Source organism: Phoxinus phoxinus (assembly GCF_949152265.1).
Source record: "Phoxinus phoxinus genome assembly, chromosome: 10".
Classification (NCBI taxonomy): domain Eukaryota; kingdom Metazoa; phylum Chordata; class Actinopteri; order Cypriniformes; family Leuciscidae; genus Phoxinus; species Phoxinus phoxinus.
In genome coordinates this window covers 31,707,682-31,768,514 of record NC_136885.1, presented here as the reverse complement: position 1 = coordinate 31,768,514, position 60,833 = coordinate 31,707,682, and the positions used below count along the sequence as shown (strand labels likewise).

At 37.6% G+C, this 60,833-nt stretch overlaps 5 protein-coding genes and 1 long non-coding RNA gene across 8 annotated transcripts; 1 reads left to right on the top strand and 5 right to left on the bottom strand.

Annotated features, from left to right (window-relative positions):
- Positions 1-7,515: 7,515 nt before the first annotated feature.
- Positions 7,516-8,725, bottom strand: LOC307005841 (protein rapunzel-like; the record flags this gene model as incomplete). The annotated part of the gene is made up of 1 exon (XM_079626333.1): positions 7,516-8,725. The coding sequence occupies one exon, from the start codon at positions 8,723-8,725 to the stop codon at positions 7,544-7,546; it is 1,182 nt and encodes a 393-aa protein (XP_079482459.1). The 3' UTR covers positions 7,516-7,543.
- A 5,680-nt stretch (positions 8,726-14,405) lies between these two features.
- LOC307005850 (protein rapunzel-like) lies at positions 14,406-19,182 on the bottom strand. 3 transcript variants are annotated; one of them, XR_013799342.1, is made up of 3 exons: positions 18,681-18,918; positions 14,911-16,281; positions 14,406-14,683 (listed from the first exon to the last, which is right to left on the bottom strand). XR_013799342.1 is itself a non-coding variant. In XM_079626349.1 (3 exons), exon 3 carries the CDS (start codon positions 16,230-16,232, stop codon positions 15,552-15,554), a length of 681 nt encoding a protein of 226 aa, XP_079482475.1. In that variant the 5' UTR covers positions 16,233-16,281; positions 18,681-18,803; positions 19,087-19,182; the 3' UTR covers positions 14,574-15,551. The 3 variants fall into 3 exon arrangements, 2 of the variants coding, with proteins under 2 accessions (XP_079482475.1, XP_079482474.1); XM_079626349.1 differs by adding an exon at positions 19,087-19,182 and having other exon boundaries at positions 14,574-16,281; positions 18,681-18,803; XM_079626348.1 differs by having other exon boundaries at positions 14,574-16,281.
- LOC307005852 lies at positions 16,148-18,540 on the top strand. The gene is made up of 3 exons (XR_013799343.1): positions 16,148-16,284; positions 17,631-17,683; positions 18,352-18,540. It is a non-coding gene; the product is annotated as an uncharacterized lncRNA (long non-coding RNA).
- Positions 19,183-19,356: 174 nt separating the features above from the next.
- LOC307005849 (protein rapunzel-like) lies at positions 19,357-25,223 on the bottom strand. The gene is made up of 2 exons (XM_079626347.1): positions 24,967-25,223; positions 19,357-23,019 (listed from the first exon to the last, which is right to left on the bottom strand). Exon 2 carries the CDS (start codon positions 22,991-22,993, stop codon positions 21,818-21,820), a length of 1,176 nt encoding a protein of 391 aa, XP_079482473.1. The 5' UTR covers positions 22,994-23,019; positions 24,967-25,223; the 3' UTR covers positions 19,357-21,817.
- Positions 25,224-51,745: 26,522 nt separating this feature from the next.
- On the bottom strand, positions 51,746-55,566 carry LOC307005848 (protein rapunzel-like). The gene is made up of 2 exons (XM_079626346.1): positions 55,442-55,566; positions 51,746-54,196 (listed from the first exon to the last, which is right to left on the bottom strand). Exon 2 carries the CDS (start codon positions 54,192-54,194, stop codon positions 53,013-53,015), a length of 1,182 nt encoding a protein of 393 aa, XP_079482472.1. The 5' UTR covers positions 54,195-54,196; positions 55,442-55,566; the 3' UTR covers positions 51,746-53,012.
- Positions 55,567-60,028: 4,462 nt separating this feature from the next.
- On the bottom strand, positions 60,029-60,709 carry LOC307005851 (protein rapunzel; the record flags this gene model as incomplete). The annotated part of the gene is given in 2 exon segments (XM_079626350.1): positions 60,029-60,415; positions 60,419-60,709. Coding segments are annotated over 2 exon segments (678 nt in total).
- Positions 60,710-60,833: the final 124 nt, after the last annotated feature.

Here is a 60,833-nt window from a genome sequence, read left to right as displayed (position 1 = left end):
TAGCCAGTTTGCCATTTTATATATGTACAGTGCTATGCATAAGTTTAGACACCCATGCTAAAGTTGACTAAAAAGAGGAATAAAAAATCATATTTTAGAAATTGAACTTAATGCCTTAATTTAAAAAAATAGGAAAAATCCAACCTTTAAGGACACCAATTTTCTTTGTGAATGAATAATGTATCGTAAATAAATAAATGTTGTTCCTTAAAATACAGGGTGCATAAGTCAGGACACCCCTATGTTAAATTCCCATAGAGGCAGGCAGATTTTTATTTTTAAAGGCCAGTTATTTCATGGATCCAGGATACTCTGCATCCTGATAAAGTTCCCTTGGCCTTTGGAATTAAAATAGCCCCACATCATCACACACCCTTCACCATACCTGGAGATTGGCATGGAGTACTTTCCATAAGATCATCTCTCAATGCAAATCAAACCAGCTATTAGGCTAACTGAAATAAAACCATGCAAATCTCTAGGTATGGTGAAGGGTGTGTGATGATGTGGGGCTATTTTAATTCCAAAGGCCAAGGGAACTTTATCAGGATGCAGAGTATCCTGGATCCAGTAACTGGCCTTTAAAAATAAAAATCTGCCTGCCTCTATGGGAATTTAACATAGGGGTGTCCAAACTTATGCACCCTGTATTTTAAGGAAGAACATTTATTTATTTACGATACATTATTCATTCACAAAGAAAATTGGTGTCCTTAAAGGTTGGATTTTTCCTATTTTTTTAAATTAAGGCATTAAGTTTAATTTCCAAAATATGATTTTTTATTCCTCTTTTTAGTCAACTTTAGCATGGGTGTCTAAACTTATGCATAGCACTGTATAACATTTTTGGTAACACTTTTGTTTAGGGTCCAATTCTCACTATTATTACTTATTAGCATGCATATTGGCTGTTTATTAGTACTAATAAAGCACATATTAATGCCTTATTCTGCATGACCATATTCTACATCCCTTAATCCTACTCAATACCTAACAACTAGCCTACCTTACTTACTATTAATAAGCAGTAATTAGGACTTTGAGGCAAAATAAAGTGTGATTATATGTTTTATATTAAAAGGGTGTGCTAAATCAGATATCTTTTTAGTTCCCATTGTGATGGTGAGTCTGTTTTTCAGTGTTTTGTCTGGCTTCACGTGTTTTGTCTGGCTTCACGTGTGTCGTCTGGCTTCACGTGTCTTGATTGCAGGCAGGTTTTCTTAAGCATCTCTCTCTCTTTGCCCTTTAAAAACCTCCACCTTATGCAAATGGGAAATGTGATTACGGCCCAGACAGTGATGAAAGGAGAAGGTCACCGCTTTGCAGATCTTCATTAATGTGTGTCGGTATTGTCCTATGAAGGCCACTAGAGTGAATTTATGATCATTTGTCATTTAACCTTAGTTTGTCATCTGGTTGTCCTCATGCTCAGCAACACTGATGATTCATAGTTGTGACATAGTTGTGAATTTAAAATGGAAGTGCACAGAAATCGTTATGTGAATCCAATGTTATTGCCTGAAGGACATCCATTTTGTTTGGGTTTTATCACAGTGCAGGGTCACTGGTGTTCATGTGATGCTCCACCAAGAACTCAGAGATAAAATAATCAGCATGAACGTTTAGATTGTCACAGACAGATGGAAGACTAGAGGAAGGCTGTGTGCTCACAGATGGCTCTTGTGGTTTTGTCAGGAAAGAAGCTAAAAAGAGCAGCTTTGTTCATTTGTTAATGGCTAAATATGTTCATGTGAATATAATATGACTTTTAATAGTTCTAAAATTCCCCTTCCCTGATAATGGTTAAAATATTAATTTACTATATTAATCAATTGTCCATATTATACCTTCAACAAAAGAGTATCTGGAAGATGTCCAGGATGAATTCCAACAGATAAAATAAGTGTTTAATGAACCATTCCCAGTCCAGAGATAAAGTTCACTGGCATCCACACCAGATCTGTCCTCTCCTCCCACATGCCTCTGTTTGTTTAGCCGGTTCCTGTCAGACAAGTTTTCACTGTGTACTTTAGCCAAAAGGGTCGTCAGTTTCAAATTGCACATGTGTTTGTTTGTGGTAGTTTGAAAGGCAGATATTATAAAAGTGCAACATGCTTATTTAGGAATATTTATTATGAGACATCTGTATGTATTGTGAAATGCGGTCCACTACACCATTTACATGAGCTGGGTGAAAATAGTTGTGAAATCCATGGGAAAACATCCAGCCGTCTGTAGTGTACTCATGTTTAACAAAAGCAAGGTCAACTCAACACTTACAGCTGAAGTATGCTAGCCATCTTTTTTTTTTTAAATGAGCATTTTTAAGCTCATAGGTCACAATGTAGCCTATTTATTTATTGCATAAAATAACCTCTTGTATTTTTCTTTATGTTCTTGAGTTTTTACTTCCTCTGTTCCAGATTCAGATACTGATTTTTTCCCCCTTCCGTTTTCTTTCTCACGCTCTTTACCCTTCACATTCGGATAATTAAACTCGCATCCCAAAATAAATAACCACATGCAGAGACCCAACAAAGGGAGCAGATTGTAAACCCAGCTTAATCACTCATGATGACTTAATTGTTTATAATTGTTCATATAATTGTCTCATAATTGTTTTTCCTAATTTTTCCAGTGCAGTTTAAATAAGACTGCAACAGAGATTGACAAATGTTGTGCTTTTTTTAAGTGTCAGATAACCAGTATGCAGAATCAACTATCATATTTTTACTTTTGGAAACAGTAAAAACTAACGCTGCATCCGAAATTGCATATTTCAGTAGTATAGGTGAAAAACAGTATGTGACAGGAGTACAAAATAACCGGATGAGCTACTACTTCCTGTGAGATTCTGAAGTGTGCATTCGATGAACACTTATGAGGCCACGGGAGAGTAGGATTCATACTACACACATTCATACTATATAGAACATACTTTTTTTTTAGCTGTTGTGAAGTAATTACTTATTAAAAATAAGTACCTCAAGAGAGTATGCGATTTTGGACGCAGCCAATATTATTTAAGCATGAGTACAGTTGTTATACAGACCGTTTAAAAGTTTGAGGTTAGTTGCCTAAAACTTTTTTTTAAAGCAATTAATACTTTTATTCAGTAAAAGGACACACCAATCAAAAGTGACAGTAATTTAAAAAAATAATAATATTGTAAACGATTTTTATTTAAAATAAATGCTGTTTACTCAACTCAAAGAAGCCTGAAAAATGTATCAAATTTTCCACAAAAATATTTAAAAAAATTCAACATTGATAATAATAAATGTTTATTGAGCAGCAAATCAGAACGATTTCTGAAGGATCGTGACACTGAAGACTGGAGTAATGATGCTGAAAATCCACCTTTGCATTACAGGAATAAATTACATTTAATTATATTACAATAGAAAACTGATCTTTTAAATTTTAAACAATATTTCACAAAAGCACAGTTTTATAGTTTACTATACTAAATATAAGTTACTATATTTTTGAAAAATTAAATGGAGCCTTAATTGGTGAACATAAGAGACTTCTTTCAGTCTTAGCAAACTTGAACGTAAAAAGTCAAATAAATATGCAAATAATAAATAAATATTTTTGCACATAGGTTAATTGACCTTTGAACTCTGTCGAGTTCAATGCCGTTGTTGGGTGCTGTTCTTTAGAGACCCACTAGATGGCATCAATCAGACCTGATTTTAAACTACCAATAACTGTGTGAATATCAGTAAAAAAAAAAAATCTGTCAGGAATGCTCTATATCTACACTGCAATTCAACCAACCAGATATTTTACACGTTTCTCATACCTTGCTTTTTAAAAATGTTTTATTACTGGCATTAACTAGCAGTTGCTGCTTCCTGTGAGAGCTGAAGGAGTGTTGTGGGAACAGAGGCCAGTGTATTGACCTTCTGTCTGATATACCGCAGTGCTGAGGAGACACACACACACTGTTTAGAGGCAACAGAGCGGAGGAGTTGAGCTTATCTCACCACAAGACAGAAAACAGTGAGACGGAGAGAGATTCCAGAGTGCTGACGTGTCCTCAGAGACAGACACACACGCAGCAAATGATGTGCTGTACCTCACTGAGCTTGAAATGATATGAAGAAGCTTCTTAAGAGAGGAATGCATGTAGGATAATTCATTATACCATTACCATTCTGTGAGGAAAACTACATATTGAGAGTTTTTATGGCACAACCAGACGCATCAGAAGGATAAATCCAGTGAGAGTGAGCTGGTGTGTGTCACAGTACAAATGTTTTAATGCTTTTTATCAGATCAGGCCACTTAAAGGCAGGAGGCCGGTCGATGGTCCACGAATAGGTAATGTCATTAGCTCAGGCTGTGATTGGCAGATGCAGCCAGAGTGAGGTATCATGGGATTGATCTGCCATCCTTGGCAGTACTATGAAGCTGGGTTTCATAAAATCACTTATTGGTTTATTAAATATTGATATTGACTTTCCTAGAGTAGGTTGGGCCTTTATTTTCATCATAGCTTTAACAACAAAGTCGTAGTTTGTAAAGCATCTGTTAAAGTATGTATTTTAACTGTTTAAGAACTAAATAGCGGGGAAAAAACACAATAATTTAGTTGTCATTGCAGTCTTGTGTTTGGTTGTGTTAAACGTCACCCATTAGTTTCAGTGTGTTTTAGCGCCATCTGCCAGCAGAATGTGCATGACAACAAACAATGTTTCTTTTTGTTATTTAGAATAAAAGGTACAAGCTTGTCACTATGTCATACTGAAATAAAATACTTTAGTTTTGTTTTAATAACAGACAGGTGTGTAAGCCACTAAACCTGTATCAGAGGTGGACACCACATGGATCAATAACTGCAACCAGGACAGAAGCCTCAACCGCTAATGAATACAGGAGTTTCTATTTGCTGAGACATTTGTTTCCATTCAGACTCTGGAGGAGGAGAACGAGCTGGTTTAGAAAATACAAATACCTATACATTTAGAATAATACACAATTAAATTCAAAGCTACCAAAATGTAAAGGTGCAGCATGTAAATCTGGCACCAGTAATAACATAAATAATATTATTTTTTGCACATAAAGAAACTTACCCATAACAAATCCACCAATCCAAACCTTTTCATGAATATTAGAGCCAGCTGATGGCTTTGTTACGATTACCCCACTGGGGTTGTAACACATGCTGGGGTAAGTTGTAACAATTAGACAAAAGAAGCAAAAACAGCAGCCACACCATGCAATAGGCCCTGCTTCAAAAACAGGTTTATTGAAACAATCCAAAACAATGTCTCTTTCTGTGACTGACCATAACTCAAATCCACGTTCTGTTTGATTCAAGAGTGTGTGTAAACAAGTTTGGAACAAACTTCCTTAGGGATAATTCACCCAAAAATAAAAATTTGTTTTACGAATTCAGATTCAAATGCCTACAGAAAGGTAAAGGCATCATTAAAGTAATCCATGTGCCTCCAGTGGTTTAACCTCCATTTTATGAAGCGACGCGAGTGCTTTGTTTCCGCAAGAAAAAACAATTTACCACTTAATTTGCAAAATATTAATCTCCAGCGTGCGTTCATGTGAGCACCACGACGGATGTGCGTGAACTGACCTTTTAATGCTGTTTTTTTTTTTTTTTTTTTTTTTTTAGACAACAAGTCAGCATCTTTATGTAAAAACACAAACAGCAGGTCCGGATGTTTTAAGAGCATAATTTCTTGTAGCAGTAGTGTAGGCTAGAACAGAATAACACACTGTAGCTTAAGGCCCTCCTGAGTGTAAAATGATGGATGGTTCCCTCACTGCGCACTTCAGTGATCTTAATGAGTGGATCTGGAGAGCTGAACACAGCACTCTGAGCTCGTCGTCCTGATATTACCAGTGAGAGGTTACTCACCCTCTGTGTCTGCGGCCCATGGCCACAATCTGCTGACTTCTGTACAAAAGCACTAATTTAATTAGAAGTGGCTTTGAGTGCTATATGTGTCCACTTCAGAGAGTTAATAGCAATGAATGTCAACAATCGCTTATAAGTCATATTAATGTGAAACAGGCCATACAACACAGGACACTGAAATTAGATTTATTATTGGCTATCACAAAAATATATAAGATTTATGTATTTGAATTGCATATCAAATTTCCATTCATGTGGATTACACAGTTTTAATACAAACTTAACATGATGCATTGTCAGTCATATATAAATATCTAGTACTAATAAAGTAAATGAGTTTTAAATGTACTATAGGTTTAGATATTTATCATCAATAAATCCAATCTGTTTCAATCTCATATTTTAACTTTTGAATATTACTTGTTCCACAGCTGGCCATATTAACCATGTTCATACTTTTTAACTAAATGCATTTAATTGTATTCTTAATGAACACATTTATACTGATTCTAATCAATTTGAAGAAGTGCATTTTGAAAATATGATTATTTACATAAAATAAAATAGATGAAGAAGTTAATAATAAAATGTGCCAGGAAACATACCTGTTTCATAAGAATTTCATTTATTATGACTGACAAATATGCATCACATTTAGTTTAGCGGTGTACTCCAAATGGATGAAAATTTGATATCCACTTCAAAAACATAAATCATACTTTTAGGCCTAAATACTTTTTGGAGTGTATAATTTTGAAAAAAGCTAAACCAGTAAACATTCAAACCCAAATTGTTTCTTGGAAATGTATTAATTCAACTTTGAACTGACATGAATTTTTAAAGGGCATATTTTAGTCTAAAATGATGATGATCTCTCTGCTGTGCGTGTGCATTAGTTTCCTGAGACGTCCTGCCACGGGCTGTTTTATGTCTGATGAGGAACAGATACTGTCAGGTCAGGTTATTATCATGCAGGCTAAACGGGGAAGCACTTTTCTTAGCCAGTACCGTCCAGTCTCGTTGCTTAAGTTTTTATTACCACAAAGCATTTGTCTACATAACATCACAATATTTAACATGTTTACTGCCTGTTGCGTTTAAAGGGAATGTTTTCAGATAGACATTCAGTTATATTATGACATTATGATGTGTAAACATGCCAAGTAATACAGCACAAATAGTAGCCAACCTATTTTGTTTGAAAATATGGCAGTCATTCAGTAGATCAGATAAGTCCTACATTTGTGTACATTACATACATTATATATGTAACTCTTGAACTGTAAAATATCTTGACCAAACATTGACACATCTCTTGATGGAAATAACATCACAACATTTGTTTCCATCAAGAGGTGCATACATTTTTGGTCAAGATGTTGTATTGACAATGCAAGAGTCCAGCACTCTGTAAAGTCTCCTCCAGCACATCCCAAAGACTCTCAATGAGTTTAAGATCTGGACTCAGAGGAGCCGATTCATGAGTGAAAATGATTCTTCATGCTCCTCACAGCCATTCTTTCACAATTTGAGCCTTGACATTATCATCCTGGAGTATGGCCATTATGTGTCTTCCGGTCTTTTAAGAAATGAAAAGCTACACACTAAGGGTTAGAAGTGTTGCCAAACATATAACATGCTAGTTTATGTCTAAATCTACTCTGCATGTACACAGACGTTCACGTTCTTGTGTTTGTCCCAGTAGTGACAATCTTCAGGAAAACTCGACACAGCGAAGCTCTCCTTGTGACGACTGACGGCATGAACCAGAAAGCCAGCTAACTGCTTCTCCAGAAGCTCCACGACAGCTTTGGCATCTCCCTTCCTCGCAGGACCTTCCATCATCTGTCTGATGCTCTCATTGGGCACAGGCTGAGGGGCGCTGCAGAACGAGACCACCAGGTTTATGTCATTTCCTTCAGATACTTCAAAATAACTCTGTCCGGCCACACTCTGAAAGTTTTGTCCAGCTCTCAAGTTCCTAATTTTGCCCAAGTCACTAACGCCTCTGATGGACCAGCTCACCCAGTCGTACTTCTTCACCAGGAAGTCCAGCAGTTCCTTGGCCGTTTCCTGGAGGTTCCCATCCTCTCTTTCCTTCACAAGCCTCTTGATGTCCAGTTCAGCTTGCTCTGGAAACGAATGCACACATTTCTCTATCGCTTCCTTCATTTTCATCTCAATTTCTTGGATCTTTGCGCTCCACTCTTGAATCTTCTGCTGCTCTGCTTCTTCTCCCTGAGTAAGGAAACAATATCCCAGCAGAGCGATTATTCCCAGGCAGAGCAGCTCCTTCAGCCGGACGCAGAAGTCTTCCAGGACCCTTCTGTTTCTGGCCTCGTATTGTTCCACAACATCCAGGATTGGCTCCCCAAATGTGCTGTTCCCCAACACAGCATCATAAAGCACACAGAGGTTTTTCTCTCCTCCTGTTATGAAAAAATGCTCCAAGAACAAGCGTTTTTTGACCTCCTTATACTCAGGTTTGGCCTCCAGAATGTCAATGTATTTTCTAAACTGGTTCCGCATATTTTCCTCCACAGAGAAGAACTGGGTATCCAAACGTCTCCTCCTAATCTCAGAGTCAATGTCTTGTAGCTGAGATGAGAGGACATCTAATTTGCTCCTCACAACTAGAAACTGATCTTTGACATATGTGATCTCCTTGCTCTCCACATTGTTGAGGACGAGCTTGAGGACTGGAGCTGCAGCCTCGAAGAGCGGCGACATCTCTCCAACAGCGCTGGCCAGCACCTCGGCTCCTCTCTCGAACATCTCCATCACCGCTTCAATGGCCTCCTTCTTCTGGGCTACAACCCTCTCCAGTGAACTGGACATTTCTGTGAAAGCAAAACCACAACACACACAAAGAAACACCACAGTTATATTAAGGTACATTTGTAAATTATGTAAGCAAACTGCTATTTGCATAATTAACTCTTTCCCCTCCATTGGCAGAATTTTCCGGCAATCCGGGTGCGTCTCATTCAGCTCCCTATTCAGTCTTCAGGGCACTGATCAGGGAGTCTGCCATTTTAAGGGATGTCTCAATCGCAAAATACATTCAGTGCAAAAATGTACATTACAAATACAACTAATATGATTTATATTGGTTCATGTTCACATATGTGAAAAAAGATCATGTGTTTAATTGAAGTGCATAAGTTGTTCTGCAAAGTAAAGAGTGTATTGTCAAGTGCCAAGATAAATTACTGTTTTATTCAGCTTTCTTCTTAGGTAAATGGCCAGGACCATCATAAGACATGGATCATGTATTAATGATTAAATATTTTTTGTTAAATGGTGCATCTGTCCACTGCAACAGAAGGTAGGCTATAATAGTTATTCACTTTTGTCCAAAATTTTTTATTTATGTTATCATAAATGAAAACCACAGTGACATACAGAGGAGAGTCGTGTAGAATTATGAGAAAAGGCTCATAGTTTGAATCTGACATAAACCCTGAATAATTAAAGTGGCTTTAAAAATCAACCATGCATCAGAGATAAATAACTGTTCAGCTGAAAAAATTATAGATTACTTTAAAATAGTGTTGTTCAATAAAATACACAATGAATCATTTAGGTTTTGTGAATCTAGAGTTCAAGACACACCTTGCTAATCTCTCTAAAGCTCTAATGCAGTCTGCCTCGTGGATGTGTCTTAATTATGCGCATCCTTGAGATAACATCATCATCATCATCATCATAGCAAAAAAATATTTAAACAGGTTTCTCACGCCTCTCAGGATGAAGAGCTGCTGGAAAGACCTCCAAGTTTCCAAATTATTCCCACAGTTTCAGGTTCGATTTCAAAGCAAAATGTCGTGATCAAAAGCTCTCTGTGGAAAAGATGTGCGTGCGTGTGTGAGGGAGAGAGAGAGAGAGAGAGAGAGAGAGTTGTGCGCGCAATGATGGTTTGGGGTCGTTTTGGAAAGCAGTTGGTAACTGTCGGATCAATGGCTCATATTTGACAGCAGAGTATTTTTATAGTTTGTTTGCAGATGGATCTATGATGTCCTGTTGAGACATCAATTTTTACTCGAGTCTGTTTAATTGCAGATTATTCGTTTATGCGCAACATCTCACGCGCTGCTGGACATGAACGTGCGCAGATTTGGGATTTTGGTATCTCAATATCCGAAACAAGGTATTTTACACTACATTATAGCATATATTGTAAACTAATATACTATTCTATAGTGTTACATTTTGTTAGCCATCACCAGGGCCGCATTAAGAGCTCACTGGGCCCCGGGGCTATGAGCTATTGGAGGCCCCCTAAAATTTAAAAAAATTAAACATTCTATTTTTTAAAACTTGTTTTATTAGTTTCAATATTTTAATTTTATGCACATTGCATCAACCAAAAATTTAATTAAATGCAACAGTCTCAGACTTGAAGAAAATTGTTGAACATTTAACGAATTTCTGCACATTCCACCATATTTTAACGAAATAAACAAAGTCCTTTTTCTGTTAACTTATATTTCTGCATATTCCAGCATATAAAATGCACATCTTTTTTTGTAAAATCCTCTATTCGATTAGATGTAAATAAAATACAGCAATAAAATAATTAAAATGAAAGTCTCTCATGACTGTATACCAAATTATTAACATTTACGTCTTTTAACATTAAAGTGCAGATTAGTTTTGTTTTTGTAAATCGTCAGACATGTTTTTACCATTTCATTAAGTTTTGCTTTGTAGAAAGCATTTCTTTAAAGTGAATTTCGTTTTGTATAAATTGTATCTTAATTTTAATAAATATTTAATCAACCAATTGCATGTATTTAATAAATAAAGAGCAAATATATCAGACAATATAATAACCGTGACATTGAGGCGCTAGCGCGCCGCGTTCACTTGCATTGCATTGTTAAAAGCCTTTCTTTAAAGTGAATTTCGTTTTGTATAAATTCAATTGTATCTTATTTTAATAAATGTTTCATCAACCATTTGCATGTATTTAACAAATACACGGTAAATATATAGCAGACAATATAATAACCGTGAGATGGAGGAGCCGCGCGCCGCGTTCACTTTCACTTTCATTGTTAACTAGAGAGCGCACCTCATAAATGAATGAAACTCAGCGTAGGCCTATGTCTCATACATTAGCATTAAATATCTTTGCTGCATCCTTTCTAGAACAGACAAGGGCTTGAATGAACATAAGAAGGAATGTTGTAACAAGCGGTATTACAAATTCACAATGTCACATTAACATTAGCTTCTAGTGGGAAAAAAAGAAAGAATACATTTTACATAAAATCCAGTGCTTTCAAAGCATTACATGTTTTCATTTCTTTCTTGTTTTTAGTTTGTTCAGAAAGATGTACATATAATGTAAAGTCATTTATAAAATGTGGAAAATTTGGTTTACTTTGAGCCCACTTCTTTTTATGTATATGGTATTTTCCCAATATAACAGATCACTATAGCCTAATATGTTGTTCTTTACATTCCAAATTGTCATTTGGAATTGTTACATTCCAAATTGTTATTCTTCTTAGTATAAAAAAGCACATAAAAAAAACACAAATTTCCATCATACACTTTTAGAATAAATGCATTTGATATACCAAATTCAAACGTGACGTTTCAATTCACCCTGCCGCCCACGGGAGTTTGATGGACAGGCGATCTGACCAATCATAACGCCGAATCCGAAATTTAGTCCGGCAGCAAAGCAGTCAGTAGAAAGTTAACGTCTTTGGACTTGAACTTGAAAAACGGTATTGTTTAAATTACTTAAATGACAATATTTGAAAGTTGAGACTTTGTTTCATGTCAAAAGTAAGCTGCTCTCTCGTCTGTCAGCGCGTAGCCTACTACTAGTCTGTGCCCCGCGAATGTATTTTTCACTGCGTGAGAACATGTGTGGCGTGACTCGTGAGAGCGAGAGCCTGGCTTATCACACACAGGAGGCTGGTCTTTGCGAATGGTCAATTACTTTAATAATAATGATTGATAGTGATGATTCCATGATAATGCATGCAATTTATGGTAAAGCATCACTAAATAACAGGGCTAATTTGTGGGGGGCGTGAGGCTTTGGCAATCAGCGTTACCGATGGATAGTCAATCTGCTCCACGGCCAATCATGGGCCCCCTCCTTGCTCGGGCCCCGGGGCTTTAGCCCCGCCTAGCCCTGTTGTTAATGCGGCCATGGCCATCACGATAGTCGAGTGTTTAATAGATTGCGCCTCAGTCAGTGAAAATGGACAGCTCATGGACTATATATATAGGCTACATTTTCGAAGCAAATATTTATTTATTTATTAAAATGTTTTAAATATTTAATTTAATTATTTATTTAAGTTAATAGGCCATCATATAATTTACGTATTAGACTGAGGCTAGTTGTCACACTTTTTCCTTTAGGGGATATTTTTTTTAGGCTAGAGAAACACTTCGACGTTTCCACTATATAAAATTACAATGTATAAAGCCACAACATATAATAAATTGTGAGTGAGTATAAGCAAGAGAAAATGAGAGCATCTGTGTGACAACTTGCCCCAACATATGCTTATGAAATGTGACCTTGAGAAGAGCCTTTTAAAGTCTACAATGATGACTCTTTCTGAATGTATTTCAGTGTGCCTTTTATATTTGGCAGCTTGTTTATCCAACAGTTATTATACAATAGAATATGTTGATACTGTAATTTTTAGTTTAATAACAGAATTTACAAAAAATTTCTTAATTTCAGACAGCTTTGAACTTAGTGTTTGAAAAACCACAGAAAACAACTGCTAAAGAAAAGCATGTTTGGAATTGGATCTAAATAGGCAAATGCTTAGCCAAATGCCAAACGATTGGATCATTATTGCAGTGATTATTATGTAGCATGTTATATTGGAAACAGTTCTTCTAACCCTAATTGATAAAGTAATTAGCTTTTCATTTGTTAAACAACCATGTAGGAAGACACATTATGGCCATATTCCAGGATGACAATGTCAAGATCATCAGGCTCAAATTGTGAAAGAATGGCTGTGAGGAGCATGAAGAATCATTTTCACACATGAATCGGCTCCTCTGAGTCCAGATCTTAAACTCATTGAGAGTCTTTGGGATGTGCTGGAGGAGACTTTACAGAGTGCTGGACTCTTGCATTGTCAATACAACATCTTGACCAAAAACTGATGCACCTCTTGATGGAAATAAATGTTGTGATGTTATTTCCATCAAGATGTGCACACACTCCATCAATTATAGGGTTAGAAGATCTGTTGCCAAAACATTTAACATGCCAGAAACATATAATCACTGCAATACTGATCCAATCACTCTTAAACTTTTTACATATTTAAATCCAAACAGCGATTCTTTTTTTTTTGTGTGTGGCCGGGTAGTGTATATTCCATCAATTACAAGGAATGAAATACAGATGCATAAATACCAGAGGAATTAGAGCATGAACAATAAGTGCTGTTCAAAAATTCTGGTTTTAGTTTTAATTGCTCCGAATAGTCTTCCTGAAGAGGGGTAAAGAGCTGCCCGGACGGATAGCGTCCGTAGCGTCAGTTCTGGCAGGTCACGTTAGTCAAGCTCGCATCAGCTGACTCTCAGCTGATCCACGTCCACCTATAGGAATACGACGCCTATCACTGTATACATATATAAGCTCTTCAGTATTATCAGCAGCTATCGTGTTTCCAGGAGCGAATTACCCTCCTCCCTCCTCAGCTCCTCTCGTCAGTCAGTTTGGCATTCTGATTCCCCTTGAATCAGACAAAATTCTCGAATCATGTTGTACTTTAAAATCTTGAATTAATGATATCTGCAATAAATTTATGTTGGTTCTGTTCTGTTTTCCCTAAGGGGGGTTATTGCTGATCTCCTGCTCTTATCTATGCTAGGCTGCACGGATGCGCAGTGAGTTATTGCCCAGAACGGAACCATACCGCCAATCCAAACTGTATGCTAATTGTCAATCGTATTTGACGATAGTGGTCCTGACAGAACCGTAAGATATTTCAGAATTGTTAGAGCTTTTCTATGCAACCGTGAGACATAAATATCATTAAAAGACCACAAACTACCAATTTTGAGGCAGACCGCACTATATTACGGATCTGACTTCTCTGCTTCTCTTATTAATCAGGATTTGGCTGAAGAGTTATCTGAGAGAAAGTCACGTAAAGTGAACCTTGACATTTCTTAGCGATAGGAGTAGGACTATAGGGCTTTTTTTTTTAATTTAGTGAACATTTGATCATGTTTGACTTTCAACAATCTAGCTATAATTAATAGTCTTGTTCTTTAGCATTAAGCTGCTATCATTATTATTATCTAAATCATAATGTTTAATGACTGTGTTTACAGTGAGAAATAACTAGCTAAATTGTAGCCTATATATGTAATTTGGGTCATCTAGTCTAGTGCATGATAAGTTACACACACACACATATATAATATATATATATATATATATATACAGTATGTACAGTATAACTTTTTTTTAAGACAAAAACATTTTTTATAGAAGGATATATATATATATATAATTGCATTTCATTATGTTTATGTAATAAAGTAAATTTACCTAAATAATTTACACAACCTGCTTAATTTTAATTTCTCTGCAGTCTCATAATTATATTGGACAAAAACCTCAAAACACTATTTATAGCACAATCACAGTGCCCTTCACTTTGACACTATTGCTCACTGTGGCTGACTGAAATGAAAGGAAGAGTGTGTGTATTTCTCATATCTTTATTCACAATTCTACATAGTACTTGAAACAATGGCAGAAGATTATAACAATATAATGTAATTCTACACTGTAAAAAAATATTGTTGGTTTAACTTAAAACAATAAGTTACCTGGTTGCCTTAAAAATGTAAGTTCATTGAAATTAAACAATTGAGTTAATGCAATGAAGGAGATTGGTTTAATCAATAGAAACTCAAAATATTATGTTATCTGAACTACATTCATTATCTAAGTTGATTTGACAAAAGATAAAAAGTTGTGATTACAAATAATGAAATTTCTTTTTTACAGTGTAGAGAGATAGAGATCTGCAGAAAAAAAAAACATTTTAAGGCTATACAAGTTATTAGGATTACAGATTTGTAACATTAAATAGCATTAAAGAAAAACAATATTTTGACTTTGGCTTGGGCAGATTCAGTTTGAGTGCGTGTAGTAAACTGTACAGAAAGATGAAAACATCACTGTCAGAAAATAATATCGCTGTTATAAATAATATAACTTTTGTTTCACAAGTGCAAATATTTGCAGGAACACATTAGGAATGGGTTAACAGGTTGATAGGTGGTTGCTAGGATGTTGATAGGGAGTTACTAGGTGTTCTGTGTGGATGCTATAGGGTGTTGCTAGGTGATAGATAGATAGATAGATAGATAGATAGATAGATAGATAGATAGATAGATAGATAGATAGATAGATAGATAGATAGATAGATAGATAGATCGATCGATCAAAGGTTTTTTTAGTTGTTGCTTGGCCATTGCTAGGGGTTTCTGAGTGGTTCCTATGATGTTGTTAGAGGGTAACTAAGGTTTTGAGAGGTTGTGAGAGCATTAGTTGGGATGTTTTAAGTAGTTGCTAGGACATTGACTAATAAAATAGACAGAGAAGATAGAAAGACAGATGAAAGAAAAGTCACATGAGCTAAAATCACTCATAAGTGTTCAGCACTTCTGACATTTTTTTGGCCACATCTTTCATTTTCTCTTCCCACTCGACGCGCAGAGCTTCTTCATCATCTCCGACGATGGCAGCGTAACTCATGAGAGCAATGAGGCCGATGCAGAACAGGTATGTGAGTCGCGTGCAGAGGTTTTTCATGACGCGCTGGTCACCCTGCGAATGTTTCATGTACACCTCCAGAATGGGCTGGCTGAAGATCTTTGATTCGCCCATCACCGCACCATAAAGTGTGTACAGGTTCTGGTCACACTGATTGATCACAAAGCTCATTTCAAACTCCTTCTTGCGCTGTTCGTGTGCAGCCGACGCCTCCACGGTGTCCATGAACTTGTAGAACTGATTACGAATGTTTTCTTCTAGTCGACAGTACAGACCATCCACCGTCTCCTTTCTGATCTGAAGTAATACATTCTGGTTCTGCTCTGAAATTTCATCCAGGGCTCGATTCACGCTGCCGAACTCCCGTCTGAGTTTCCGAATGTCTTCATCGTCCACATGGTGCAGCACCACCCGGATGAGAGAGCCGGCCACGCCGAAGATGGGATTGACCACCGCTGCCGCTGACGAGATGGTGGCCACACATTCTAGAACCTTCACAAGGCCCCTCTTCAGCTTCTCCGGGTCCTCGAAGATCTCACTTTCAGCCATTGAGTCTGGAGGAAGAGCCCTTCCCAGCGATGTTTACCTGAAGAAGAAACTGGTGATACAAAGACACACAATATGCAGACAATATTTAGTTCTCCTTTCTAGAACAAGCTCATGGTCACTATATTCACAGGTTAAAAGTCTGTTTAGAGAGAACGGTGTCGTCTTAGCGGCCCCTAATTCAATAACAAATGATCATTTCGACGGAAGTGAATCAATCAAAACTAACTTCAGCTGGAAAATAACATTATTCAAGAACTGCTATAAAGCCAAAACAATCTCTGTTACCTTAAATGATACGTTTATCTCTGTAAAGCTGCTTTGAAACAATCTACATTGTTAAAAGCGCTATGAAGATGACGTGACTTGACTATTAACTTGTATAGAAAGCAGCTGAGTGAAGTTTCTTCCAAAATTGTTAAAAGTTGTCTTATGAACAATATTTAACATTTTCTGTTCCTCACACACACTTTTCGATCCCAAATAACCGCGAGGCTGCTGGCACCTCCGTGTAGCGTGCAGTATTTCTTTCCTCCCCGAAAGAATCAGCGTTTCAAAGACTCATAAAAAGAGTAGCTTGTTCCATTCTTGATTGAATAAGCATTTTTGAATGAATCGGTTGAACGAATGATTCCATGACTCTCTCATAACTCTCTCATGGCAGTGAAGCGATGTAACTGACGCTGGTAGATCACATGATAATGACAATATGGTGAATATTAGTACGTCCAGACATTCACACTACACCCACTCATACTATATAGTACATACTTTATTAGCGGTCATGAAGTACATACTTATTCAAAATAAGTACCTACTCAAGAGAGTATGCGATTTTGGATGCAGCCAGTTGCTAGTTTCGTTCCAGAATGAATCAGCTTGTGTTTTTGAACAAATCGATTGGCGAAATGACTCAGTGACTCGCCCACAGACAATGACGTTGCAGGCAGTGTTCTTACATGAAAGCATCTTACGAAACTGATTTCGGACAGACTTCTGAGGCAGCATAACGGTTTAATGTTCTACAGCAAAATAGAGAGAGCATTGGAGATAACTAAACGAATATTTAATTAGTACAAATTACAATAGTAATTTCTCAATAGAAAGTGGAAAGCACCTAGTCGCTTCTTTTGTTGCTAAATAAGCTTTTTTTATATGAATCGTTGAATGAAGGATTCATTGACTCATGACTTACAGTCATTTGTCGCCACCTACTGGTGTATATAACTTGCAAAATAAGTCAATGAAATTTTCCATCACTAATGCACAGACTGACAGCCTGTCTGGAACACATAAAACTTATGGACTACTTTTATATAGCTTTTTTGTCCTTTTAGAGAATGGATGTGGTCACTATGAGTTGTTGTATGGAAAAGTAAATTATTATTTTGTGTTCCACAGAAAGAAAACAACAACTGCAGAAACCATAATGTAGATTTAGAATTGATCTGAGGGTGAGTAAATAACGACAGATTTTTATAATTATTTATTTTTTGAAATGTGTGTTTAATATAACCTCAAATATGCTACAATGGGCTCTAACTTTGAAGTGTTTTCTGGGATGAAGGCAGTTTGCTGAGATAAAACACAATGATAAACACTCATATAAAATAATGATATAGATCATAAGGTGTTTTATAATGTACAATTTTGAATTCAAAATTTGAATGATACACATGATTTATAACCATGCTTATATACAGAACATAGAAATTGTTAAAATACTGTAAATGGTTGAAAAATAAGCAAATATTTAAATATTGAATTTGAATATCAAACAGACCTTACATCACTTTACAGACTGCACTGCGAAAAAAAAAAATTCTTCTGTTTTCCAGTACAAATATCTAAACATTCCTAAATCAAATGCAGTATATATGTATGTATATATATATATATATATATATATATATATATATATACACACACATGCTATTTTATATAAACTATATAGGCCTACATGTATTATATATAAAATATTATATATTTTACTATGTATATCGTTTTTTGCAGTGGGTGAACTGTAAACAATCAGTTCTGAAACCATTATTTTGTTTGAATAGCCTATCTCTCCTGTGTTTTGCGTAAATGTTTCTTATATACAAAGCTTTTTATTTTATAGAGCGCTGGGTGTTTGTTGCAGCTCTGGGATCAAGATAGAACATTAACAACTTTTTCAAGCAAAATCACAACAATTTAACATCCCTCTTTGTTTTCTCAAATAACGTGAGTATTTTAAAAGGGCTTCATCCCATCAGCTTCACTCAGCTGCTGTCTGTCCTGTTATAGCGCCCTCTAGCTGCTGCTCCATGTTTCCGTGTTCATGCTGAGGACTGTATTCTCTTTCTGCCATTTTCAAACTTTAACAAACAATACCTAAAAAAATCTACACATTTTCATGTATTTTAATAACACTATCTAGTTGCCTGTGACGGATGTTGCAATTCTTACCTCTTCAGTTTGCTACCTCCCTCGTCTATATGTCTTCCCAGCAGTCACTGCAGGATGGGCAGTTTCATATGAGCTCAGTGTGGAGGGGTGTACAGATGGACTATACCATTATCTTACAGGGTCCTGGTAAATGAAATATCATAATTACACAAGCTCCTCTGATGTTATGTGAAACTGTCACATCTATCTATCTATCTATCTATCTATCTATCTATCTATCTATCTATCTATCTATCTATCTATCTATCTATCTATCTATCTATCTATCTATCTATCTATCTATCTATCTATCTGTCTGTCTGTCTGTCTGTCCGTCCGTCCGTCCGTCCGTCCGTCCGTCCGTCCGTCCGTCCGTCCATCAAGTGTTGAGCCTGTTTTATGCTTCTGCGTCGAATCGACGGCGTACCCCCGCAGACCCTTCTGCGTCGACGCGAACCCCTCTCCGCCCCCTCCGCCGTAGCTCAACGTGCACCTCCAAAAAATTGTAACTACACGTCGAGGCGACGCAGACCACAAGGGCTGTGATACCGTCCCCCTAGCGTTCTCGCGGTGAAATGCACCGCAATGCAACACAACCCGACGCAGAACCATAAAACGGCCACGACGCCGTAGGTGTGACGGCGTAGCTACGGCGTGGAGTTGACGCAGAAGCATACAACAGGCTCTGGTCCTGTCCGTGGCACTGTATGACTCCAGATGTGTCATATGACCTGTCATTCACACTGGGAAAGGGCGTAGACCTGCTTTAGTCTTCATGCAGTGACATGGGTGGTGTTGTATGTACATAAATATGGTTGTTTCTCTAAAATGGAGTGATGCAAATTGTATGTAACTTCATGTAGATAGTTCATAGTTCCTGTTTTCCATCTTGTGCACTAAAACTCACACATGAGGAAGTGGTTGCCTGCAAATAACGTTTAGTCGCACTGACAGACATATTCTTCTTCATTTTATTTTGAGGGGCAAAACTGTGTATAAGATGACATGATTCTCTGCTCTCATTGCTAGAGTGATTATTTTTCCATTGAGTGAGATTACTCCTAAAACTGAGGACATCAAATGTAAATGGACATTGGGAAGTGGAGCCAGGCCCGACTATCAGAGCGAAGACAGACAAGGATTAAAGAAGTAAGAGATTTTACTGACATCTATCTATCTATCTATCTATCTATCTATCTATCTATCTATCTATCTATCTATCTATCTATCTATCTATCTATCTATCTATCTATCTATCTATCTATCTATCTATCTATCTCTAAAGTCATTCTTATGATTAGAAACTTGTGTTAGAGCATTGTATCTGGTGTATCTCTATGACTTATGTATGCTTGTAGCCACAAGATGTCACTTTAGTGCATAATTAATGCTGTGGTGTTAATAAATAAATATATTACAATGATCAGCATGTTTTGGAATATGTGTGAATAAGCTACATGTTAAGGATGGTGTCAGTAAAAAGCGGACTGGGTTGTCCTATTAACTGAAACAAAAACAGATGAGTTTGTTTTGTGTTCATGGCAGATCGGTTGTGGTAGCATCTGGTAGATTTTGGGAGAAGGAGGCTCATCAGGAGGGTATATTCCAGAAACAGGTTATGTGACAAGTTTGCTCAGAGTAAGCGGATAACCTCCAAAACCTGAGGTAACTTTCAGGGTATGTAAGTAGCATAGCAACTGACTCTGAGTTTCATACTCCGGGATGACTGAACCTGCATACCTTGAGTTAGCAAAGGTCTGGGTTAAACAATCGAGAGTTCACGGTATATGTGATGGTAAGTTAAACTTGCTTTCTGGAATACCCACAGATGAAGAGAGCTTTCATTTCAATTACTTGAGAGTGAAAATAAGGATTGATTTTGTCTTTTCCAAACCGAACATGTGTACTGCAATGGAGTCCATGGTGGGATCACATGACCAGCCAGCAGCAACCAGTAATAAAAGTAATAATACGAATAATTTTCTTTACTTTATATAGCACATTTAGTGCTCAGTGCATTTTACAAAGCATAAACAAGTACATTTAAAGAGTCCACTTTTACACATTCACTAGCTGTTCTTTTGTGCTGTGATGCAGTTGTGTCCAGTCCTGATCAGTCTAATGCGAGTACTAAGACCAGTTTACTGGAGACCTGCCCCTCTGCACATTAAGTCCATCATTCAGACTCAAGAGATCGATAGACCGGTAGATCAGGAAGCTGGGAAATGTTCAGTGGCTTGTTGGAGGCTGTATATGGATTGCAGTCCATTTCACCCAAGCGTGTCTTTTGATGCTCTTAAAAAACGGACAGATGAAACCTCAATTTCCTACACCACAACACTCTGATTAACAACACCAGTGCTTGAAGGCAGCAAAAAGCACAATAATAGATTGCATCAGATTTTTTTTAATGCACAAAGAAAACACATACAAAATAAGCAGAACACTGCGTTCAGACTTAGCAATCATAAATCCGGTCCAAAAAATGTAATAAATAAAATAGTACTAATTATTTCAGACAAACAAAAAAAGAAAGTTCTTCCTGTGATGAAAAAAACAAAACAAAACTATGCTTTGCTTATGTTAGCCCACCTTTATTTTTTATTTTATTTCATTTATTTAGCTACAATATTTTTAATTTGTGTTGATATGTTTGTGTGTTCCTTGCTTTGTACATTATGTTAAAAACTTACAATAAAGTATTTAAAAAACAAAACAGATATAAAGGTTAACCTTATAAGCTCAAGGTTAAGAATATCTAGATGATACCTAAGTGTTTTTGTCAAAGATGTGAAGGCTATATACTAGGAGAACTTTGTCAAATCTAGTAATTAGTTCTTTCTCAAAGTGTTCATAACTTTTAAACACATTTGTGCAAACATTTTGCATACAATCAGGGAACGTGGACAGTCTACTCTACTTATGTTACCCAGTATACACTAACAAGGGAGTAAAAGCCTAAATTTGATATTTAAAACAAATTCGATATATTAAGTGTCCATTTATATCTTAGATACAGGCTAAGACTAGGAAAAAATACATAAAAATAGTACATTGGTTGATTTTGGAGAGTTTAAACACTCTTTATAGTGTGTGTATACATATCCTCCAACAGCTGTTTAGCTGTTAATCATAGTATTTCTATTTCCCTGCCTAGTTTAAGCAGAATGAAGAAAGACATAGAAGTTATTGAACTCTTCAAAGAAGTGCAGCTCATCAGAGAAGCTGCTGGAGAAGCCCAAATCTTTGCATGAGGTCTTGACTGTGTGGACCACACAGAGAGGGATTGTCTTAAAAAGCAGTTCGGCCATCGGCGTCATCGTGACCTTCTTCTGCTCCAAGACCAGGCTCTGTATCTGGGCTTTATCGACGGGTTCAGGCGAGGCGCTGTAGGAGACCACAACGTTTAACTTGTCATCCGACGCCGGCACCTGAAAGCAACTCTTTCCCGTCAATCCATGGAAGTCTTTCATGCGGGTGAACAGGCACGTGGGTGAGTTAAAGATGCGGACTGACCAGCACACCCAGTCGTACTTCTTTTTCAGGTGCTCTACCAGCATGTCGGCCAGTTGCTGGTTGCTTTTGTCGCTTTGGTCTCTCACTATGCATTTGGCGTCCAGCTTGGCCTGCGACGGAAAGCTGTTGATGCAGTCTTCAATCACGACGTTCATTTTAGACTGGACCACATTCATCTTCTCGCTCCAATCTTGAAGCAACTTCTCCTCGTCGTCGTCGCCTTTTAACGCCGCGTGTCCCAGTAAGGCGATCAAACCGACGCAGAACAATTTCTTGAGCGTAGCGCAGAAATCCTCCACCGTCCTGCGGCTCTTCTGCTCGTAATTCAGAGTGATTTCCAGAACAGACTCTCCTGAGAAGTTATCTCCGGTTACGGCATTATACAGAGTGTGCAAGTTTTTGTCGCCCCCCGTCCTTTTGAAGTGGTCCAGGAACATTTCCTTTCTGACATCTCTGAATTTAGGTTTTGCATTCAGGACGTCCATGAATTTGCGGAATTGGTTGGTCAGATTCTCCTCCACGGAGAAGTAGGTGGCATCTATCCCGCTCTTCTTGATCTCCTGGTTTATCTGCTGGACCTCTTCAGAAACAACTTCCAGGCGCTCTTGCACTTTCTGGAACTGCTCCTTCATGAACTCGGCCTCTTTGCTTTCCACGTTACCCAGCGCCAGCTTCACAATCGGAGCTGCGATGGAGAACACAGGGAACAGATCTCCAGCAATGCTGGCCAACACTTCTGCGCCCTTCTCAAACACTTCCATCACGGTCTCGACAACATCTTTCTTCTGTGCAACAAGTTTCTGCAGCTGCTCGGACATCTTTCAGTTTCAATAGCAAGATGTCTCTGTGTAAAATAAGATCAGTACATAATTAGAAATTTACCATTTAAAGGGGTCATAAATTGAGAAATCTAATTTTCCTTGATTCAACATTCAAAGAGAACATTCAACTACAAAATATCCGAACTTAAAACTTCCACGTTAGTAAAAAAAACCAGCTTCTATTAAAGCCAAGCTCAGAAAACGACTTGTTTTGGATTTTGTCACATTATTACAACGAAAGACCGCCTCTGTGGAAGAAGATCAACGCCTACTTCTACGTCATTGTTTCTTAGGCCCGCACACTGATTCACGCATGTCATGTAGTAAATACGAGAGACGCAAACACAGGATTTACTTTAGCAATAAAACAATATAGACCCCTCTGAGGATTACAAGACGTTTTGAATTGGCAAGTTGTGGAAAAACTGAGTCTTGGCATTGCCTTCATTGTGATCCTAAAGGCTTTCCAGAGAGACTGAATAAAAAAAATTAATGAATAATTAATAAAAGATGATGCAGTGAAGACTACATTGGATCCGACAGTAATGTCGCAACACAAAAGTGTGAGTAACAGTGTTTTACCATGTGTCACTATTGCTTTGTCTGATACAGATCGTTTGATATGTACTGAGTATGTATACAGTAGCGCTGCAGTCAAACTGTGAATAGTTGTGATTGGCTGTTCTTTCCTTTTGTTTCGTCATTTATGTGATTTATTTGCCACAACCAAGATTTTTCAACATTATACGTTTTTAAAACAATTCCACATGTGTAATGGCTGGGATGTTGAAAAGGATTTTATTATGCAAAACTGTTACCCAATCATAGCAGTGGGCGTTTACTTCCAAATCTTGAATGCGGCACGCCCATCAAAAAGGTGTTCAAAAGAGAGGGATTTTCTCCCTTTTTTTGATTTTTTTTGTTTATATAATATATGCAGTGCATATATATATATATATATATGCACTGCATATATTATATAAACAAACTTTTGTTAGATGCGATTAATCGTTATCACTATATATATAGGTTTAATATATATATACGATTAATATACGATTAATATATACTATATATATACTATTAATCGCATCTAACAAAAGTTTGTTTATATAATATATGCAGTGCATATATATATATATATATATATATGCACTGCATATATTATATAAACAAACTTTTGTTAGATGCGATTAATAGTATATATATAGTATATATTAATCGTATATTAATCGTATATATATATTAAACCTATATATATAGTGATAACGATTAATCGCATCTAACAAAAGTTTGTTTATATAATATATGCAGTGCATATATATATATATATATATGCACTGCATATATTATATAAACAAACTTTTGTTAGATGCGATTAATCGTTATCACTATATATATAGGCCTGTACATGTGTGTGTGTGTGGTGTGTGTGTGTGTGTGTGTGTGTATATATATATGTATGCACAGTATATATTATATAGAAAAACTTTTATGTTAGATGCGATTAATCGTAATCACTATAGGCCTATATAAGTGTGTGTGTGTGTGTGTGTGTGTGTGTGTGTGTGTGCACTGGCCACTGTGAGTGCCTGTACCCATGACAACCCGTGTAGAAAAGCAGAGCATGCAGCATGTTTTATAAGGGTAAAGGCTTTACTAAGCATTTCTGGGACTATCTAACTACTACATGCTGATTTTTCTCACAGAAGGAATGTTTACAGGATGTAATCTGTCCGTGTGCCTGTCCCTCATCTCTTCAGTGGGCTCAGAGGAATGCATGCAGGGGATGGAGTTACATAATGTCTTACATAATGATTTAGTGGATTATGTGAACAATTATGAGAATTCAGTTGTTATTATTATGAAGGATAAGCATGTAGAACTCATATTTGGAATTTATGACTCAACAATTCATCTTTTAAAAGAGCATTCTGATCTCAATGGAATTAGAGCAAAACAATACTTACTGAACAATACAATGATCCTGATTGTTTCAAGTCCTCCTTTGTAAGAATAATTAAGATGGCTTTGAAATTAAAACTCCGGGATGTATCCGATTTCAGAAACAAAATGACTTCATAAAAGAAATGTAGGAAAATAGTTTAAAAGTAATCCAGTCTAGCAATTTGTACAAGAAGACCCTGTTTTTGATCGTTCTACTCTGTGAAAAAAAGGAAAGGAACCAACCAACTGATTCTGAAAAAGAGGAACTGTTTAAGTTCAAAGCCACGTCTCTTTTTATCCTAATGCTGCTTCGTGGCAGTATATTGACTTACGCACAACATCCTGTATTATTTGGACATGGCAGGATGTGGTACTTAAGTCAATATTGACTATCATCTACATCACAATGATTCTCACAAAGTGCCATCTCCAACTGCTCATGACCAAAGATAATTAAAAGCATATATATATCCACACACACACACACACACACACACACACACACACACACACACACACACACACACACACACACACACACACACACACACACACACAGGCCTATATATAGTGATTATGATTAATCGCATCTAAAATAAAAGTTAGTTTATAATATATGCTGTGGATATATATATATATATATATATATATATATATATATATATATATATATATATATATATATATATATATATCCACACACACACACACATGTATATTACAGTTTTTTACAATCACTTTGCTACTATTTTCAGAACCTTGATGTCATTTTTCAAAACTCTAGACACAAAACTCAAAACAGTTATCACTTGTAACACAGGCTGTCTAATGTTCGAAACATTGCATTGTGCATTCACATCTTTAAAGAAATCTTGCACTTGCCCAATCATTGGTTCAAAAAACAAATTTACTGTGAACTAACATTGCAACATAACTATAGATCACCCACACACACGCAACCGATAGTTTCACTGTGTCATTGTTTGTACAATCATTAAATATTGTATAACAAAATAGATGATACAGGTTTCATTATGGTACTACATGTACAGTAAATACATCTGTGTAAAAGTACTGCAGTAGTAGAGAGAATACTACAGGCACAGTGGAATCATTGAACAAATTTTGTAATATATTGATGCAAAACACTACAGTACAATCACAACATAGGTTTATTTGAATTACAGTTTTTTACAATCACTTTGCTACTATTTTCAGAACCTTGATGTCATTTTTCAAAACTCTAGACACAAAACTCAAAAAGGTTATCACTTGTAACACAGGCTGTCTAATGTTCGAAACATTGCATTGTGCATTCACATCTTTAAAGAAATCTTGCACTTGCCCAATCATTGGTTCAAAAAACAAATTTACTGTGAACTACCATTGCAACATAACTATAGATCACCCACACACACGCAACCGATAGTTTCACTGTGTCATTGTTTGTACAATCATTAAATATTGTATAACAAAATAGATTATACAGGTTTCATTATGGTACTACATGTACAGTAAATACATCTGTGTAAAAGTACTGCAGTAGTAGAGAGAATACTACAGGCACAGTGGAATCATTGAACAAATTTTGTAATAGATTGATGCAAAACACTACAGTACAATCACAACATAGGTTTATTTGAATTAAAGCAAAAATAATTAGCTATGAAATAGTAAAGAAAAGACAGTGCTGTAAAACATAAAATGCAGTGTTCCTCAACTTGCTTGCTTGCACTGTAAGAAACACAACATGTCTTCATTGTCCAAGATATGCTGGCGAATTTCTGTTAGGCAAATATAATTTCTGGCCCGAACCAAATCGACACAGCCTGCTCTTGTTGGTCAGTTAGAGTTGTGCCTCTGCCTCCACTATTGGGCCTGGTCACAATTCTACAGGGAACATTAGAGTAAGAAGACACTTGGTCACATCACCTCTTCTGTGAGACACATTGGTATGCAGTCATTTGACAATTGAGAGTAGCATAATGTTTAGTGCATGCTGATAACTTACCGGTTCTCATTGCGGAAAGTTCTGATTATTGAGGTTGACCTTCTGAGGTTTGGTTGTATCATTGTAGCCGCCAGACATTGTCATGCCATGATTTTTGACATGGTCCACAACTATTGCCCGAAATTGATTGGACTCTCTATGCTGTCTTTGTCCGTGGCCTTGTTCTCTACCACGTTCCCCCACACCCCTCAAACGAGGCCCACGACCACCTCTCAGAAGGAGTGCCTGTCCCCTGCCATTCCTTTGACCAACACGTCTTCCTCGTCTTCCTCCCACCACTGCTTGACCTCCATTATGACCTGGATCACCTGCTGGCTCCATGTTACGCATCACTATGCTCTTGCAATTGGATCCCAATCAACTCTTTACAGTATATACTCATTCCACGATGTGCACTCAATCATCAGTCACGAGTTGGCAGAACTGGACAAGCAATTACAAGGGCATCTATACAGTGCAGTCCTGTCAATACTGTCACTAGTCTGAAAAGGTGGTACAGTATTTGGGACCATAGACACGTGTCTGATGAAGCATTATGATAAAATATTAGGCTACATCCATGCATATTGTAGTCTAATTGCTTCATGCTCCACGCTAATTGGTGACAATGAATCTCGTTATCTTGAAACTTTCATGATTTACTGTAAACATGGAAGATTGTTTGTCTGTTTCCATACAACTATGCATTAAGAGTAATGCAACAGTTACTTATCATTTTGAGCAGTTGTATCATTTGATAGTTAGATCATTGTAAGGAAATGAATAGACACTCATTTGAAATGTAATGTGTGAATTGCCTTTTGAAATAGTAGTACTTTGATGTTAAGTTGTGTCATATTGAACAGGTGACTTTTGTTAAATGAACAAATGATCTAATTTTTATGTGTATTGTATCCAAGCAATTGAGAAAATAGTTAGAGTTTTGAAAAATGTGCATTTTGATCATTGGTTTTGAGTTTTGTGTCTAGAGTTGTGAAAAATGACATCAAGGTTCTGAAAATAGTAACAAAGTGATTGTAAAAAACTGTATATAAACCCAAACTTTTATGTTAGATGCGATTAATCAATTTGACTGCACTAAATGCCATGTTTGTCACGTATTCATGCTGTAGACTTTATTACCGTAATAAACAAAAATAGGAAAACAAGAATATACAATCCAAGAGTTCAAGGAAACGGCCTAAAACTAAAAACCTAACGACACAACGTTGTTGCTATGTTGCTGTATTTGTGCTGTCATAAATAAAAATCACAATGATACAGTTTAAAGATGCACTGTAGAATTGTGAGAATCATCCATAGTAATTTACATATCATATCGCACTCTGAATGGCCCAAACAGTAGTGGATACATGCATTAAAAGGCAAAAAATGCAAATAAATAAGTTGTAGTCTTCACATTGTCCTTCTTTTAGGAGACTTTGTGGAGCAACACTTGCCAATCTGAAATGAGTGTGAAAACAGCTCTTGGGGGCGCGATGCTTCTAGGTCATTTCCGTCACACTGCTTTACATGGCAGAGAAATACTCCACTGTTTTCAGCATGGCAGCCGGACAAACCCAGTGGCTTTGTGCTGAAGCGGTCGCTGGGACACGCTGGCATGCAATGATTCGTCTGTAGAAGGACAATAAGAGGTTGTTGTGGATTACAGCGGGTCTGCCATTAGCATTTCAAATCTTCATGTCTATGTTAGATCTCACACTATGCAAATCAGTTGTGCTTATAAAGGATGACGTGCCTTCAGTAGCACAGCGTTGGGTGTGATCGCTGATGCACATGCTTGATAAACAGTCAACAGGGCCCTGGAGTGTTTTGTGGCAGATTTAGGATCCATACTTTCCAAACAAATTACTAATGTGCATAGTTAGTTCCTAATAAGCTTCACTTCCCGTTTTATTTGGGATACGGATATGAATGATGCCTCCAATTTTATGCCGGTTGTTGAGAAAAGATGGGCTTCTCTAAGCAATTGTCACATGTAAATGTAAAAACGTTAAGGTTTAGGGAACATGTCAAATGGGTTTCTTTGTTAATTGGTCTCTTTGTTTAAAATGCATAAATCTTCCATAGAAAATTAGACAAAGACAAACTGAGACAATTTCCATATCTGTTAGTTTGTTAAGGTGTGACTTCCAAGTAGCTGTATTTGAAATCCCTGCCCTGTTTTCGTTTTAGCATGAGTCATGAATTAGCCTAAAGTTAAAAAGTGGATTAAGCTTTTCATTTCATCTGAACAACAACAACAAATCTGTCATCATAATGCTTGACAGTTGTGCTAGTTGTGCAAAAAAGGGCAGTATAACTGCCATACATATTATTTCTGTTATTTTAATATGTTTTTTTTTTTTGTTATTTGTTTCATCTATTCATGAATATTGAGTGTTGATGTTAATAAGGAACTAAAGTACATTTGCGTTGCACACGGATCCTTTAAGGTGCAACAGGAAGGTTTACATTTTGGTGAGAAGTTATTCTCCGCGTGTGTATTACAAGAGTTACTCGTTATTTGAGCAGAGAAATAACGTTAAAGAAGATGTTTTTCATTTTTGTGTTTTGAACCGGGTATTTTCAAGTGAACTCATTCCCTCTTGGTTATATGCAGCCAGCGAGGTATGTGTATTACGTTTGTATTTCCCGATTTGTTTTTGTATTTACCTCTTTATATTGTATGTGAACGTGTTTATCCTTTACGTCATACTGTAGTTTGACGGTGGATTTCATTGACGGTGAATGTGATGACGGAGAAAAAGATGACAAAGCAATAAATCCATCAGTAACCAGAGCCATGGTTTCGTTTATTTCCTGGAGGGAGTGATAGTCAAACTCGGACCCGCGTCAACGTTCCCGAAGCTGCTCGTGCCCGCCCCAGACCAGCTGTGTCACGTAACATTACACAGACAGATAAGCCCACGTTTACCGTTAAGGACCTTTTTTTTTATTTATTTTTTATTTTTTTATTATTTTTTTATTATAGATTTCAGTACTAGTACACATACAGGCAAACATTGTAGAAAGAGATAACATATTAAGTACAAGTACTTGCAAAAAATACATATGAACAAAATGACAATACAAACAAGAGGTTACGAGGAATTCAATAGCTTAAACTTGACACATTGTAGCTGTGTATTTATAGCCAAAGGACTTGTTGAGTGTTCAAGAGATATCATATATTGGTTAAAGTCCTTAAGAAAGATACAAAAAAGAGGTTTTCTGTCGATAAACTTACATTTGTGGATAAAAAACTTTGCTAGGAAAAGAAGCAGATTAATAACAAATTCTCTATTAGAAATATCACTTTGGACTTTGGGGACCCCAAAATAAACTTTTTTTAAAGTTAAAGAAAAATCTTCGGTGATGTATTTATTCACATATATCGAAAAATCAAGCCAGAAGATCCTTGTATACAAGCACTCCCAAAAAATATGATCAATAGTTTCAGGGTAACACAGACAGAAAGAGCATTCCTCTTTGATACCCATATGAAATTTAGACAGACGATAGTTACAAGGGTAACATTTATGAACAATCTTGAGGGAAACCTCAACAACTTTGTTGGTAATCAAGAACTCTTTTTTTAGAGACCAAAATCTTTTCCAATCGATATTTTCGAATTTATTATTCCAAAAACTGATACAAGGGGGAACAGAAGCACAAGGTTTCAGAAGTATTGATCTGATTTTCTTGTTGGTGAATTCATTACTTATAAGGAGACAGTCATCTATATAGAGGTTGGAGGAGTCTAATGATGGAGGAGAACAAGAAGGGCCTTTAGGACTGGATTGAAGTAGCATTCTAATACCAGAGGGAATAGCATCAAAAATGATTGCATATTCTTTTGGAGGGATCGGAAAAGAAAATGCATCCATAAAGTCTCTATAAGACAATAAATTACATCTTTCATCAAAAAGCTGTGATACTAAAAGGATATTTTTATCAATCCAAGAATGGTAGAATAATGTTTTATTCTTATATGTAATATCCTTATTATTCCAAATAAAATAAGTGTGTGGTGAAAAATTGTGATTGTACATAAGAGACCAACAGGATAACATCTGTTTGTGAAAGTTTGCCAACTTCAAAGGGAGCTTGGAGATATTATAATTGCAATGTATAAGGAATTCAAGCCCACCTACAGGCTTTAACAGGAAGTTAGGAATACAGTTCCAGATAGAAGTGGGGTTTTTAAGGAATGATTTAATCCACTTGATTTTAAAAGAGTTGCTAAGTAGAGAGAAATCAATAAGATTAAACCCCCCAGATGTGTGATCATTTAACATTACACTTTTTTTAATTAAGTGAGATCTAGATTTCCACACAAAGTTGACAATTAATTTGTCTAATCTCTTGCACACCTCCAGAGGAACATCTAAGACCATAGCAGGATATATAACGCGGGATAATGCTTCAGTTTTAGACAGCAAAATCCTACCAGAGATTGAAAGGTCCCTCTGTAACCAAGAATTAAATTTTCTTTGAATATTAGTTATCAGGGGGTCAAAATTTACTGACGTTCTTCTTTTTTGATCTCTGCATACCGTTATGCCCAAATACTTTAGCTCTGCTTTACAGGAATATTGTATAATGTATCATAAGTTGAGGAACCTAAGGAAAAAAGTTCACATTTATTTATATTAAGCTTAAGGCCTGAGGCATCTGAGAAGGAACTAATGCTGTTTAGAGCTATGGGAACTTGATCCTTGTTTTTTAGAAATAAGGTAGAGTCATCTGCTAGTTGACTAATTAATAATGAGTGTTCAGCAATAGAAATTCCTTCAATATTGCAGGAATTAAGGTGAGTGGCTAGAAGCTGCATCGGAAGAAGGAAAAGAAAGGGTGAGATGGGACAGCCTTGGCGGATACCTCTCTCTATGTTGAATCTTTTTGTTGTACCGTGTTGTAATTTGATTGAGGCATTATTGTGTTTATATATAGTCTGAATGGAATTAATAAAATTCTGCCCAAATCCAAAGACCCTTAAGGCTCTGAAAAGAAATGGATGTTCAATAGTGTCGAAGGCTTTGTAAAAATCAAGAAATAGTAAGAAACTGTCATCTGCCAATAAATGTGAATAGTCTATTAGATCGAGAACTAGTCTAATGTTGTTGGAAATGAGTCTTCCTGGAATGAAGCCCGACTGACATTCATCTATAATACAATCCAGGACGCCCTTTAGTCTTTTAGCCAGTACAGAGGCCAGGATTTTGTAATCAATATTTAGGAGACTTATAGGTCGCCAGTTCTCTATATATAAATGATCTTTTTGGGGTTTTGGAAGTAGTGATATAACACTTTGTGTCATGGATGGGGTGAGAGCACCGTTGTGGAGGCATTCTGTGTAGACATTATGTAGGAAAGGGATGATGACTTTTGCAAATTTCTTAAAAAACTCTGCAGTTAAGCCATCATTGCCAGGGGATTTATTTAGCTTTAACCGGTCAATTGCCTCTGCAATATCTTTAGGCTGGATAGGAGATTCACACAATGATTAATCAACTTCCGAAATAGTAGATAAACTGCTTAAGTTCAGTGAGTCAAAGAAGTTATCCAGATTCAGCTGAGAAAATTTTGACCGATATAAGTTTTCATAAAATTCCCTGCAGACATGGGAGATGTCTTTTTGGCTTGTTAAAATAGCACCATTTGAAGCTAGTTTGTTAATAGAATTGTATTGAGAACGTTGCTTTTCTAGCTTAAAAAAATAGGCAGTATTCTTTTCCCCTTCCTCAAGCCATCTTCTTCTAGAGCGAATAAAGGCACCTTTTGCTTTTTGCATATACAAATTATCTAGCTTATGTTGAAGATCCGTCATATTAGCTTTTTGATTATCAGTTAAGTTCTCATAAGGAATATTAGATAAATTAATAATTTCCTTAATTATGTCAGCTTCAAATGATTTCCTCAAATTAGCCTTTTTAGCACCAGCTTTTGTAAAGGTTGTTTGAATTTCAAATTTGAGAAGTTCCCAGTTTGTGCTGAATTTTCTTTCCATCTGAGCTTTCTTAAAGTAAAGATTAATTTTGTTGTTAATATCTTCAACTAATACCGTATCTTCAAGCAGAGAGGAGTTAAGCTTCCAATATGAATTTGAGTAACACGGGATATGACTAGTTTCGTTTAAACTAAGCAGGATGCAGTTATGATCAGATAAGGGAGATGGTAAAATATCAGTTCTAGATACATATTGTGAAACAGAGTATGAGATTAACCAATAGTCTATTCTAGATTTGAGAGACCCTGAATTATTGGACCAAGTGAATTGAAAGGAATTAGGATTCTTTACTCTCCAAATATCCAAAAGCCCAAGGCGTGACACAAATGCAGACAGATGAGAAGCTTTGTGAGAAGATTTAGGGGGATGACGATCAAAAGTGTCACATAAAGTTTCGTTCAGGTCACCACCTAAAATTACATGTATATTGGGATATTTACAACAAATGGATTTTATTTGAGCCTCTATTATATTAAATAGAAAAATATTATTTTTATGGGAGTTAAAGCCATATATATTCAGAGCCGGCGGCAGAAACAAATCAATGGACGGGCATTTCATATTCTTGGGGGGGCCTAATTATGACATCCAATACATTTTTCTATAGGACAACAACCAACTATTGCTACAACAGTTTCACGGCGATTTCAATATCGTAACTACAATTAGCCTATTGCCCACTCATATTTCGGCTACTGATAATGTTACAGTTATAGCCTTGGTCTGCATTGTTCCGTGAACACAGGCAACAGCCAGTCACACATCTCAAGTTAAGTATTAAATCAAGACTTTTTGCCTTTTTATTAAACATTTAAAATATTCACAAATTAATATGAAAAACATGTAGATTTTACTGGTTTTCTAAGGCCAAATTAGAACCTGGAATTGATGTTTTTCCCACAGTGCTGAATGAAAAGAACCGTTAATATTATTAATAAACTATTGTTTTAAGTGTCGGCTAAAAACATCTCCATCTCCGCTGTTAAGCAGATGCGCTTTTAGAGAGAAATGCACCTTTCATACGCATTGCATTATCAGAAGGAATTGGTTTTCGATTCGAATTTGTTCGTTTTAAAGTGGACATTTCAAGCTTTAGCTATATTGTTTCAGTTCTCACGCTCCAGTTCACAGAGATCATGCGCATCTGATTGTTTTATTTTATTTTATTAAAAGCACAACGTTTTCTTGTTATTGTGAGTTTATACAAATAAAAGTAGTTGAGAATAATGTATTCTTATTTTCTGTATGACCAGAAATTATTATTTGAGTATTGAGTAGGCTATTTTAAGTTGTTTCCACTGTTGATAGGAAAGTGTTCGCGCCCGCGCCTCCGTTCCATGCAGTGCGCGCTTTTTTGCATAAAAGCGTCTTCTAAATATAGCCTATTAAATGTTATAATAAAATAATATAAAATAATTATTATATGCGTAGCTATACATTAACCTCAAACACGCGCGCGTCAGGTGAATGTTATGCGCAAAAACTGTTTCCATTGCAGTTTTGCAAAATATTCCTTTTTCAAATGGCCTGAAAAACCTCCTCATGCGAGCGGGAAAAAACTTTTTGCGATAAATTGGAGTTTTTGCGAAATTGACGTGTTTCCATTGTGCATATTTTCAATTTACACCACGGCTGGTGCAACTTAATAAAAACACCTGGCCTACTCACAGCTGAAGTCGACGTTTTTGGGAGTGGAATCTCCTCATGAGTTTCTCTTTCCATTCGTTTCTGAATATCCTGGTACGGTCCTTCTTCTTTGAAAAACTTTTTTCAATTTCCACTTTCACGATTAATTTAAACTAGCTAGGCAAAACCGAGCGCATGTCGCTTCGCTGCTATAACTTTACCGAGATGCTGCTGCTGTTAGAGCGGGACAGCGGAAAACCCCTTTTTTGTAAACAATCAGTCAAACTTCCGTGGTTTTTTATTATAAGATTATGAGTCAAATATTACACTTAAATACACACATCAATAAATATATAAATACTACACGTAAATTATTATTATTTTTAAAATAATGTATTAAATGCAAATTGGATGGAGGGGGGGCACAGGAGCTCTGTAGGCGGGCCCGGCCCCCTAAGGCCCGCCCATAGCGCCGGGTATGTATATATTTATCAGTAGGAAGAGAGTGTCATCTAAACACACCACAAGAGACAGAAAATGACCGTCATGGTCAGGTATCACTTCAATAATTTTACCTCGGAATTTGTGTTTCAGAATGATAACCCCTGCAGAGTGGGTCGACCCAAAGGAAAAATAAACTTCATCGCCCCACTGAGATTTCCAAAATTTTGTATCATCTGGACTAGCATGGGTTTCTTGAAAAAAACTAAAATCTGAATTTAGCCCTTTGGCATACAGAAAAATAGCCTTCCGTTTTAGAACATTACGTAACCCTCTTGTATTAAAAGAACATAACGAAATGCTAGGGAACATTGAATAGCAAGCAATAAATTCAATTAGAGAGAAGGAGAAAACCCATTGTAAAATATGTCTATCCTCAAAAAAGTGCAAATGTAACCAACAAGGACAGTAATGGAAAGAAAACATTGTTAACGGTAAAATAATTATAAAAGATGAGGTAGCCAAACCCCATAACATAGCAAATGATTAACATTAACTGTGAACAATTCCTTACATAGCCTAGGCACCTAACATAGCCTATAACACCTTGCGGTTATCGTTAAAAAGATGCAAGGAAAGTGTACAGCAAAGATAGTAAGGCATCAGGAACATTAAGCAAAAACTTTAAGGTTATATGCATGGAAGCTAATTGTCATTGCCCGATATCTTACTAGGAGGTGACAGCTCTTTACCATTCACAAAAGCTTTCGGACCAACAAAGTAGGCACGGTGACCCTCTCGACGAGCTTTTTCAACGAGCGGCCATAGCTGTTGGCGACGTTCACGGTCATCAGGCGAGAGGTCCTCGGCGAAGCGTAGATGGTTGTCTGCCAAGAAGGCGGAGTTCTTTGCAGCTTTCCAGAGAGCATCGCGAAAGTGGCGCATTGTAAATTGGATGATGACACCTCGTGGTTTCGGAGTAGCACCGGCTGTATTGCTGTTCATCATTTTCCCAAGCCTGTGAACCGAGTCGGTGAGATCGCTGACTTTGTCTGCATAAGCAGGTAACACAGATGTGCACACATCCAAAACACGCTGTCGGACATTTTCTCCCTGTGATTCTGGAAGGCCATATAATCGCAGGTTCCAGCGCCTTTTGTAACGTGCCAGCTCCGTGACTTTGTTTTCTAGATCGTTAATCCTATTTTCGGCATCATCGACTCGTTTCTCTGTGCGTTCAGCCTTACATTTAATGTCTTTCATTTCTTCCGTCAGAAATTCAACAGAAGTTTTCAGACCTTCAATACCTTTATCGAGAATGTCGGCTCTGTCATTAATTACAGTTTTGAGAGAAGAGATGATAGCAAGCGCCATGGCTGAATTTACCTCATCAGAAATGTCGCTGCTCCTGCCTTTTTTGGGAGCTGGTTCTTTTGATGGCGTATCTGGGAGCAGATACTCAACCGCTCCCAGCTCATCCATATCCACAATAACATTCGCTCCTATGTCGGGAGTTAGTTCCATGGCTGTTGTCACGGCTGTTGTCTGTCGCTTGGTTTTTGGCATCACTTCACTTAGATAGCGTATCTACAGCAGTTCAAACTTCATAAACTTGTTCAGAGCTTAGCATAGCAAGTCCAGGAGTGTTAGCATAGAATGCAAAGTTAAAAGCATGAGACCGTAAATAAATAACGACAAAAACAGTCCAAGACGGTCAAGACTAAAACCACATAGGATTTTCTGATGAGTACTGAAACATAAACGAAAAGAATGAGGATTTTCTGTAAAATTTTGGAGTTAATTCTTGGGTCCCTTCTGTCCGCATGACTCACACCACCGCCATTTTTTCAAACCGCACCGTGATTTGTGGAGGGAAAATGTCACCGTTAAGGACCTGCAGTTCATCAGTGTTTCATTAAGACGTCCATAAGTCAGACACTTAAGCTTGTGTTCTGAAAGTTGACAATAAGTTTGAACACTACAAGGGACTGTGTAACCTTAATAATAACTGTGGTTTAAATTGTATAAGGGGAATATATTGATATTGTCTATTGAAGAAAGTAAGTGATAACTTTAAAAAGAGGAGAATAATTTGTGCATTTTTAAGCAAGTCAATATATTTAAGTTTTTTGAAGTTTTTTATTATCTTTTAAGGATGTTCACTTAAATGCAATAGCACCAAGCCTTTACAATTTTGCTTTAATTGAAGGGTTGATCTAAAGGACATTGACACAATTTAATTGATTGTTCAGAAGAAAAAAAGAAAAAAAAATCTGCTGTTAACTACACAGCTAATTTTTAAGTGTACAAGCAATTCCCAGATAATGTAAGATGTCTCAAACAAGTGAAAAGGAACAAGTGTCAGGGAAGTCTACCATTGTACAAGAAGCAGTACAGCCTGCAGAGCCTCGTAGAAGTGAAAGAGATCGAACATTAACAGAAAAGGGAAGGGAATATCAGAAGGAAAAAGTGAAAGGATTATTACTTCGCTTTGGCAGTATTTATGAACACTGGAAAGTTTTGACTAAGGTGGCTAAAAAATCTGTAATCAAACAAGATCCCAGTGATATCCTCTAAGAACACATTAAATGTATTCAAAGAGAAGAATCTGAGCTGAACAGTGTTTATGATGAATACCGAAAGATTGACAGCCCAACTCATGACATGAGATGCAAGGTGGACAGATGTGCATCCATCACCAGAATTGTAATACAGAATGCACAGTCTCAAATTCAAGGAAATAAGGAGGAAATTATTTGGCCTGATGCTTCATCTGTATTCGCGTCTTCAACCTCCAGTGTTTCATCTCAGAGCAATAATTCTAAGTCTAAATCCATTCACTCTGCTGTATCTTCATCCAAAAGACAAGAAGTTGCTGCTGAGTATGCACATACACAGGCTGTATTGAAGATTATGGGTGAGCAAGAAACCCACCAAGCAGAATTGCAGAGACTTGAAACTGAGGATAAGTTGATAGTTGCAGACCAAGAAACAGCTGCATCAACTCGCCGTCTTCAAAGAGAAAAGGAAGAAATTGAACGTAAGATAGAAAAAGAGAAACAAGAGGCTGCTCTGTTAAAGAGACAGCATGAAGAGAATGCTGCAAGAAAAAGGTCAGTTGAAAATTTGAAAAGAGAGCTTGAGCGTTTGGAAGAGCTAAAGAGGCTTAATGCAGCCAAAGCAAAGCTTCTAGTGTACAATGCAAATGAGTTCTATCCAACCCAAGACTTTTTACCACAAAACCCTGAGGCTGAGTTGCCTACAGATATGCAGATAATCTATCAAGCGAGTATTGCTGATCAGCATCCACCACCACTCAGAGATGTGACTCCAAGAAGTGAACTCCAAAGTGACATGCGTGAGCTGGTGAAGGTCTTAGCTGAAGCTATGACAGCAAACAGGCTACCCATTCCAGAACCTTCAATATTTAGTGGGGATCCACTCAAGTTTAATCATTGGAAATCATCCTTTCAGACTCTTATAGAGAAAAAGAATATTCCAACCGCAGAGAAAGTCTTCTTCCTTCAAAAATATGTCGGAGGAGCTGCTAGAGAAGCCCTAGAAGGTCATTTTCTGTCTGGTTCAGAAGATTCATACAATGCAGCATGGGACCTACTCAATGAAAGATATGGCCAACCCTTTGTAATTGCCAAGGCTTTCCGAGACAAACTACATACATGGCCAAAAATAGCTTCAAGAGAGAGTGCTGAGTTGAGAAAATTTGTGGACCTATTACGCAGTTGCGAAAGTGCTATGGCTAACAATGACAGTCTCCACATTCTGAATGATGGAATTGAAAATCAAAAACTTACTGCCAAGTTACCTGACTGGTTAAGCTCCGGATGGAACCGAAAAGCCACACAATATTAACTTGAACACGGAAGGTTCCCAAACTTCAGTTATTTTGTGACGTTCCTTTCAATGGAGGCTAGCATCGCTTGCAACCCCATTACATCCTTCCATGCATTACGGCAAAGTGAATCTGATAAAGCAAAGATGAGAAGCCAGAACATTATGACCTCCAAGAACCAAACCGTAGGTGCCAAGATCTTCACAACAAACACCACTAAGAGAAAAATAGTCACATGTGTGTTTTGTAAAAAAACAGGACATAGCTTACACAAGTGCTATAAATTAAGAGAGAAGCCAGTTGCTGACCGCGTAAAATTTATGCAAAGTGAAAAATTGTGCTTCGGCTGTTTGAGCCCTGGCCACCAGTCTAAGAGCTGCAGTAACCGGATGGTCTGCGATTCATGCTCAAGGAGGCAACCCACATGCCTGCACGAAGAACGTTCAAAAAGGGACCAAGAACTAAAGAAAGAACAATCTAAGGAAAGAATTCAACCACAAGACGTCACAAAGGAAACAACCTCTAACAGAGTTGTACAAGATACTAATAGTACACAGACGTCGGCAATAGTACCTGTCTATGTGTCAACGTCAAGTGATCCAGACAACGAAGTTCTCGTCTATGCTCTGTTAGATTCACAGAGTGACTCTTCATTCATTCTTAATGAAGTGGCAGATGTTCTTGATACAAACACGGAACAAGTGAAGTTAAAACTATCTACGATGTCGTCAAAAGGGACAATCATTCACTGTAAAAGACTTAATAGCCTACAAATAAGGGGCCTATTTTCCACCAAGAAGTTAACAGTGCCGACAGTTTACACTCGTGACTTCATCCCTGCTAATCGCACAAAGGCATGGCCTCATTTGGAGCATCTTGCTGACCACATCGCGCCTCGAAAGGATTGCGAAATTGGTCTGTTGGTCGGGTACAATTGCCCACAAGCTCTAATGCCACGAGAAGTCGTTTGTGGAGAGGAAAGCCAGCCATTTGCTCAGAAGACCGACTTAGGATGGAGCATAGTGAGTTATGGTGACCCAGGTGAACACTACGGTGATGCAATTGGAGTAAGCCATCGCATCATCGTAAAACAAGTCATGCCTGAAGTGAATGCAATGGTCAAGCTTAAAGGAGAAGTCCACTATGTTTGCAATACCCAGGTCAGTGAAATGGTCAGTCCAGATGACATAATTAAGATGTTGGAATCTGATTTCAGTGAGAGAGCTGGAGACGAGACATCCTTCTCTCAAGAAGATCTTCACTTCTTGGCTAAATTGAAAGACGGAATCAGACAGAAGCAAGACGGTCATTTTGAAATGCCCTTGCCCTTCAAACAAGACAGACCAAATCTACCAAATAATAAATCATGTGCTGTTCAACGCCTAATGTCCTTGGAACGAAGGCTCAGGAGAGACCAACAATACTGCACTGACTACTTGGAGTTTATGAAAGACATCATTGCTCGTGGCGATGCAGAAAAGGTCCCTGAAGAAGAGCTTCACAATCAACCAGTCTGGTATATTCCCCTCCACGGCGTATACCACCCCCAAAAGCCTGGGAAGATACGAGTGTTTTTTGATTGCTCAGCAAGGTTTCGAGAGACGTCACTGAATGACCAACTTCTTACTGGACCAGAGCTCACAAACACCTTGGTGGGAGTCCTTTGTAGGTTTCGCAAGGGCCCGATTGCCATCATGTGTGACGTGGAAAAAATGTTTCACCAGTTCCATGTAAGGCCTGAGCACCAAGACTACCTCAGGTTCTTATGGTGGGAGAACGGTGATCTAGAGTCTCCACCCTCAATTTTTCGGATGAAGGTCCACCTATTTGGGGTAGCCTCCTCACCTGGTTGTGCCAATTTTGGACTTAAGCATCTAGCCGCTCAAGGTCAGGATAAATTTAACCCAAACACTGTTAAGTTCATCCAAAGGAATTTTTATGTTGACGATGGATTGGTGTGCACAACATCTGACGCCGAAGCAATTCAACTGATTAAGGAAGCGAGAGACCTTTGCAGCACAGGCAAGCTTAGACTACACAAATTTATCTCCAACAGCAAGGAGGTATTGAAATCCGTACCGAAGGACGAGTGTGCTGAAAGTGTCAAGGACATGGATATGGCTTTGGGAGAGCCACTCATGGAAAGAGCTCTTGGCGTTCAATGGTGTGTATCCTCTGATGACTTCCAGTTCAGAGTAACTGTCAAGGAACACCCAAATACCAGAAGAGGAGTACTTTCTACAGTAGCCTCCATCTACGATCCATTGGGGTTCGTAGCGCCTTTTATTCTCCGTGGAAAGCAGATCCTACAACAACTGTGTCGAGACAAAGTAACTTGGGATGAGCCGCTCCCACTAGAGCTAAGAGCGCAGCGCAGTGGGAAATCTGGCTACAAGATCTTCGAAACTTATCTAATGTAAGGATCAGAAGGTGTTATATCCCAGATAACTTCAAGGATGTCAAGCAGTACGAACTTCACCACTTCTCAGATGCAAGTGTCATCGGTTATGGGGAATGTACTTACCTCAGAGCAGTCGACGTCAAGGGAGAGGTTCACTGCACGCTAGTCATGAGAAAGGCACGGGTTGCTCCTACCAAGGTAACCACAGTGGCACGGCTTGAGTTGACGGCTGCAGTTGTAGCAGCAAGAACAAGTGTTATGCTCAGAAGTGAGCTTGAAATAGAGGGTCTTCAAGAACATTTTTGGACTGACTCAAAGGTCGTCCTCGGCTATATAAACAATGATGCCAGACGTTTTCATGTGTTTGTAGCGAACAGAATCCAAAGAATCAAGTCCACTACAGATCCTGCACAATGGCACTTTGTAAAGTCTGAAGATAATCCTGCGGATCATGCGTCGAGAGGTCTCTCCGCAGATCAGCTTGTTGCTTCAAATTGGTTCACTGGCCCAGATTTTTTATGGGAAAGAGAGCTACCCAAAGGAGATGTTATGGTGGGAGAAGTCTATGATGATGATCCGGAACTTAGAAAGGCCCTGGTGCTCAACACCAAGGTGAGGGAGGAGAGGTCATTGTTAGACCGTCTAACAAAATTCTCTGACTGGAAAAGAGCTGTCAAGGCTATTGCTCTTCTGAAACGCCATGCTAAACAGATCAAGGGCATCAAAGATAAAGTAAGTGGAGCTACAAGTATTGAGGACAGACAGGAAGCAGAGCTGTTTATAATCAAGTTGGTTCAAAGGGAAGCATTCAGCAGTGAAATCAGAGGTATAACGCAAGGCAAGGAAGTAAAACTCAAAAACAACAAACTACACAAACTGAGTCCGTTTGTAGATGAGCATGGTGTGCTTAGGGTTGGAGGACGTTTGACAAGATCTGTTCTTCATCCTCATGTCAAGCATCCTGCCATTGTGCCAAATAAGAGTCATGTATCGTTGTTGCTTATTAAGCACTACCATGAAAAGGTGCAGCATCAAGGAAGAGGAATGACGGCCAATGAATTGCGATCCAATGGAGTATGGGTCATAGGATGTAACAGAGCAGTTGCCTCACATATTTACAAATGCACAACATGCAGAAAGTACAGAAGGAACACACAAGATCCAAAAATGGCAGATTTGCCAGAAGAAAGAATGGAAATGACACCTCCTTTCACATATTGTGGCATAGACTGCTTTGGACCATTCTATGTGAAGGAAGCAAGAAAGGAACTGAAGAAATATGGTCTTATTTTCACCTGTATGTGCTCTAGAGCCATACATATTGAAATGCTTGATGACCTCACAACAGATGCTTTTATCAACGCATTGCGTGGATTCATCGCAATACGCGGACATGTAAGACAGTTGAGATGTGATCAAGGCACTAACTTCGTAGGTGCAAGAGGAGAGTTCATGAAGGCAATGAAGAATTTGGATCATGAACAGTTAAAGGAATATGGATGTGAGTTCATAATGAACTTCCCATCTTCGAGCCACATGGGAGGCGTATGGGAGAGGCAAATAAGGACGATCAGAAGTGTTTTAACCGCAATCCTTGACCAGTCTGCTAAACGACTCGACAGTGCCTCGCTCAGAACCTTTCTGTATGAAGTAATGGCTATTATAAATAGCAGACCTCTGACAATCGAGCATTTAAATGACCCAACAAGCCTTGAACCTCTCACGCCCAATCACATTCTTATGATGAAGTCTAACATAATATTCCCACCTCCAGGGGAGTTTGTGAGTCAGGATCTATACTTGCGCAAGAGATGGCGCCAGGTGCAGTTTTTGGCAAACGAATTTTGGACAAGGTGGAAGAAGGAGTATCTCCTTAATCTTCAGCAAAGACAAATATGGCAGAAAGAGAAGAGAAATACGAAAGTTAACGACATTGTCATCCTGCAGGAGGACAGTTCTCCACGTAACCAATGGAGATTGGCAAGAGTGACAGAGGTGTATCCGAGCACTGATGGAAAGGTTAGAAAGGTGAAACTGTTAATTAGTGACTCGACCTTAGACAGCCAGGGAAGACGCATTGCCAAGCCAGTACAAAAGACCTTGATAGGCCTGTACAAAAGACAGTCGTATTGCTTGAAGCAGAGTAAAGGTTATGGTTGCTATTTCATGAATACAGTATTTTATGCTACTGTAAGGTTTAAAGCATGCTGTATGGTTGAAATTAAGGTGTGAAAATGTTTAAATTGTGAGGTGAAATGACAAATAGTCATTTGGTGGGAGTATAACTGCCATACATATTATTTCTGTTATTTTAATATGTTTTTTTTTTTTGTTATTTGTTTCATCTATTCATGAATATTGAGTGTTGATGTTAATAAGGAACTAAAGTACATTTGCGTTGCACACGGATCCTTTAAGGTGCAACAGGAAGGTTTACATTTTGGTGAGAAGTTATTCTCCGCGTGTGTATTACAAGAGTTACTCGTTATTTGAGCAGAGAAATAACGTTAAAGAAGATGTTTTTCATTTTTGTGTTTTGAACCGGGTATTTTCAAGTGAACTCATTCCCTCTTGGTTATATGCAGCCAGCGAGGTATGTGTATTACGTTTGTATTTCCCGATTTGTTTTTGTATTTACCTCTTTATATTGTATGTGAACATGTTTATCCTTTACGTCATACTGTAGTTTGACGGTGGATTTCATTGACGGTGAATGTGATGACGGAGAAAAAGATGACAAAGCAATAAATCCATCAGTAACCAGAGCCATGGTTTCGTTTATTTCCTGGAGGGAGTGATAGTCAGTATAGTTCACTGCAATGTCGTCATGATGAAATTATCATCAATAATATTTGTGTTGAATTAAATGCACAATTTGAGGCGTGATTTATGCTCAACACAAGTTTATTGCTTACGGTTAGGGGTTTTGAAAAACAGATTCGAGCTGCTTGCCTTAGCAAACGCCTCTAGCACAACATCTATCATTTGCTTTTTTATGCCACATGATATTTTTTTATCCTTATCTTAAATACAAAATCCCTTACATGTATTAGTAGCATCTACAGTGTGTATCATGCTGATCTGTGATGTTTACTGGGTAGTAAAGTGCTTATGTATGTAGCCACAAGATGTCACTTTGGTTCATTTCTTGTTTTTGTGAAGCAAAATATGTCTAGATTTTTTGTTTGTTTTATAAATCCATACTAGCAGACAATATTCTTTTTTTATAAACCAGTATTAGCATGCCTATTGGGGAAGTGTAAGAGTAATTGTGATTGTGGGAACTATTGTATGTGGGATTTAGCTTCAGACTAACTGAGGTGGAAATTATTTAGACAGGTTTGTCTTAACTGAAGTTAAATGATAATTCAGGTTGGTCTTCCAAGAATGACATAACCATTTGTGTTGGCTATCAAATTGAAGTGTGTTCTGCTGAAATATTTAATTGGAGCATGCCTCATTGTAAATGCGTCAACGATCAACTTCTGTCATGTGAGGCAAACAGGATCAACCGTATGATTGAGGAAATATCCAATGCAAAAAAGCTGCTGTGTTTTCTGTTAATATTTTGCCACCTAAGTCTTTTGGGTTTAATTCTTATTTTGTTGATCCTTTTCATTTTCTAACAAGCAGTGTCAGGGAACAGCTGCGTCCAGGTCATAAGCAGAGAGGTTTCAGTGAACTATGGAAAAACATGTCATTTCGCTTAAGGCAAAGGATGAACACTGCTTTAATGACAGACCTGAATATCTCTGTTTCCTCTGGTCTGGACAAGCTTCAGAGGAAATGAAAGTACTGCAGTAAAAAAAAAGAAAACCCACTTATAATGCCACTTTATTCCACATAAAAATATGGGCGTACACATATTTTAAATAGTTCCTTTCGAAATTCTACATGATCCACAGGTCCAAATATTTGTTAAGCTTTATATATTTTTACATAGTCTACTGTAAAAAAAAAAAAAAAAAAAATCAATACAATTTAATAGTTGTTCTTTATAGTATATAGCCAGTTTGCCATTTTATATATGTACAGTGCTATGCATAAGTTTAGACACCCATGCTAAAGTTGACTAAAAAGAGGAATAAAAAATCATATTTTGGAAATTGAACTTAATGCCTTAATTTAAAAAAATAGGAAAAATCCAACCTTTAAGGACACCAATTTTCTTTGTGAATGAATAATGTATCGTAAATAAATAAATGTTCTTTCTTAAAATACAGGGTGCATAAGTTTGGACACCCCTATGTTAAATTCCCATAGAGGCAGGCAGATTTTTATTTTTAAAGGCCAGTTACTTCATGGATCCAGGATACTCTGCATCCTGATAAAGTTCCCTTGGCCTTTGGGATTAAAATATCCCCACATCATCACACACCCTTCACCATACCTAGAGATTGGCATGGAGTACTTTCCATAAGATCATCTCTCAATGCAAATCAAACCAGCTATTAGGCTAACTGAAATAAAACCATGCAAATCTCTAGGTATGGTGAAGGGTATATGATGATGTGCGGCTATTTTTATTCCAAAGGCCAAGGGAACTTTATCAGGATGCAGAGTATCCTGGATCCATGAAGTAACTGGCCTTTATAAATACAAATCTGCCTGCCTCTATGGGAATTTAACATAGTGGTGTCCAAACTTATGCACCCTGTATTTTAAGGAAGAACATTTATTTATTTACGATACATTATTCATTCACAAAGAAAATTGGTGTCCTTAAAGGTTGGATTTTTCCTATTTTTTTTAAATTAAGGCATTAAGTTTAATTTCCAAAATATGATTTTTTATTCCTCTTTTTAGTCAACTTTAGCATGGGTGTCTAAACTTATGCATAGCACTGTATAACACTTTTGTTTAGGGTCCAATTCTCACTATTATTACTTATTAGCATGCATATTGGCTGTTTATTAGTACAAATAAAGCACATATTAATGCCTTATTCTGCATGACCATATTCTACATCCCTTTATCCTACTCAATACCTAACAACTAGCCTACCTTACTTACTATTAATAAGCAGTAATTAGGACTTTGAGGCAAAATAAAGTGTGATTATATTTTTTATATTAAAAGGGTGTGCTAAATCAGATATCTTTTTAGTTCCCATCGTGATGGTGAGTCTGTTTTTCAGTGTTTTGTCTGGCTTCACGTGTTTTGTCTGGCTTCACGTGTGTCGTCTGGCTTCACGTGTCTTGATTGCAGGCAGGTTTTCTTAAGCATCTCTCTCTTTGCCCTTTAAAAACCTCCACCTTATGCAAATGGGAAATGTGATTACAGCCCAGACAGTGATGAAAGGAGAAGGTCACCGCTTTGCAGATCTTCATTAATGTGTGTCGGTATTGTCCTATGAAGGCCACTAGAGTGAATTTATGATCATTTGTCATTTAACCTTAGTTTGTCATCTGGTTGTCCTCATGCTCAGCAACACTGATGATTCATAGTTGTGACATAGTTGTGAATTTAAAAAGGAAGTGCACAGAAATCGTTATGTGAATCCAATGTTATTGCCTGAAGGACATCCATTTTGTTTTGGTTTTATCACAGTGCAGGGTCACTGGTGTTCATGTGATGCTCCACCAAGAACTCAGAGATAAAATAATCAGCATGAACGTTTAGACTGCCACAGACAGATGGAAGACTAGAGGAAGGCTGTGTGCTCACAGATGGCTCTTGTGGTTTTGTCAGGAAAGAAGCTAAAAAGAGCAGCTTTGTTAATTTGTTAAAATATTTATAATGGCTAAATATGTTCATGTGAATATAATACGACTTTTAATAGTTCTAAAAATCCCCTTCCCCGATAATGGTTAAAATATTAATTTACTATATTAATCAATTGTCCATATTATACCTTCAACAAAAGAGTATCTGGAAGATGTCCAGGATGAATTCCAACAGATAAAATAAGTGTTTAATGAACCATTCCCAGTCCAGAGATAAGGTTCACTGGCATCCACACCAGATCTGTCCTCTCCTCCCACATGACCCTGTTTGTTTAGCCGGTTCCTGTCAGACAAGTTTTCACTGTGTACTTTAGCCTAAAGGGTCGTCAGTTTCAAATTGCACATGTGTTTGTTTGTGGTAGTTTGAAAGGCAGATATTATAAAAGTGCAACATGCTTATTTAGGAGTATTTTGTATGTGACATCTATGTATTGTGAAATGCGGTCCACTACACCATTTACATGAGCTGGGTGAAAATAGTTGTGAAATCCATGGGAAAACATCCAGCCGTCTGTAGTGTACTCATGTTTAACAAAAGCAAGGTCAACTCAACACTTACAGCTGAAGTATGCTAGCCATCTTTTTTTTTAAAATGAGCTTTATATTCATTTTTAAGCTCATAGGTCACAAAGTTTCCTATTTATTTATTGCATAAAATAACCTCTTGTATTTTTCTTTATGTTCTTGAGTTTTTACTTCCTCTGTTCCAGATTCAGATACTGATTTTTTCCCCCTTCATTTTCTTTCTCACGCTCTTTACCCTTCACATTCGGATAATTAAACTCGCATCCCAAAATAAATAACCACATGCAGAGAGCCCAACAAAGGGAGCAGATTGTAAACCCAGCTTAATCACTCATGATGACTTAATTGTTTATAATTGTTCATATAATTGTTTTTCCCAATTTTTCCAGTGCAGTTTGAATAAGACTGCAACAGAGATTGACAAATGTTGTGCTTTTTTTTAAGTGTCAGGTAACCAGTATGCAGAATCAACTATCATATTTTTACTTTTGGAAACAGTAAAAACTAACGCTGCATCCGAAATTGCATATTTCAGTAGTATAGGTGAAAAACAGTATGTGACAGGAGTAGTGTGTCTGAATTCACAGTACTCATATAGGCAAAATAACCGGATGACATACTACTTCCTGTGAGATTCTGAAGTGTGCATTTGATGGACACTTTACTATCCCATGAGGCCACGGGAGAGGATTTGTGAATGGCAGTGAAGCGAAGTAACTGATGCTGATAGGTCACATGATAATGACAACATGGCAGATGTAGTACGTCCAGATATTCATACTATATAGAACATACTTTTTTTTTAGCTGTTGTGAAGTAATTACTTATTAAAAATAAGTACTCAAGAGAGTATGCTATTTTGGACGCAGCCAATATTATTTAAGCATTAGTACAGTAGTTGTGATACAGACCGTTTAAAAGTTTGGGGTTAGTTGCCTATAACTTTTTTTTTAAAGCAATTATTACTTTAATTCAGTAAAAGGACACATCAATCAAAAGTGACAGTACATTTTTTTTATAATATTGTAAAATAATTTTATTTCAAATGAAAAAACGTATCTAAGTTTCCACAAAAATTTAAAAAATGTGTTTCAACATTGATAATAATAAATGTTTATTGAGCAGCAAATCAGAACGATTTCTGAAGGATCGTGACACTGAAGACTGGAGTAATGATGCTGAAAATCCACCTTTGCATTACAGGAATAAATTACATTTTAATGATATTACAAAAGAAAACTGAAATGGATCAATATTTCACAAAAGCACTGTTTTTACTATATTTTTGATAAATTAAATAGAGCCTTAATTTGCTGAACATAAGAGACTTCTTTCAGTCTTAGCAAACTTGAACGTAAAAGTCAAATAAATATGCAAATAATAAATACATATTTTTGCACATAGGTTAATTGACCTTTGAACTCTGTCGAGGTCAATGCCGTTGTTGGGTGCTGTTCTTTAGAGACCCACTAGATGGCATCAATCAGACCTGATTTTAATACCAATAACTGATGTGTGAATATAAGTAAAAAAAAAAAAATCTGTCAGAAATGCTCTATATCTGCAATTCAACCAACCAGATATTGACATTTTTCTCACACCTTGCTTTTTTAAAATGTATTATTACTGGCATGCAAGTGAGTCTCTGTGATGGAAGGGAAGCAGTTGCTGCTTCCTGTGAGAGCTGAAGGAGTGTTGTGGGAACAGAGGCCAGTGTATTGACCTTCTGTCTGATATACCGCAGTGCTGAGGAGACACACACACACTGTTTAGAGGCAACAGAGCGGAGGAGTTGAGCTTATCTCACCACAAGACAGAAAACAGTGAGACGGAGAGAGATTCCAGAGTGCTGACGTGTCCTCAGAGACACACACACACACACAGCAAATGATGTGCTGTACCTCACTGAGCTTGATATGAAGAAGCTTCTTAGGAGAGGAATGCATGTAGGATAATTCATTATACCATTACCATTCTGTGAGGAAAACTACATATTGAGAGTTTTTATGGCACAACCAGACGCATCAGAAGGATAAATCCAGTGAGAGTGAGCTGGTGTGTGTCACAGTACAAATGTTTTAATGCTTTTTATCAGATCAGGCCACTTAAAGGCAGGAGGCCGGTCGATGGTCCACGAATAGGTAATGTCATTAGCTCAGGCTGTGATTGGCAGATGCAGCCAGAGTGAGGTATCATGGGATTGATCTGCCATCCTTGGCAGTACTATGAAGCTGGGTTTCATAAAATCACTTATTGGTTTATTAAATATTGATATTGACTTTCCTAGAGTAGGTTGGGCCTTTATTTTCATCATAGCTTTAACAACAAAGTCGTAGTTTGTAAAGCATCTGTTAAAGTATGTATTTTAACTGTTTAAGAACTAAATAGCGGGGAAAAAACACAATAATTTAGTTGTCATTGCAGTCTTGTGTTTGGTTGTGTTAAACGTCATCCATTAGTTGCAGTGTGTTTTAGCGCCATCTGCCAGCAGAATGTGCATGACAACAAACAATGTTTCTTTTTGTTATTTAGAATAAAAGGTACAAGCTTGTCACTATGTCATACTGAAATAAAATACTTAAGTTTTGTTTTAATAACAGACAGGTGTGTAAGCCACTAAACCTGTATCAGAGATGGACACCACATGGATCAATAACTGCAACCAGGACAGAAGCCTCAACCGCTAATGAATACAGGAGTTTCTATTTGCTGAGACATTTGTTTCCATTCAGACTCTGGAGGAGGAGAACGAGCTGGTTTAGAAAATACAAATACCTATACATTTAGAATAATACACACAATTAAATTCAAAGCTACCAAAATGTAAAGGTGCAGCATGTAAATCTGGCACCAGTAACAACATAAATAATATTATTTTTGCACATAAAGAAACTTACCTATATCACAAGCCTTTTAAGACACACACCGTGAGCTCCAAGGTTGATAACTGATGATATGCATCTGTAGAAACCACAAGTCAATTTCAACAAAAGTTTAATTCCTGAAAGCTCCACCTGTCCACGAAATCGCATCGAAATGAAAATCCACTACTTTTTTTCTACAAAAGGCACCAATCCAAACCTCTTCATGAATATTAGAGCCCTTAAAAATTGATGTCAATTACATGGTGTGGCTTTGATTCGATCTACCCCACTGGGGTAAGTTAACAATTAAGAAGCAAAAACAGCAGCCACACCATGCAATAGGCCCTGCTTCAAAAACAGGTTTATTGAAACAATCCAAAACAATGTCTCTTTCTGTGACTGACCATAACTCAAATCCACGTTCTGTTTGATTCAAGAGTGTGTGTAAATAAGTCTGGAACAAACTTCCTTACAGGGATAATTCACCAAAAAATCCAAGTTCACATGGATTAGTTTTACGAATTCATATGGATTCAAATGCTTACAGAAAGGTAGCAAAGGCATCATTAAAGTAATGTGACTCCAGTGGTTTAACCTCCATTTTATGAAGCGACGCGAGGGTTTGTTTCCGCAAAAAAAAAAAAAATGTACCACTTAATTTGCAAAATATTAATCTCCAGCGTGCGTTCATACGGATGTGTGTGAACTGACCTTTTAATGCTGTTTTTTTTTTGGCCCAGACAACAAGTCAGCAGTCTTTATGTAAAAACACAAACAGCAGGTCCGGATGTTTTAAGAGCATAATTTCTTGTAGCAGTAGTGTAGGCTAGAACAGAATAACACACTGTAGCTTAAGGCCCTCCTGAGTGTAAAATGATGGATGGTTCCCTCACTGCGCACTTCAGTGATCTTAATGAGTGGATCTGGAGAGCTGAACACAGCACTCTGAGCTCGTCGTCCTGATATTACCAGTGAGAGGTTACTCACCCTCTGTGTCTGCGGCCCATGGCCACAATCTGCTGACTTCTGTACAAAAGCAGTAATTTAATTAGAAGTGGCTTTGAGTGCTATATGTGTCCACTTCAGAGAGTTAATAGCAATGAATGTCAACAATCGCTTATAAGTCATATGATGTTAAACAGGCCATACAACACAGGACACTGAAATTAGATTTATTATTGGCTATCACAAAAACATATAGGCCTAAATTTAAGATTTATGTATTTGAATTGCATATCAAATTTACTTTCATGTGGATTACACAGCTTTAATACAAACTTAACATGATGCATTGTCAGTCATATATAAATATCTGTAATAGTATTAATAAACTAAATGAGTTTTAAATGCACAATAACTAGGTTTAGATATTTATCATCAATAAATTCAATCTCATATTTTAACTGTTGAATATTACTTGTTCCACAGCTGGCCATATATTAACCATGTTCATTCTTTTTAACTGAATGCATTTAATTGTTTCATAATGAACACATTTATACTGATTCTAAGCAATTTGAATAAGTGCATTTTGAAAATATGATTATTTACATAAAATAAAATAGATGCAAGAAGTTAATGATATAATGTGCCAGGAAACATACCTGTTTCATAACAGTTTAATTTACTAAACAAAAAAGTGTACTCCAAATGGATGAAAATTTGATATGCACTTCAAAAACACAAATCTTACTTTTAGGCCTAAATACTTTTTGGAGTGTATAATCTTGAAAAAAGCTAAACCAGCAAACATTCAAACCCAAATTGTTTCTTGGAAATGTATTAATTCAACTTTGAACTGACATGAATTTTTAAAGGGCATATTTTAGTCTAAAATGATGATGATCTCTCTGCTGTGCGTGTGCATTAGTTTCCTGAGACGTCCTGCCACGGGCTGTTTTATGTCTGATGAGGAACAGATACTGTCAGGTCAGGTTATTATCATGCAGGCTAAACGGGGAAGCACTTTTCTTAGCCAGTACCGTCCAGTCTCGTTGCTTAAGTTTTTATTACCACAAAGCATTTGTCTACATAACATCACAATATTTAACATGTTTACTGCCTGTTGCGTTTAAAGGGAATGTTTTCAGATAGACATTCAGTTATATTATGACATTATGATGTGTAAACATGCCAAGTAATACAGCACAAATAGTAGCCAACCTATTTTGTTTGAAAATATGGCAGTCATTCAGTAGATCAGATAAGTCCTACATTTGTGTACATTACATACATTATATATGTAACTCTTGAACTGTAAAATATCTTGACCAAACATTGACACATCTCTTGATGGAAATAACATCACAACATTTGTTTCCATCAAGAGGTGCATACATTTTTGGTCAAGATGTTGTATTGACAATGCAAGAGTCCAGCACTCTGTAAAGTCTCCTCCAGCACATCCCAAAGACTCTCAATGAGTTTAAGATCTGGACTCAGAGGAGCCGATTCATGTGTGAAAATGATTCTTCATGCTCCTCACAACCATTCTTTCACAATTTGAGCCTTGACATTATCATCCTGGAGTATGGCCATTATGTGTCTTCCGGTCTTTTAAGAAATGAAAAGCTACACACTAAGGGTTAGAAGAACTGTTGCCAAACATATAACATGCTAGTTTATGTCTAAATCTACTCTGCATGCACACAGACGTTCACGTTCTTGTGTTTGTCCCAGTAGTGACAATCTTCAGGAAAACTCGACACAGCGAAGCTCTCCTTGTGACGACTGACGGCATGAACCAGAAAGCCAGCTAACTGCTTCTCCAGAAGCTCCACGACAGCTTTGGCATCTCCCTTCCTCGCAGGACCTTCCATCATCTGTCTGATGCTCTCAGTGGGCACAGGCTGAGGGGCGCTGCAGAACGAGACCACCAGGTTTATGTAATTTCCTTCAGATACTTCAAAATAACTCTGTCCGGCCACACTCTGAAAGTTTTGTCCAGCTCTCAAGTTCCTAATTTTGCCCAAGTCACTAACGCCTCTGATGGACCAGCTCACCCAGTCGTACTTCTTCACCAGGAAGTCCAGCAGTTCCTTGGCCGTTTCCTGGAGGTTCCCATCCTCTCTTTCCTTCACAAGCCTATTGATGTCCAGTTCAGCTTGCTCTGGAAACGAATGCACACATTTCTCTATCGCTTCCTTCATTTTCATCTCAATTTCTTGGATCTTTGCGCTCCACTCTTGAATCTTCTCCTGCTCCGCTTCTTCTCCCTGAGTAAGGAAACAATATCCCAGCAGAGCGATTATTCCCAGGCAGAGCAGCTCCTTCAGCCGGACGCAGAAGTCTTCCAGGACCCTTCTGTTTCTGGCCTCGTATTGTTCCACAACATCCAGGATTGGCTCCCCAAATGTGCTGTTCCCCAACACAGCATCATAAAGCACACAGAGGTTTTTCTCTCCTCCTGTTATGAAAAAATGCTCCAAGAACAAGCGTTTTTTTACTTTCTTATACTCAGGTTTGGCCTCCAGAATGTCAATGTATTTTCTAAACTGGTTCCGCATATTTTCCTCCACAGAGAAGAACTGGGTATCCAAACGTCTCCTCCTAATCTCAGAGTCAATGTCTTGTAGCTGAGATGAGAGGACATCTAATTTGCTCCTCACAACTAGAAACTGATCTTTGACATATGTGATCTCCTTGCTCTCCACATTGTTGAGGACGAGCTTGAGGACTGGAGCTGCAGCCTCGAAGAGCGGCGACATCTCTCCAACAGCGCTGGCCAGCACCTCGGCTCCTCTCTCGAACATCTCCATCACCGCTTCAATGGCCTCCTTCTTCTGGGCTACAACCCTCTCTAGTGGACTGGACATTTCTGTAAAAGCAAAACCACAACACACACACACAAAGAAACACCACAGTTATATTAAGGTACATAAGTACATCATTTAAGCAAACTGTTATTTGCATAATTAACTCTTTCCCATCCATTGGGAGAATTTTCCGGCAATCCATGGGTGCGTCTCATTCAGCTCCCTATTCAGTAGTCAGGGCACTGATCAGGGAGTCTGCCATTTTAAGGGCTGTCTCAATCGCAAAATACATTCAGTGCAAATACAACTAATATGATTTATATTGGTTCATGTTCACATGTGAAAAAAGATAATGTGTTTAATAAGTTGTTCTGCAAAGTAAAGGTGTATTGTCAAGTGCCAAGATAAATTACGGTTTTATTCAGCTTTCTTCTAAGGTAAATGGCCAGGACCATCATAAGACATGGATCATGTATTAATGATTAGGCTATATATATATATATAATTTTTTTTTTTTTTGTTAAATGGTGCATCTGTCCACTGCAACAGAAGGTAGGCTAGTTATTTAAAATGTGCATCACTTTTGTCAGATATTTTGGATTTATGTTATCATAAATTAAAACCACAGTGACATATTCACGAGTTCACACTTACGAATGATCAGAGAGTAAAGGTTTATGCGTATTTGGCGTGCTGTCCGGGGGGAGGGCTCCGAGCTCGGAAATTGGGCCCGAACCCAGAGTACTCCCCCCGTCTCTGGTTAGGAAGATAGCCATGCAAGTGTGAGGAGATGGGGTGGTGGAGGGATGCTGAAAACTGTCGAGGAATAAGGGTGAGTTGACTGTGAATATTTATGGGTTTTACTCATGCTGATTGAGTGGATCTGTTGATTACTGATTGATGACAGCTGGTTGGAGTTACTTGATTGCTTGATCATTAGAACGTGTTCCTCCCGAACCTTGTTAATAAAACATCATGAGGAGAGTCGTATAGAATTATGAGAAAAGGTTTATGGTTTGAATCTGATATAACCCCTGAATAGTTCAAGTGATTTTAAAAAATCAACCATGCATCAGAGATAAATAACTGTTCAGCTGAAAAAAATAATAATAATTAAAATAGTGTTGTTCAATAAAATACACAATGAATCATTTAGGTTTTGTGAATCCAGAGTTCAAGAAACACCTTGCTAATCTCTCTAAAGCTCTAATGCAGTCTGCCTCGTGGATGTGTCTTAATTATGCGCATCCTTGAGATAACATCATCATCATCATCATAGCAAAAACATATTTAAACAGGTTTCTCACGCCTCTCAGGATGAAGAGCTGCTGGAAAGACCTCCAAGTTTCCAAATTATTCCCACAGTTTAAGGTTCGATTTCAAAGCAAAATGTCGTGATCAAAAGCTCACTGTGGAAAAGATGTGCGTGCGTGTGTGAGGGAGAGAGAGAGACAGAGAGAGACAGTTGTGCGCGCACTGATAGGTTTGGGGTCGTTTTGGAAAGCAGTTGGTAACTGTCGGATCAATGGCTCATATTTGACTGACAGCAGAGTATTTTTATAGTTTGTTTGCAGATGGATCTATGATGTCCTGTTGAGACATCAATTTTTACTCGAGTCTGTTTAATTGCAGATTATTTGTGCGTCGTGCGCAACATCTCACGCGCTGCTGGACATGAACGTGCGCAGATTTGGGATTTTGGTATCTCAATATCCGAAACAAGGTATTTTACACTATATTATAGCACATATTGTAAACTATTTATACTATTATATAGTGTTAGATTTTGTTAGCCATCACGACTCGAGTGTTTAATAGATTGTGCCTCAGTCAGTGAAAATGGACAGCTCATGGACTATATATACAGGCTATGCTCTTTTCGAAGCAAATATTTATTTATTTATTCAAATGTTTTAAATATTTACTTTAATTATTTATTTAATTTAATAGGCTATCATATAATTTACGTATTAGACTGAGGCTGGTTGTCACACTTTTTCCTTTAGGGGATTTTTTTAGGGTAAGTAGTTGTTTTTGAAAATAATGTTTTTAGAGAAACACTTCGACGTTTCCACTATATAAAATTACAATGTATAAAGCCGCAACATATAATAAGTTGTGAGTGAGTATAAGCAAGAGAGAATGAGAGCATCTGTGTGTGTGTGACAACTTGCCCCAACATATGCTTATGAAATGTGACCTTGAGAAGAGCCTTTTAAAGTCTACATTGATGACTCTTTCTGAATGTATTTCAGTGTGCCTTTTATGTTTGGCAGCTTGTTTATCCAACAGTTATTATAAAATAGAATATGTTGATACTGTAATTTTTTGTTTAATAACAGAATTTACAAAAATGTCTTAATTTCAGACAGCTTTGAACTTAGTGTTTGAAAAACCACAGAAAAGAACTGCCAGAGAAAAGCATGTTTGCAATTGGATTTAAATAGGCAAATGCTTAGCCAAATGCCAAACGATTGGATCATTATTGCAGTGATTATTATGTAGCATGTTATATTGGAAACAGTTCTTCTAACACTAATTGATAAAGTAATTAGCTTTTCATTTGTTAAACAACCATGGGAAGACACATAATGGCCATACTCCAGGATGATAATGTCAAGGCTCAAATTGTGAAAGAATGGTTGTGAGGAGCATGAAGAATCATTTTCACTCATGAATCGGCTCCTCTGAGTCCAGATCTTAAAGCTAGGGTTGGTAATCCTGTTCAGAAACATTTTTTTTATACTGGGTGAAATGGTCCTTCCATTCTGATAGTAGTCAATACATTATGTGTTTAGAAAAAGGAATGAAAAAAATCTGACCTCTGTAGCAGCTGTAGGACAGTAAAAACTCTGACCAATCACTGCCATTCAGTGCGAATGTAAAGAACCAATCAGATGCCTTCATGTCTCGTGCCCGAGCACCACTGCGTGCACAGCAGTGATGCGCGGGTCAATGTATAAACAACCCGCACCCGACCGACGTTTTCAACTAACCCGCCCGCAACTCGGACCGCAAAAAAAAAAGAAAGAAAATATTGTACCCGACCCGCGTTTTTTAAAGTAGCTATAGTAAATGCTCATCTCGTCATGGGCCATAGACGGAGGAACTAGGGGTGCGCATTTTTCAGAATGCTGTATGATATAGCCTAGTGTTTTGTAATAAATGCTTGATTTATTCATTTATTTCGTTTCATTTTCTTAACAATTAAGATGCTGCATGTGTTTATCCAGTCTAATCGACGTGTGCGTCTCTCCCCGGACTTTCCCAACAAAAATCCCGCCCCCTCTCAGCAAATAGGCTACATAAAACTGACATTACTGAGCTATATGCGTTTAAAAGTAGCCTATTAAAATGGCACAATGGCATTGCTCAGTTCAACGCGTTGGGAAATCGGGCATTTTGTCCCGCGTCAGCTTTTATTCAAAAGTTATAACGCGCTCAACATTCAAAAGGTAAATAAGGATTTCCCACTTTCATCTGCAGACTGCTCGTGCGTCATCCTCGCACATTCAGAAAATAAAGTGTAGACCTATGTATTTCATAGAACATTGTGTCTAGTAGGCTACTATATAAATTACAAAGGTAAACGACCCGACCGACCGCGACCCGAATATCATTAAAAATGGCACCCGCTCATTTTGGATCAACCCGCGCATCACTGGTAGGTACATGCAGCTGACTCCAAATGTGGATGCGCGTTCATGTTTGTGGGGGGGCGTAGCTTTGGACGGAGCACTTACAGGAGGGGGCGGAGCTTAGAAGAGGTGCCACTTTCAAATCTGGCTAGCTCTCCAACATTACCTACTCTAGCTTTTAACTCATTGAGAGTCTTTGGGATGTGCTGGAGGAGACTTTACAGAGTGATGTACTCTTGCATTGTCAATACAACATCTTGACCAAAAACTGATGCACCTCTTGATGGAAACAAATGTTGTGATGTTATTTCCATCAAGATGTGCACACACTCCATCCATTATAGGGTTAGAAGATCTGTTGCCAAAACATTTAACATGCCAGAAACATATAGTCACTGCAATACTGATCCAATCACTCTTAAACTTTTACATATTTTAATCCAAACAGCGATTCTTTTTTTTGTGTGTGTGGCCGGGTAGTGTATATTCCATCAATTACAAGGAATGAAATACAGATTCATAAATACCAGAGGAATAAGAGCATGAACAATAAGTGCTGTTCAAAAATTCTGGTTTTAGTTTTAATTGCTCTGAATAGTCTTCCTGAAGAGGGGTAAAGCGTTAGTTCTGGTAGGTCACGTTAGTCAAGCTCGCATCAGCTGATCCACGTCCACCTATAGGAATATGACGCCTATAAATATAAGCTCCTTCAGTATTATCAGCTATCGCATTTCTCAGGAGCGAATTACCCTCCTCCCTCCCCAGCTCCTCTCGTCAGTCAGGATTTGGGCTTCTGATTCCCCCTGAATCAGAATAAATTCTCGAATCATGTTTACTTTAAAATCTTGAATTAATGATATCTGCAATACATTCATGTTGGTTCTGAATTGTCAATCATTTGAGGATAGTAGTCCTGACAGAACTGTAGGATATTTCAGAATTGTTAGAGCTTTTCTCTGCAACCGTGAGACATAAATGTCATTAAAAGATCACAACCTACCGATTTTGAGGCAGACCGCACTATATTACGGATCTGACTTCTCTGCTGCTTATATTAATCAGGATTTGGCTGAAGAGTTATCTGGCAGAAAGTGAACCTTGACATTTCTCAGCGATAGGAGTAGGACTATAGGGCTTTTTTATTTATTGAGTGAACATTTTATCATGTTTGACTTTCAACAATCTAGCTATAATTAATAGTCTTGTTCTTTAGCATTAAGCTGCTATTATTATTATAATGATCTAAATCATAATGTGTAATGACTGTGTTTACAGTGAGGAATAACTAGCTAAATTGTAGCCTATATGTAATTTGGGTCATCTAGTCTAGTCAGGATAACACACACACACACACACACACACACACACACACACACACACACACACACACACACACACACACACACACACACACACACACACACACACACACACACACACACGGCATAATAAACACTATTTATAGCACAATCACAGTGCCCTTCACTTTGAACTATTGCTCCATGTGGCTGACTGAAATGAAAGGAAGAGTGTGTGTATTTCTCATATCTTTATTCACAATTCTGCATAGTACTTGAGACAATGGCAGAAGAATATAGCAATATAATGTAATTCTAGAGAGATAGAGATCTGCAGAAAAAAAACATTTTAAGGCTATACAAGTTATTATGATTACAGATTTGTAACATTAATCTGCATTAAAGAAAAAAAATATTTTGACTTTGGCAGATTCAGTTTGAGTGCGTGTAGTAAACTGTACAGAAAGATGAAAACATCACTGTCAGAAAATAATATCGCTGTATGACAGTATCATAACTTTTGTTTCACAATTGCAAATATTTGCAGGAACACATTAGGAATGGGTTAACAGGTTGATAGGTGGTTGCTAGGGTGTTGATAGGGAGTTACTAGGTGTTCTGTGTGGATGCTATAGGGTGTTGCTAGGTGCTAGATAGATAGATAGATAGATAGATAGATAGATAGATAGATAGATAGATAGATAGATAGATAGATAGATAGATAGATAGATAGATAGATAGATAGATAGATAGATAGATCAAATGTTTTTTTAGTTGTTGCTTGGCCATTGCTAGGGGTTTCTGAGTGGTTCCTATGATGTTGTTAGAGGGTAACTAAGGTTTTGAGAGGTTGTGAGAGCATTAGTTGGGATGTTTTAAGTAGTTGCTAGGACATTGACTAATAAAATAGACAGAGAAGATAGAAAGACAGATGAAAGAAAAGTCACATGAGCTAAAATCACTCATAAGTGCTCAGCACTTCTGACATTTTTTTGGCCACATCTTTCATTTTCTCTTCCCACTCGACGCGCAGAGCTTCTTCATCATCTCCGACGATGGCAGCGTAACTCATGAGAGCAATGAGGCCGATGCAGAACAGGTATGTGAGTCGCGTGCAGAGGTTTTTCATGACGCGCTGGTCACCCTGCGAATGTTTCATGTACACCTCCAGAATGGGCTGGCTGAAGATCTTTGATTCGCCCATCACCGCACCATAAAGTGTGTACAGGTTCTGGTCACACTGATTGATCACAAATCTCATTTCAAACTCCTTCTTGCGCTGTTCGTGTGCTGCCGACGCCTCCACGGTGTCCATGAACTTGTAGAACTGATTACGAATGTTTTCTTATAGTCGACAGTACAGACCATCCACCGTCTCCTTTCTGATCTGAAGTAATACATTCTGGTTCTGCTGTGAAATTTCATCCAGGGCTCGATTCACGCTGCCGAACTCCCGTCTGAGTTTCCGAATGTCTTCATCGTCCACATGGTGCAGCACCACCCGGATGAGAGAGCCGGCCACGCCGAAGATGGGATTGACCACCGCTGCCGCTGACGAGATGGTGGCCACACATTCTAGAACCTTCACAAGGCCCCTCTTCAGCTTCTCCGGGTCCTCGAAGATCTCACTTTCAGCCATTGAGTTTGGAGGAAGAGCCCTTCCCAGCGATGTTAACCTGAAGAAGAAACTGGTGATACAAAGACACACAATATGCAGACAATATTTAGTTTGAATCTTTACACTGCTCATTTCTAGAACAAGC

Coding starts and splice junctions, on each gene's coding strand:
- LOC307005849 (XM_079626347.1), bottom strand. CDS start 22,993: ATGTCCGAGCAGCTGCAGAAACTTGTTGCACAGAAGAAAGATGTTGTC.
- LOC307005848 (XM_079626346.1), bottom strand. CDS start 54,194: ATGTCCAGTCCACTAGAGAGGGTTGTAGCCCAGAAGAAGGAGGCCATT.
- LOC307005850 (XM_079626349.1), bottom strand. CDS start 16,232: ATGGCTGAAAGTGAGATCTTCGAGGACCCGGAGAAGCTGAAGAGGGGC.